At 47.1% G+C, this 71,716-nt stretch overlaps 2 protein-coding genes across 2 annotated transcripts; both read left to right on the top strand.

Moving 5' to 3' along the window:
- The first annotated feature begins 34,779 nt into the window (after positions 1-34,779).
- Positions 34,780-35,739, top strand: LOC144274457 (olfactory receptor 14A16-like). Its single transcript, XM_077833296.1, has one exon. It carries the CDS (start codon positions 34,780-34,782, stop codon positions 35,737-35,739), a length of 960 nt encoding a protein of 319 aa, XP_077689422.1.
- Positions 35,740-50,985: 15,246 nt separating this feature from the next.
- Positions 50,986-51,915, top strand: LOC144275299 (olfactory receptor 14A16-like). The gene has a single exon (XM_077834507.1). It carries the CDS (start codon positions 50,986-50,988, stop codon positions 51,913-51,915), a length of 930 nt encoding a protein of 309 aa, XP_077690633.1.
- Positions 51,916-71,716: the final 19,801 nt, after the last annotated feature.

Here is a 71,716-nt window from a genome sequence, read left to right as displayed (position 1 = left end):
CCAGTAGCCTGGAAATCCGCAGGATTCCCAGGAATCTGAGCTCCCCGCAGTGTGTGACAGGGACGGGGACCAGGCCCAGGGAACCAGAAACAGGAATCGAGACCCAGCCCTGGAGAATGGGGAAGGAGACCTGTTTGCGATTTCGTATCCAGTCTGCTGAATTGTTCATGTCCAGACCCTCCCCCCAGTTCTTAAAAAGTCGAAGCATTTCATTTAGACACTTTCCAAACAAACCATTTTGATTTTTCAGTTTGAAACTATTTTTTATTTAAAAATGTCCTTCACTTTTATTTTAAAAATTCAAAAAGTTATAACCCTTGAAATGTTCCTGGGTCTTTTTTTTTTTTTTAAAGCTTTTTGGTTCATCAAAAATTTGGAAAAATGTTAGTTTTGTTCAACCTGAAACCGTTTTTGTTCCATCTCTTTTTTGGAATTGCCAGTGACCAAAAAATTCTGTTTGCCCAGCTCGAGGGGCGGGTGAGGATTTTGGCGGTTATATTGTGGGTCTCTAAGTCCCCTTGTTGCTCAAAGTTTTCTTACTGCAACAAATTAATTTGGGATGAGGGCAGGATGGGCAAAAGCTTTCTAAAAGTGGAGGGGGAGGGCTGCTGGCACAAAAACTGTGGCCCACCCCCTGTGCCACCCCTTCTCCTCGAGGTCCTGCCCCCTCAAACTGCCCTTTTCCCTGAGGCCCCCCCTCACACCGCCTTTCTCCCTGAGCTCCCACTTCATGCCGCCCCTTGCCCCCAAAACACTGCCCTCCCCACTCCCTTCTCTCCCCCATCATCCAGTCGCTCACACTTATGGCCAGTAAAAAGTGGTGGGCCCTGGTCTCCCCTGTTCCGGCACCCCTGGATGAGAGTGGGAGAGGATGAAGAACTCCTTTCAAATATAACTCCCCCCCACCCTCAGAAAAGCACAATTTGCCAGCAACAGCAAAACATGCACCTAACCAACCTGGGCTAGTCAGGCTGTGTTGTGTGTGACATTCCCGTCCTGGGGCGTTTTATGTCTTGGAGAATGTGAACCCTGCCGGCCTGGGTGTTTCTCTGTGTAATGTGACCTCAGTGCTCCTGATGAGAGCCATTGTTTGTAAATGTTTCAGTAGCAGACATATTTATCATTCATGTACAGACAGACATTTATTCACAATTAGAACTGGTCAAAAATAGGGAGGGTGGAGAGGGTCATGAAAATTGAAGAAGAAACCACTCCCCCCCCCCATATTCTTCAAACTTATTTGGAAATGTTTTTAATGATCAAATTTTTGTTTCGTTTTGGTGGGAAAAACTCCATGTTCTCTCTCAAGTGGGCAGAGAAATCCCAAATGTTTTTTTTAAAGAGGGAACTTTTTTCAAATGATCAATGTAATCCAAAGTGGCATTTTTAGTTCAAAGGTTGCATTGTCATTGTAAAACCCTTTTGAACCAGCTCTGTTACTGTATAACAAGATGAGTTTATTTTTCATGATGCATTGTTTGGGCCAGGTTCCAAGTGGCATTTCAGTTTTTGCACAGCTCTTCTCTTCTTGCATCTGCACCTCTCATAAGCTGTGGCCTTAATCTTGGGCCTGGAAACACTTACGTGCATGTTTAACTTTAATTAGTGCTGTGAATAATTCCATTTCAATGGGACAACTCTGAGATCGGCTTTACACTACGGCCCTATATCGGTGTACCTATGTCATTTATTTAATTTTCTTTCTTTTATATGTGAAAGTTCTTGAGAGGTTAAAGCAGGTAAAATACATGAACAGGTTCGGACAGTCCGAGTTTGTCCGTGCAAAATGACAGCAGAGATGTGGGATCTGCTAGTTTTCCATAAGTCTCTCAGGGTTACCCAGGATAAGTTTGGGGATCTCTGTCTTGCATCGGGAATGTTCCCTGAAAGTGTCCAAACAGCTCAGAGCTACAGAACCATTCCCTGGATCCATTCTTGTAGCTGTCTTCCCCAGAAAACAGTCTGGCAAGCTCATTGCTAAGTTATCTGTCAAAACACTAGAGTTTTCAGGTGCCTAAGTAGCCCCTGGAATCATGGTGAAATTATCCTCCCCGCCACCACCAAAATTGGAAATGGTGCCCCGGAGTGCACGGTACCCTACCGTGCTTCCCCATAGGAACTGCATGAACAGGCAACTCTGCAAGTTCTCTGCATGCCTCTGCAAGTGACCCCCATGCCTCTCCATTTCCTTGGCCACATGTATCCTGTCCCCATGCCGGCGGCGAATCCAGAAAAAGAGGGAAAAGCTCACCACTGCGACCACCTGAGGGCGGTGTTGGGTTGAGATCAGCTGGTCAAAGCAGGCAATAGGGACAGAATCTGAGACTTGAAGCTCCTCGAGCGACCTCTGACCTTTCTAGACTTGCCCTTCAATCAGACACAGCCATTGTAAAGTTGAATGTGATAGTAACTAGACCCGTTTTAAACCCTTCACCACACAAGACAAAGCCCGTAGGATTCATCATGAACTATTTATTTCTCCTCCCCTGGCTCCATGCAGCCACCAGCCACCTTGAAGCTTTCTCTCGTCTCTCCCAGGCTGTGCTCACTTGATTGCAGGAGCTCAGTGGAGGGTCCAGCTTTGCTCTTTCGCTTCCATTCTTTACCTCTTTGGGTGGCTGCATTTGCAAGTGAGCAGCCTGATGGAAGCACTGAGTCCTCTGTCTCGGCAGGCAGGCCCAGCCGCGAAAGCCAAAGACTCCCTGAGAACAGGGGGAGGTTCGCCTGAACTCTCAGGAGCGGAGGCTTGGCCCATAGGTTAGGGTTACCATATTTGAACTTTCAAAAAAGAGGACACTCCGAGGGTGGGGGGGGAGTGGTAGCCCTGCCACCTATCTACTCCCTCCCACTTCCTGCCCCCTGACTGCCCTCTACAGAACCACCATCCCATCCAACCCCCCCAGCTCCTTCTCCCCTGATCACCCCCTCCCAGGACCCTGCCCTCTATCTAAGTCTTCCTTCTCCCTGTCTCCAACTGCCCCCTCCTTAGACCCCTCCACCCTAACTGCCCCCCTTGAACTCCACCCCCTACCTGTCCCCTGACTGCCCCGCCCCCTATCCGCACTCCCGCCCCCTGACAGACCCCTGGCTCTCCCACCCCCATCCAACCACTCCCTGTCCCCTGACTGCCCCCGCAGAACCCCCAACCCATCTAATCCCCCCTGCTCCCTGCCCCTGACTCCCCCCCGAACCTCCGCCCCGTCCAACCCCTCCCGCTCCCTGTCCCTTGACTCCCCCGACCCCTCTTCATATGCCCACCCCCTGACAGGCTCCCCCCAGAACCCCTCATCCATCCAACCCCTCCTGCTCCCTGTCTCCTGACTGTCCCTTAGGACCCCATGCCCCTTCTCCAGCCCCCCCGACCCCCGTACCCTGCTGCTCAGAGCAGTGTGTCTGGGGTGCGGAGCCAGACACAGTGCCGTGCTCCCCCGCAGGGTGTGCAGCTCCGCCTCCGCCCCCAGAGTGCTGCATTGGGAGGGAAATCCCGGCCCTTTGGAGAGTTTTACAAATTCCTCCCTGAGGGCAATTTAAAAGCAAAACGCCGGACATGTCCGGGAAATTCCGGACGCATGGTAACCCGACCACAGGGACTCCAGGATCTGCAGCTGCTACCACCTGTATGGTGAATCCTCCGACTCAACACCAACCAGCTCTTCCCCATTCTGCAACCTGGCCCCATGGTCTGACCGTGCAGGAGAACAGAAACCCTTTGGGACAGCAGGAGAGTCTTCTCAATGCCGCACTCTTCGCATGGCTTCCCGCGGTCATCGTGAAACACGACTACCCTGCCCCAGGAGTGTCTCAAGGAGCTGCCGGCGCAGTCACTGGGCACCCACTCGTAATGCTCTCGGGCAGTGGCATTGCAGAGGGAGCTGAGCAGACCATCCCTTCTGTGACTTCCTGAATTACTGCCAGGACTGATTCTCCTCTGTGCTAGGGAGAGTCCCCGAGGACAAGCAGCTGTGGTGGGGGAGGGGGCAAGACAAACACTCCCCATGAGCCCTTGACTAGCAGGCAAGCAGGACTCTGGGAGCCAAGGCATCGGTGTGTCTTGCTGGGAGAACAGAGCTGGAGAGCAGAAAAGGGCATTGGAGGAATTGTAGAAAAGTCAGTGTCATGGCTGGGTCATGGGCAGCCAGACCTAGTGGTCAGAGGCAGAGTCCACACTCACGAGACAGGAGTCGAGAGTCAGCTGGGTCAGGACACTGGAAGGGCAGAAGCAAAAGACCAAATTGTGTTCAGCACCTCAAGTCAGATGCGTCACCCCGAGTCAGGATGCCAGGAAATCAAGCCTGGGGAGTGGGAGCAGGAACAGCCAACACACGGTCCAGAGCCGGGGAGGAGCTCAGCTGTTCAGACAGCTTCTTGTTCCTGCTGCTGGTTTAAGGAGGTCCTGGGGGCCAATTAGCTGCTCTGGGACTCTGCCAATAGGAGCCTCAAACTGGGTCTGGACTTCGTCAGTCCTACGTAAGCAGTTTTTCGTAGGCTTCCAGGTGGTGTGCTGGAGGGTGGCTGCTCCCAGGAACCCTGCAGTCCCGGGTTAATGACCCAGGGGTCAGGACAGTGAGTGATCTCTCCCCGCTCAAACCTCCTGCACAAAACAGTCTCCAGGGTCCCGGGCACATCCTCTGAGAAGAAAGAAACACAGTCATGAGGACAAATAGGCTATAGAACAGGAGTCCCCTCTTTGTTGCAACAGCCCCAAGTGCCCAGAAGAGTGGACGGTTCTTACCTCCAGGAGATGCCTGGGATCTTCCATCTAAGCCTCAATGGGACCCCTGTTGCTTGGTCTGACAGGAGGAGATCATGTGTCCCCACTGCTCCCTGCACTGGGCTGGCTGCAGCACACATCTGCGTAAGAGGCTGGGCCAGAGAGATGTTACAATCAGGGTCCAGGCACCCCAGAAGGAGAACAGAGGGTCTGAAACCAGAAGACGAAGCAATCAAATCAGCGGATTCGACAGAGAAGTTTTCTACCCTACAGGGACATCAAAGAAGGTCTGTTAGGAAAGCTGAGATGTTAGTCTGGAAACTGCTTAGGCAAAGATTGTGACTTGTTAAGATTCAGTTTTAGTCACTACAAAGTGTGTTGTGTTTTGTTTCTCTCTTTGAAATGTGTCTCTTTCTCTTGCTTAGTATCGCTTAAATCTCTTCTTTGTTACTATGCTTCCCAAACCACCTCAGTGTTGTGTGTTCGAGTGAAGTGTGATTCTCCAGCCTACCCAACAGGCTGAGCTGTGCCCTGTCTCTCTGAAGGTAGCGAATAATTTCTGAGCGGTGCTGGGCCCAGAGTCCAAGGGCAGTTCACCAGACATCTCGTGGGAAGCCCAGAGACCAAAGGAGCAGGAGAGAATCCGGCCCCACTGACCCATGGGAACTTCCCACAGAAGAGCCTACACAGGGCTCTAGACATGGCCACTTTGGGTGTGTACCAGAGTTCACTCACCGCTAGATGCTGGCCAGGCCTCGTGTCACCGCTTTCTCTCTGGGCTAGCAACCCCGCTGATACTCACTCTTGCAGTTTGTTGGCTGGGAACTCAGCCCTCCAACCAGGTGACTGTCCTTTACTCCACTCCTTCCTGGGTTGTGCTCCTTGCAAACAAAGTCCCAAAATGTCTTGAACAGAAACAAGGCCTTCCACCCTCATGGGGAGTTCTGCCTCAGACTGATTTCGGTTCGGGTTGCCCTTCTTGGGTTTCTCTGGTCTTCTATGTCCCCTTCCTTAGGGACCGTGGGAGAAGCCAGTCCTACCCTGGACTCCAGGGTTTGGCCCAAGGCCGTCTACTGAACAGCTCACTCTGCTTTTGGACTTTTGATGCTGTTTTCCCTTGTTTCCTCTCAGGTGGGGCTCACTTGATCATCAATTTGGCCTAGCCCCAGGCTAGGCAGCCATAGGCCAGGCCACCCTGTTAGACACCTCCTCCTTCAAATCCGGTCCAGCCCGGCTGACAGGTTTGCTGAGGGGAGGGGGAAACCCCATTGCTGATCAGAAGGAGGTCAGAGTCTGTTCTCTAGGAGCTGAAGGTCCGTTTGTCCTGCTGCGGGAAGTGGAGCTGGAGGGCGGAGATGTTAGGTGAAAGAGACTGCATGATGGAGTTGGAGACTGAGGGACGGGAGCCTCCTCCCAGAAACCCTGCCAGGAGAACAGGTTTGAGGAGGAGTTCTCTGGGGAGCCTCTTGCTTGGAAAAAAACAAGGGTGGCACATTGATGGAGATGTCTCTGTCCCAGGGATGGGGGAAGCTCCCAGCCCGGTTATGCAGCAGGGATCCCATTTCTCCCCCAAGAAACCCAGATGCCCAAAGAAGTCAATGGCTCTTACCTCCAAGAGGGAGCGGGGTCTTCCTTCTCAGCCTCTTTGAGAACTACCACTGCTTGGCTTCCTAGGACAAGGGACCTGTCCCCACTGCTCCCTAAGGTGGTTCAGCTTCTGACTGCACCCATCTGGGAGGCTGTCACACACCCCAGGGCCTAGAAGACACGGGGGGAGGAGGCTCCTCTTTATCTCAGACTCGGAGAGCCCAGAGAAGGGCCAAAGGAGGAATAAAGGGCAGGAGATGAAGCTAGCCCTGAGCCTCTGTCCCATCCTCACCTGTTCAAATGTGGAGTTTCCTGAGCTTCAATTGGGCACGCAGTCTGTAGCCTTGACCCAAAGGTCCTTCTGCGCCATATGGGACAGGAAGATCTCTGGCTGGGAACACGGGGAATGGAATGGGGGTGAGATCAAGGAAAGAGGGGAGGGATATGGGTGTGAGGGAAAGAGCTCCTGCCCCAGATGAAGGAATTTGGGGGGCCATGGGAAGGACACAGCTCCACAGAGAGGGGAGAGAGTTTCTGTGAATGCCAGGGCCTCCATTTCTGCTTCCACTAGCCTGGCATTTACAGTGAGACAGAGCAGTACCTGCAGCAGGGAGCGGGACTTGCTGAACAGGGAGGGGAACCTTGAAGAGCGTCAGATGAGCCACAGCCCTTGCAGCGCCTCGGGCATCTGGTGCAAGTGCCGGATGATGTGAAGCTGGCCCATGACCTTGGCTGTGACATCCTCATGCTGCAGGGGAACGAGAACATGGCAGAGACTGAGACACTCCCCAGGAATCAGGGAGGATAAAGGGCACCTGGAACCAGCACCATCATTTCCACCCAGCAGCTGCTCATGTCTGAGTGGTAGATTCACCCTCCTGACCCCCAGGATGGAGGCTTGCTGTCCTCTCTAGTGACCTCCAGTGCCAACCCCTCTCCTTGTCGGGTGAGCTCCTGCCACCTCCCCATCAGTGCCCGTGACAGCTGTTCCACCTCCAACCCACCTGGGGACACCGCTCAAGTTCGGAGAACCCTCTCTTCCACCCCTACCTCCATCCCCACCCAGGTAGGGCAGAGAGGGGGCTCTAGAAGGGTGGCGGGAGGGATTGTGGCAGCAGTGAAGTGGGATGGGGAGAGCTTGAGACCTTTCCCCCAGTGACAAAAGCTGAAACCACAGGATGGCAGCCCTGTTGAACAGGGCAGGTCAGCAGCCCCTGCCAACTGAATCCTCCCAATCTCTCGAGAGCGGGTCCAGCCCTACCAGCAGCAAGACCAGCTTCCCACGCCCATGTGCCTCAGTCAGTCACCATCACCACTCAGTCCTTGGCCTCCCAGGCTGGCACGGATGGGAGCAACTCTCGATGGTGGCTCGGGTGACATGGACACTAGGCCATGGGGAAATGGGTGCAGCTCTGTGGGGCAGGAAAGGTTCCCAGAAGGCACTTAGGAGACTCTCCTGTCCTTCCCAGGAGTGATAGCAGAGCACCACATCCTAAGAACAGAAGTCCATGAAGTCCAGAAGTCCCCACTAGGCTCCTTGCTACTAGGCCAGCGCATGGCGAGAGGATGGGAAGGAGGCCCTTGGCCCCACCCCAAACTTCTGAGTCGATTGCAGCTGCTTACCGTGTCCCCCATCAGTTGCTGGGCTTCCCCCAGGAGGGAGTAGACGAGCACCAGCCCAGCCTGGCTGACACGCAGCAGGGGGTCGTGGATGGCCAGCAAAGCTGTCTGCACAAAGGATCTTCTCTGCCTGACGGAGAAGAATTTTCCAAAGACCTAAAACCAAGAGGACATGAGGCTCGAGCAGATTGCCCAGAGCCAGCCTCCAAGTCCTGGCGGTACAATGGCGTCTCATGCCCCAAAGGGCGGGGAAGAGAGCTGCTGTGGCCAAGGCACTTCATTCCCCAGGAGGCTTTCAGGCTCCCAGGGCTCAGGGAAGCCCCTTTATTAAAAGGTTGCAGATGCTGAGGGACCAAAGCCTCCAGTGGCTCTTTTGGGAAGGCAATTTATGGCAGGGGCCAGGATGGGCTGGAAATGGATCTCTAATGTGTGTGAGCAGGCCCACTCTGCTGTGCAGGGCACAGAGATGACAGGGGACCCTGTCTTGCTTCCAGCAGAGAGATCTCCTGCACTTCAGCAACTAGAGGAGTGTGCATTTGTTCTTACGTGGGGAGGGGTTTGGAGCTGACAGACCAAAGGTCTCTTCCCCGAGCTAAGTGATTTCTCTAGTTGCTGGCTATGGCCTCTGCAACTCCTTGGTTTCTTCAAGGGGAATCCAACCTGCAGCCTGACAAGAACAAGGAGACTCTTGGCCTAGTCCCAGTGTGGGACCTTTAGCACCAGCGTGTCCCACTGGTTGCTGGATGAGGAACTCTGAACTGGAAATAAAGAGCGGGCTCTTTTCCTGTCTCCAGGAGGCATCCACTGCAGGGAACCCAGCCAGCTACACTCCCTGAGCTGTGGCATGCCCTGGCACAGTGCCCTTACCTCCCCCACTCTGGCTGTATTCTTGTAGCCCAACAGCCTGCTGTCCTGGTGCCAGTCGTAGCACCAGAGATCTTCCGCCTCATGTATGGTCAGGCCTGGAAGAAAGAGAGAGAGAGAGAGAGAGACTTTTCTCCTCATTCTGGTTGCAGTTTCTGTGTCCTTCCAATCCCATTGGTGGCTGCACAGTGGAGTGGAGAAGAACAGAGGCAGAGAGAGACTTGTCCTCCAGCTGGGGTCAGTCTGAGAGAAATGGTCTGGGGTCCCATTATCAACCTGTGGTCACTCTCAGTGCCCTATTGGGTTCCGTGTCCCAGCTGGGTTCCTTACCCCTCTGTTGGAGCAGCAGTTGGTAAAGCCGGTAAGTCCCCTCCCTGGCCTGCCGGCTGATGTCCTTGTCTGGATCGCTGACAAATAGAGCCAGCTGGGCCACATGGTGACCCATCCGAGGGAACTCGGCTGAGATCTAATGGAAGGGAGAGCAGAGGGGACTCCATCAGCATTTTCCTCTCAGCTCCCTGTGCGCCCTGGGCCAGAGGGCTCCTTCCCCTTAGCCCCTCTGCAGGAGATGCTGGGGGAGAGGAGCTTGAGATCGAGCCTTCATTTGCTCTGTTGCCAAGGGAGCCCGGGATGCCAAGCAGGGGCTGGAGCATGGTCCCCTTAAAGGCCCAGGGACAACACTGAACCAGGACAAGAAGAACTTGACTCAAGCCTAGCTCAATCCTGCTCTGACTCTGCCTCCCCATGAAGAACCCTCCTAAGCCACAGCCCTGGCAGCAGCAGCAGATCCTGTAGCCCGCTGGAGCCAGCCCACCTCCGCCTGGAGCCAGCAAGCTGGGCTCAGAGCTCACTTACGTCAAACTCAGGGAGGGTGACTGTGTATCTCAGCAGGGCTGTGCTGCTCCTGATAGCCCTGGCTCGCTCCTGGGACACCCTGGACACGACCCAGAGGTTGACATGCTGTGGGGAAAGGAGGCAGGTCAGACTCAGTGGCCAGCTGCTCCTGCTTTGCAAATGAGCCCCCCAAACCCCCAGCCCCAGGGGCCTGAGACATTCTGCACAGGGGGGAATATCTGAGTCCTTGATGGCAGAGCTTTAGAAGGGGATTCTTTCCCCCAGGATGCAGCTTGCACCCTTCAGGTCACCACTTCTCCGCGTTCTCTAGATTGGGACAATGTTCGGGGTCGGGGCTGGTCCCATCCTCCCAGAATTCCTGATTCCTGAACAGTTCACCAGAAAGAAGACTGAACCCTCGGCCCTTCCCTGCTACGCAAATCCTTGGGGGGATGTAGGGAGTGACTGAGAGCACAAGCCCCCCAGGAATTTCAGAGCAGATCAGAGGGAAGGGCTGATTCCCTGGGGCCCTCCTGTTTCTCTAGGAAGGAGCATGTGCCTCTTCTCTGAGAACTATCTCCCTAATCTCATGGGCTCTGTGTGTTGGAGGGGAGGGGGAAGGGTGGATTTTCAGACTCTCACTCCCCAAGACAGCCAGGAGCCCTGTGCTTAGTGCTCAGCAGAACCAGGCAGAGCTCTGGCTTGGAGTCCCAGCTCCTTCCTCTGTTCCTCAAAAAGGAAGGACCTGACACTACATTGCACTGACCCACCAACCAAGGACGGCCCACTGGGGACCCAACTAGGAGGACAGAGTAGAAAATGGATCTTCCAGTCTCTCCTTACCAGTCCCCCAAAGAGTTACGGTCAAATGGGGCTCACCTCCAAGATGAAGTGGAGCCTGTCTGTGTCTGGGGACTCTGCCAGCAGGTTCCCCAGCATGGCATCCAGGACCTCTGGGATGACTTTGTGCAGAGTCTGCAAAGCATGGGTCAGACTTAGGGAACCTGGGCCTACACCTGCTACAGGATGGGAAGAGGGGTCTCTGGGAAGCACTGGGGAGACTCCCAAACACATCTCCCAGCCTCTCTCCTTCACATCCCACTGCAGGCAATTCGCAAGAATTGATGACCCCTGGACCTTTAATCCATGAGCTTAGCAGGTCTCTGCAGAGGGCCTTGTAGGCAGAAGAGTAGGAAACAGCCAAGTTGGATGGAAGCTGGGCTTCTGGGCAAAACACGGCTAATGACAGAAAGAAAGAAAGAAAGAAAGAAAGAAAGAAAGAAAGAAAGAAAGAAAGAAAGAAAGAAAGAAAGAAAGAAATCCCCAAGGGAGGCGTAATCTCTTCCCTGCTGGAGGGAAGGATCCAAGCCTGCAGCTTGTTCCATCTCCACTACCCCACCCCTAAAGCTGGAGCTCCAGTGAATCAAGAGAGCAGGGACCAAGGACTACTCTGGAAGAGGAGGAGGATGGAGGAGGAGGAGGTACCTGGATGCCGGTGGTGTCCTTCTCCGTGCCCAGGGTGAAGACGGAGTGAAGGGCAGCTCGCAAGAGGTGGGTCTCTAGGGTTGGCTCCAGGGCAGGTTTCATGGTGCTGGCAAGAGAGAGGAGCTGCTATTAGACTGTGCAGTACGGGGGTGGGACTGTCGCCAACACAGACACCAAGCCACAGGGATAGAGGCACAGGCTGGCGAGAATGGAAACTGAGGCACTCAGCTAGGGAATGACAAGGCCAAGGCGTCCCAGACAGACAGTGGCAGGACAGGAATAGCTGCTGTTCCCTGGAGCCTGCTGCCCCTCCTGTATCTGATCCCCGGAGTGAGCCCCTCCCCAAGGCCCCTGTCATGTTATGGGAGTGAAAAGAAGAGCCCCGCCAGGAGAGAGTGACCCTTCCCACCCCACCATCTCTGCCAGAGGCGCCACTCTTGGGAGGTGACCTGGGAGGGAGAGTGACGGTGACTCCCAGCCTTGGGCCTGAGCAGCACTGGGGTGAGGGGAGCCGGCGGGGTGGGGGGATGGGGCTGTCTCGGTACCAGAGGTTCCCCACTGCAGCCAGGGAGTGGGCGAGGACGGCGCTGGGTGACGAGTCATCGGGAAGCTCCTCGATGAGCTCCTGTGAGACGCGAAGGAGACAAAGGAGCGCGTGAGATTCAGGCCCGACTGACACCTCCCAATGACGAGATGACACAGCCAGTGCCCCACATGGCCAGCAGGATCCCCCACCACCTCCCGCTCCTCCAATTCCTTCCTGCCCATCAAACTTGTCCTCCTTCCCAGATTCCTGCAAAGCTCACTCCCAATCCCCTTCTCTCCTCCTCCCTGTCAAAACTGCCCCCATTCAGCCCCATCCTGATGACCGAGCTGGGACCATGTGATTCCTTGGCCCCCACTCTCAGCTGTCCTCCAGCCCCACAATTCCCCCCCTGCCCACTACTGACCAGTCTCACAATTTCTCCGTTCTCTTCTCCCAAGTCTTCAGCCCCAGCAATCCTTGTCCTTTGCTGCCCCCTCCAACACCACCCAGTCCCCACCCATGAGCCCGGCCATACCCCTGCCAAACCCATGTCTCTCCTCCCTCCAGCTGCCGTATGGCTTGTCTCACTCACCACAATCCTCTTCACCACAGCCGCCTTGCAGCACCGCGGCTCCAGCGTGTCCTCCCCTCTCTCCCGTGCAGCCAGACATGCGGGGTAGATGGCCTGAAGGAACAGGAGCTGCTGCCCCTCATCCTGTACCCACTGGGAGTGGGGTATAGCAAGAGAGAACCTGTTAGCTAGGGACCTTCCTACCCCACCCAAACCAGCTCCAGGGCTCAGGCCTCAATGGGGGATTGTGGGGACCCGCCTATTGTCCAAATCCCCCACCACTCCTACACAAGCAGGATCAGGAAGTGGGACAGTGCCTGTGGGGGGAAACGACCTCGGCTGTTGTGGGACAAACACCCCCATCTTGGGGGTCCCACATCATGGGTGCAAAAGGGCCCCATTAGGGGTGGTGGATCATGAGGGACAAGACCCTCGGCAGGGGGTGGGGATGCTGGGAAGGGACAGGGCAATCTTGGTTCCAGCCCAGGTGGGGAACATTTGTACCTTATCTCTGCACTGGAGCTGCTCTCGGATGACCTTGAGAGCAGCTTCGTCTTTGGCCATGTGCACCCCTTCCTCCTGCTCCGAATCCCGGGGGGTCCCTGCACCAGGGAGGGAAGGACAGGGGCGTGGTGGGCAGAGCAGGATTCAAGACCCCCCTCCCCGCCTCAGGCACCCAGGGCAGATCGGGCCCCAAACCTCCCTCTCAGGGATGCCTTCAGCCCCCAACAGCTTCAGAAGCCCAGAGCAGAGCCCCCCTCCACTGGCCAGGACTCCAGGGGAGGTGCCGATTCCCCCGGCCCCGGAGCAGCAAGGACCAAAGTGGCAGCAGCTCTTCACGCCCCCACCCCCAGGTCCCCGTGCGGAAGGGGCAGCTGTGTGACGGCTGCTGCTCTCAGTGGGGTTCGCGTGGCTCAGGCCAGACACCTGGGCTGGGGACCCCCCCCCAATATCACTGGGAGAGTGTCTGGGCCCAGGGTGTTCACATCCCGTCCTCAGCCCTCCCGGAGTCCAGCCTGGCTCCTCACCTGGAACAAAGCAGTGGCCTCCATCAGCCTGGCTGCTGCCAGAGGCCCAGGTGCTGCCGCTGTCCCCTGCTGAGCTGTCGGTGCTGGGACAGGGACCTTCCACCTCCTGGCCGGCGGGGGCTGGAAGGGCCTCAGAGACTGGGCAGGGCGATGCCTCCTGATGGGAATGAGGGCTGGGCTCCTGGGGCCGCTGCTGCCCACACAACAAGCCCCAGAGCCACCCTGCCCGGCGCCCCTCCTGGGCTGGGTCCTGTCTGCCAAACCGCAGCCTGGGCCAGCTCCACTGGGGCCTGGTCGGGGCCTCTCCCAGCTCGGCGCCTGCGCCGGGAGCCGGGTTCCTTTTCCAGAAGGCCGGGCACTTCCGCCGTCTGGCCTGGACGGGACCTGCTTCCCCGCCAGCGGGGACGCAGGGCTTGCTCTGCCCCTTGGGAAGATGGCAGCTGCTTCCCTCAGGCTCTGGGGCCACCTGCAGAGCCTTCCTCCTGAACATCCGCAGGAGCCTGGCCATCCTGGAACCGAGCAGGGAGCAGGGGTGAATCTGGGCTCAAGGCAGCCTTTCACTCATGGGCCTTTTCTGTCCCTCCTCCCCCCTGCTCCAACCACAGCAGCCCCCTCTGCCCCTACAGGAGTGCAGGGAGTGCCATCTACACACACAAGCAGGAGTTCATTGCATGATCTGCTCCCAACGTTCCCCCTCATAATCCCTGCTGCTGCAACAGCCAGGAACTCTCATCCTTCTCGAGCAGTGGGGTCAGTCCCAAACACCACCGGTTCCTCTGGACAAGCAGCCCACTCCTGTCGTCCCAGGCCACTCTCCCACCCAGGCTAGAGAAGGAAGAGAACCCAGGAGTCTGGACTTCTCCTGGGAAACCATTCCCCACGTCAAAGTCACAAAGAGCCTAGGCACAGGAAGACCAGGGCCCTCCTCGTTCCCCATTGATTTCCAGGCTCAGCAGCTCACAGGGACACTCTCAGCCTGGGGAACAGTGTCCCACAAGGGAAGGGCTGGGAGCCCCATTGCTGGAACCTTTCCAAACACACTGGAGATAGCTCTGGAGAAGCCCCTGCCTGGCCTAAGAGTGAGGGGCTCTTGGGGGCTGTTTGCAAAGGAAATCCCCCTTTGGAGATAGTCTCTCCCCGTTTCTGCCTCTCCCCAAACAGAGAGGGGAAGCCACCGAGGAACCCGAATGCCACTCACTTGCTCTCAGTGATATAATGGATGGCGGATGTTCAGGGTGAGCAGACGTCCCTTGCCCTCCTCCTCGCTCTCCAAGCCCAAGGCAGGCTGGAGAGGGTGGTGACCTCAGGAGTTACCCTGCCCAGCCAGCAGGCAGGGTGATGACACGAGGGCGATCGACTGGCTGTGAAAACAAGAGTCTGTCTTATTGCCAAGGGACAGAGAAACTCAGCCAGCAGCAGGGGGGTGCAGAACACGGCCCTAGGGCGGAGGTGACAGTGCCTCCAGGATCCTGACATCCCAGCACTTTACACACCTTCCTGGAGCCTCCCAAACCCACTGGGCTGTAGCCATGGGACCCCAACCCTACTGATGGCAAACGGACCTCAGCTACTAGCTCAGGGTCACACTGAGTGTCAGAGCCATGGATGGACCCCTTCACTAACCACTGCCGCACAATCCCTCCCACAGCTGGCAATTGCAACCAGGCCCTAATGTCTGGTCCCCCTGCCTTTGAGAGGGAGTGTCACTCCTGCTTCCATTGCTGCCTATTGATCTGTGGGACTTTGGGCAAGTTGCTCCCCCTCTCTATGGCTCTCTGGGACTCACATCCCTGAATGGGCTTTAAAAAAGACAATGGTTAAAGTTTGGCCCCAACTAGTTCTTGTTTCTCGAGACTAGCCATTTCAGCAAAGTTTAGAATTCTTGACATTCAACACCTGGAAACATCCCTTTCTCCTTCGCAGACGGCCTTAACATCCCTTATCTCACCCAGGCTCCCTGCTCCCTGGAATTAGAGAATTGACCCTGTTCCCATTGGACCTACCCAAGGTGTCACACAGCAAAGCGGTGACAGAGCCAGAAAGAGAAGACAACAGTCCTGACTCCTGTTCGAACTAACAGACAACAACCCCCCGGAGGCAAGGATAAAGCCCAGGAAAACAGGTGTGAACATTTTCATGGAAACCGTTTTCTGTCAGAAAATCCATTCAGACGAAACCACTTTGTTTCTTGAAATCATAAGAAGTAGGATGAAATTTCTTTGCAAAAATATTTGTTTGCAAAACAAGAGCATCTCCTGTTTGTCACAGTGCATTCAACTGTCTCGTCGTACACAAAGGGGAGACACTATGATCGAGCAAAAAGAAAAAGGAGTACTTGTGGCACCTTAGAGACTAACGAATTTATTTGAGCATAAGCTTTCGTGAGCTCCAGCTCACTTCACCGGATGCATCTGTAGCTGACGACAGCTGTAGCTCACGAAAGCTTATGCTCAAATAAATTGGTTAGTCTCTAAGGTGCCACAAGTCCTCCTGTTCTTTTTGCGAATACATACTAACACGGCTGCTACTCTGAAACCAACTATGATCTAGAAAATTAGATGAGATGCTTCAGTCTGAGCAAAGTAGTTGCTGCTCTTCACAATTTCAAAAGAATAAAATACAAAACCAATAGAATATTAGGTCATAATCGGATATGGCTCAGTGTGATAGGACACCTCCTAGTCTGCACTGCTCCGAGTGACACTCTTCAGTGGATCCCCAGCATCCACCCATGGCGAGGTAGGTGGGAGAGGATTGTTATTCGTTCTTGAGAGAAGGAGAAATGAAGGCTGAGAAAGGAGCAGGGACTTGTCTTAGCTGATGCAGCCAGTCAGTAGCAGAGTTGCTCTCAAATGAGCTACAGACCAACAATTGTTCATAGTAATTATTCAGCAAGTATTTGAGAAGAATTGGAATGTTGGAGAGGATCACGAACTGCTCCGAGACAATGAATGGAGAGCAGCATCCACATTGGTCAAACATTTAAGTGGTTGTGACTTATTTGCTTGGTCATAAAAGAGAACAACAAAGACTAGAGTTTCCTCCCTGTCAATAGCCCCCTCCTCAGCCAATCAAGGTTGAGACTTTGAGGGGTGGGAGGCTAAGGGTTCTCAACAAATAGCCCAAAGAATGGCCCTGGTTACCACCGAGGGGATCACTCTCGGAGCACTATTCCAGTCTCACCTCTCTGTGTGGGCCTCCCACAACCCCCCTCCCATCCGGCCCTCGCTCCACACACAGAGCTCCTGGTGGTGGGAGGAGAGCAGAGGAAAAGGAAAAAGGAAGCAAGAAGAGAAAAGTAGGAGGGACAGAGAAAAAGGGAAAACAAAAAGGAGAAACCCCAATGTCCCCAGTAATTCTGAGGGACAAAGTCCTAGGTCAGAAATAAAATGCTGCCCCCACAATCTAATGTTTTCCTTTCCCAAAAATCAGCCGGCACCTGATGGATCAGACTGAACAGGTTCCAAACCTCTCCGAGGCTCTTACCTTCTATATAGGGACGTCTGCTTTCGAGTAAAACCACTAAAAGAAAAGGAGAAAACTCCGAAGAGGGTCCTCCTTGCTCTCACGAATGTGAAAGTGAATGCTCTCTCAGTCCTCCAGGAGAGACCTCGAGAAGGAGACGTGCTGAAGCAAAGCCACAGGGATCTCCAAGCTTGCCCCTGTCCTGCACCCCTGTCCTGCCTGGCTGATGTCAAGATCTCTCTGTGAGATCATCGCCTCCCCACCACCTTTGTCCAATAGGCTGAGGTCCTGCCAAAGGCCCTTGTGATGTCACTGCCACACCCACCGCTCCCTTGCAGTGCTGATGTCCTGCCCCTGTCCAGCCACACTGGGTGTTTGAGCTGCTTCCTCTGGATCATCCCACTCAATGACTCTTCCTTGTGAGGTGACACCGACTGCACAGTCGAACACAGAGGTTCTTCCCCAGGCCGCAATTAGGTTTTCACAAGTTAGTTGACTTTATGTCCAGAAGGAACCGTTACAGCATTTAATCTGATCCCCTGCGTATCCTAAGGCCTCCTGTATGTCAGAAGAGCTGGGCTTTTCTTTTACTCAGCGTTTTCCAGAAAGGCATCTAGTCTTTATTCAAAGTGATCAAGAGATGGAGAAGCCATCATTTCTTTTGGTTCTTTGTGCCAATGACGAACCACCCTCTTACAAAACTGGGTCTCATTGTCATTATACTTTTTCTGATTTCTGTTTCCATCCATGGGGTCTTGTCATGCCTCTGCTACATAAAAAGAGCCATTTACACTCAACATTTTCTCTCCATGAAGTCAAGCAACTCACTTCTCCTTCTTCTTTTGTATATACTAAACAGATTGAGCTTTTTCAATGTCTCATTAGAAGGCATCATCCCCATCACTCACTTACAAATCTTTTCTGTACCCTCTCCAATTGTTTTAACATAATCTTCAAAATGTGGACACAAGAACTGGATTCAACATTCCAACATCAGTCTCACCAGTGCTCTTTCACTTCCCTTTCCATCCTCACTACTCTATCCAGCCAAGAATGGCTTTAACCTTTTTTAACACAGTTTCACACTGACAGATCATGTTGAGGAGCTCGTCCACTATGGCCCCGAAATCCTTTTCAGGGTCACTGCTTTCCATCGGATTGTCCCCCATTCTGTAGGGTGCCACCTGACTCCTTTGTTACTGGAGCTATGGGGTTGCATTTGGCTTTATTAAAACCTAATTCTTTAGTAAGTGTTTTAGAAGAACTAGCCCATTAGAGAGAGAATCACGAATTACTCCAAGACAATGAATGGAGAAAAGCGGCAAGAGCAATCAAATACATGTTTGGTTACAGCCTATTTCCTTGGTCTTAAAAGAGGGTAACAAAGACCTGAGCCTCCTCCCTCACAATAGCCCCAAGCTCCCCCAATCAGCATTGAGACTCTGAGAAGCAGAAAGCTGAGAGTTCTCACCAGATGTCCCGGGTCACCACCGGAGGGAGTCACTCTTAGAGCACCATTCCAGCCACATGTCTTTGGGAGGGCCTCCCGCAATGAGAGTTGGAATGCAACCCCCCCCGCCCCCCCTCCATCCCCAACTCCACATGCACAGACAGGTCCTGGTGGTGAAAGGAAAGCAGGGGAAAGGGACAAAGATGCAAGAGAAGACGAGAAAAGAGGGAGAGACAGGAAAAGGGAAAACAAAAAGGAGAAACCCCAACGTCCCCAGTAATTCTAAGGGACAAAGTCCTGGGTCGGAAATAAAATACTGCCCCCACAATCGAGTCTTTTCCTTTCCTAAAAATCAGCTGGCACGTGATAGATCAGACTGAACAGGTTCCAAACCTCTCCGAGGCTCTTACCTTTTCTATAGGGACGTCTCTTTTCGAGCAAAACCACTACAAGAAAAGGAGAAAACTCCGAAGAGGGTCCTCCTTGCGCTCACGAACGTGCAAGTGAATGCTCTCTCAGTCCTCCAGGAGAGACCTCGAGAAGGAGACGTGCTGAAGCAAAGCCACAGGGATCTCCAAGGTTGCCCCTGTCCTGCACCCCTGTCCTGCCTGGCTGATGTCAAGATCTCTCTGTGAGATCATCGCCTCCCCACCACCTTTGTCCAATAGGCTGAGGTCCTGCCAAAGGCCCTTGTGATGTCACTGCCACACCCACCCCTCCCCTGCAGTGCTGATGTCCTGCCCCTGTCCAGCCACATTGGATGTTTCAGCTGCTTCCCCTGGATCACCCCACGCGTTCATTGTGAGCGTTCATTGTGGGCTCAAGCCCAACACAGTAAAACATCAGAGGCTTCTCCCCATGCTACGCTCAGTTTTTCATACATGAGCAGACTTTATGGACAGAAGACACAATTAGTGCATGTCATCTCACCCCCTGCATATCACATGCTTTCTGGAGAGCATAGTAGCTAGTTTTTGACTACACACATTCCAGAAAGGCATCTCGTCTTCATTAGAAGACATCAAGAGGTGGGGAATTCCCACAACTTCCCTTTCTAGTTTGTTCCTTTGGTGATTCATCCTCACCGTTGAATATGTGTGCCCTCTTTCGAATACAAATTGGTCTCTTTTGAGTTTCCAGCCACTGTTATGCTTTTCTCGGCTAGATTAATGAGCCCTTTCATACCCGATATTTTCTCTCCATGAAGTCACTTCAACACTTCAATGACGTCACCTCCCGATCTTTTTTATCATCTAAACAGGCTGAGCTCTTTCAATAGCTCATTTACAGGCATTTTTCTCCAGCCCACAAAACGTTTCATTGCTTTTTGCTGCCCCATCTCCAAGATTTCCAAATCTTTTTTCAAAGGTGGACGCCAAAACTGAATGCAGGACTCCATGATCCGTCTTCCTCATGGTGTGTCACCTCCCTATGCTCCTCACTGCTCTTTTCATACATCTAATGATGGCTTTAGCCCTGTTCACCACAGCATCCCCCTGGGTGCTCATGTTGAATGGCTTGCCTAGCATGGCCCTAAATCCTCTTCACACTCAGTGCTTTCCTGGATACACTTCCCCACTCTGTAGGTGTGGCCTGCATGCTTTGTCGCTAGCTATAGGACCCTTCATTTGGTTCTTTTCCAACTTGTTTTCTTTGAATGGCTCCAGCTTCTCAAGGGATCCGATTGCTCTGTGTCACTGCCCTCTCCTCATCATTCATTACCACTCTGCTACTATTTTATCACCCACCAATGTTAGCAGCAGTGATTTTTTATTTGGGTTGCAGTTCTATTTGGGGGGAGGGATAGCTCAGTGGTTTGAGCATTGGCCTGCTAAACCCAGGGTTGTGGGTTCAATCCTTGAGGGGGCCATTTGGGTCAAAAATTGGGGATTGGTCCAGCTTTGAGCAGGGGGTTGGACTAGATGACCTCCTGAGGTCCCTTCCAACCCTGATATTCTAGGATTCTTTGATATTTATTTTCAAGAATTAGTCCTTGAATTATTTTCAAGAATTAGTCCTTCGTATCCCTCGTGCTCAGAACCTGCTCCGCACAGCACAGCGAGAAAAGGCCGCCCAGCCCAGCTGTGCCCTAGGGGCTAAGCACAGAACAAACGTAGGGAGCTTGTGTCATCCACAGCTTCTGAACAACATGTGGGGGTCATCAGCTTACAAATACACTCTAGACCGGTAGCGTAGACAGGCCCCAAATGTATCTAAATGTCCCGCCTTGAAAAACAGGAGAGAAAAAAACATAACCAGGAAGAGAAAACGGCAGATCTGCTGATAGTCAGTCCTGGGCCCTAGCCGTGTTTGTCCTGGCCTCTCTGCTTCAGCTCCAGTAACATCCCGAGTCGAGGTTTTCTTCTTCTCTGTGTCCTTTAACTTCACGTCACTGGAGAAGAAAGATTTTTTCTGACCAGCTGGCTCTAATGCATGGAGATGTCTTTCCAGAAGTCGTGCTCTGGCTCAGTCCCACGTAGCAGGTTTTCTGGAGGAAGCACTCGGTGACGTTCTAGGGCTTGTGTTACAAAGAAGATGGACAGAATGGTCCTTTCTGACCTTCAATTATTTCTTTCGCTAGGAGGATAACGCTGGACATTTTCTCTCATTCACTTTCCTTTGGAATAATTTCAATCCAGTCCAAAGGATTTCCTCTTCCATTCTGTCTTCAGCACCTTTCCTAGCAAACAGTTACTGTTCAAGCACAGGTTTCCAGTTTCAGGCTGTCCCAGGGTGAGATGGCCATGAAGGGGGTAGTAGCTCAACTGAACCTATCCCCAGGTGAAGGGAATAAGTGCAGGGGTCACATGAGAAGGAGCAGCATGTAACTAGGATCCAAGCCTGTTGGACGATATAAGAACAGCCTGTGCTCGGCCAGGAGAGAGACCCACAATGGGACCAGGCCTGGGAGGGGCTTGGATAGTCCTTTCAAGTCAGTTTCGGTACACAGTAGGGGATGGAACAGCCAAGCTGCTAGGGTTGGGAGCTGAGCCTATCATTGTCACTACCATTGACCCCACATTAGAGATGTGGAAACTGAGGTCCAGAGAGGGGTCTGGCCTTAAACCTGAATCTGAGCCTGGGTTTAGTATGTGGTGTAGAATCTGTCGACTGTGTGGTTCTTCCATCTTCCTCAGAGACACCTGGTGCCGACTGCTGCTGGAGACAGGATTCTGGTGTAGTTGGGCCCTGGATTTGATCCAGCCTGGATCAGCGTCACTTTGTTGCAGTGACAAAATTGAGGCAGCAGACTGAGTAGCCCCATTATAGACACTAAACCAAAGCAAAATCGGAAGCAGATTTAAGCAACTTTTTACACATCAGTTTCATTTCTCTCCTCAGACAGACAAGGTTTAATTTCTGCCTACGTTCCCCACCCCTCCAAATCACCCAAAACAAGCCAATCTGCTTTGGGTCGGCAACGGTCCATGTCCGTCATGCCAGTGGCCGACCGCTAGTACAGCCGTAATACCACCGGACCCCCAAAAGACCCCCCTCAACAGCGCACCACCCCATCAGAAATGCCCCAAACATCACTGGCCAACAGCGGTGGTGCTGTGCACGCCACTCCCTCCCCCCACAACCCCCAAACCCAGCCTGGCCACTCCCCAGTCCTCCCCGGCCCCAACTTGGCCCAAGCTATGCTGCAGCCCCCCCCAAGCTTTGCAACCCCCTGTCACCCACTGCCTGCGTCCCCCCTCCCCCATGCAGGTGCAACACCACCACCAGAAATGCACCAACAGAAAGATCACTGACCACAGCCCACTGTTATCAGCTCAACCAACCCCCTGAGCAGTCCAGGCAGGAGGCAGGCGGTGGGGAGAGAGTAGGCACTGCAGGGCCCGGACACACACACACGCATGCATGCAACACTCTCACCATGAGGACCTCACTTAGGGAAGACGAACCCAACCCACAGCTGACTGAGCTGGATTCCAGGTTCCCTCCTTCATCTGTAATGCCCTATCAGGCTGACCTGTCGCACTGGCCTCTCCCCCATTGGCCCTGGGCACTGTCAGTCTCAGAGTCCTGGTTTCTTCCCCTCTCCTTGCTTTGGGTGTTGGGAGAGGGATTGGGCAACAGGGAGACAATCATGTTCTCCGGCAGGACATTTAAAAAAAAAAAAAAAAAAAAAAAAGCAGCCAAAAAAGCCCCCAAAGAAGCCACGTGAAAAACGCCCAGTTGGGGTTAAGCCACATCTTAGATCCCTGTGACACTGTCTGCAGGGAGCCATGGCTGCAGTGAATCCTCTGAAAAGCTTCCGAGATGAAGCAACTTGCTCCATCTGTCTGAGTTTTTATAAGGATCCCGTGTTTTTAGATTGCGGGCACAGTTTCTGCCAAGCCTTCATCGCCCAGTGCTGAGAGGGATCGGATACAGCTGTCTCCTGTCCTCAGTGCAGAGAGACCTTTCCCCAGAGGACCCTCAGGCCGAACAGACAACTGGGGAACTTTGTGGAAATAGCCAAGCAGCTGAGTTTCCAAACAGCAGCAGGAGAAGTTGGTGCAAGGTGCACCAGGAGCCTTTCAAACTCTTCTGTAACCAGGACCAAATGCTCATCTGTATGATCTGCGGAGAGTCCCGGGCTCACCGTACTCACAGGGTGGTCCCCACAGAGGAGGCTGCCCAGGCCTACAAGGTAGGAATCTGCTGTGCAGGGTAATTACTTCGGTTTGGGCATGTTTGCAATTTTTATTACAATAGCTCCTAAAGGCACCGAGATCAGGGCCCTTGTTGTGCAAGACTCTGTACAAACACACAGAGAGTCTAAACCAGTGGTCCCCAAATTTTTCCCCTCAGGCTCTCCCTTACCCTGGCTATGGCCCCCCACCCGCAGCTGCGGTTAGGAGCTGTGAGTGGGGCCACAGTCAGAGGCTGGGGCCACAGCTGTGGGGGTGTCTTGGGGTTGGAAGTGGGGCTGCCGGGAGTCGGGGGCTCAAACTGGGTTTGGGAGCAGAGCCAGGGTCAAGACTGGGGCTGGGAGTGGAGCTGGGGTAGGAGCCAGGGCCAAGGGGGCCATAGCAGATCTGAGGGGCACTCCCTTCCTGCCCCTTGTGGGGGCTGGTCTTGGCCCTGCCATGCTCCCTCAAATGTTCCTCCATGCTCCAGTTTGGGGACCACTGATGTAAACAGTCAAGATAGACAAAGGCTGGGGATTCTGAAAGGTACTTAAGGTGTCTATACCCCAGATTTAAGTGGATAAATCTGGAGTTTAGGCACCTAAATGCCAGTTTTCGGCTCCACTGCAATCCCCAGAATTCCTGTAGGAGCCCAAAAAGAAAAGAAGCACTTGTGGCACCTTAGAGACTAACCAATTTATTTGAGCATAAGCTTTCGTGATCTACAGCTCACTTCATCGGATGCATAAAAGTGGAAAATGCAGTGAGGATGTTTTTATACACACAGAGCATGAAAAAATGGGTGTTTATCACTTCAAAAGGTTTTCTCTCCCCACCCCACTCTCCTGCTGGTAATAGCTTATCTAAAGTGATCACTCTCCTTACAATGTGTATGATAATCCACTTTTATGCATCCGATGAAGTGAGCTGCAGCTCACGAAAGCTTATGCTCAAATAAATTGGTTAGTCTCTAAGGTGCCACAAGTACTCCTTTTCTTTTTGCGAATACAGACTAACACGGCTGCTACTCTGAAACCTGCCATTATGGAGGAGCCCAGACTCACTCAGTGCCTGTGTATTCAGGGTACAACTTCTTTCAGTGCCTGTGTTTCTGTCTCTGGGCATGTGCACAGCTGCCCCCCATTGCATCTGGCTGCCTGTCTCCTGGCCACACCCAGAGCAATCCATGAGCTGGGGAAAATCAGGCATTCTGCTTCTCTCCTCTACGGGGCCTGATCTGGTGGGCATGCTCGGAGACAAATCAAAGGAGTGGGAGGGAAACAGAGGCACAGACGCGGCAGTGACTTAACCAAGCTCACAAAGCAGCTCAGTAGGAGAGCCAGGAATTAAACCCTGGCCTCCCCATGCCCATCCTAGTACCCTAGCCACTAGACCACACCGCCTCTCATCACTCCTGTCATGCAGTTCTCTTCCGTCACATTACCAACATCTCAGCACAGCTGCAGACTGGAGGCGTAGCGCCCCAGCTTGAGCATTTCACAGCTGATGACCGCTGCTTTCAGGCGAGCCACAGGAAAATAACACATGGTCAGCAGTGTTCTCAAGGAGTTTGTTCTCTGCTACTTTCTGATGCATAAGGTGCCCTGAAAGATTTCTGTTTAAGAAACAAAGGTTAATCTGCGTAACTTTTTCCTCAAGGAAAAACCGGGATGATGAATTCCCGTTTTCCCGGGTTTGCTGAAGGATGGTCACTTCGCTGCTCCTGAAGCAGAAATCATGGGCGACGGGTATGACGGGCCAGGGGAGGCACAGCCCTGCGTGGCCCCCTCCACCCCCAGACTCCCTCTTGCTTCCTGCCGGGGATCTGCAGCTCTTCCCCCGTGGCTGGTCTGGGGGGGCCTCTGGCAGAAGGGGCCGGACTGGGGGTTAGCCTCCCTGAACCAGTGGCTCACGTCCTGCCCGTACAACCTTTGAAGTTTTGCAACATTCTAGGGCCCATGAAGCCCAAGTGGATTGGAACCTTAAAAAGCCTGTTGGACAGAGCAATCCCCTCGGGGCAGAATCCGCTGTGCTGTACGCCACTCTAGCTGTAAGGACGAAGTGGGCTGTAGTAGTGCCACAATAAGATTAAAGGAAGAAAATGGCTGATTCCCAGGACCATGTTGAACAAGCCCTTTCCCCCATGCCGAACAATCGAGCACAATATTTATGCACCTTGTGAGTGTGTAGGATTTTTAACCAGGAGTCTCTTTCTCCCAAGTGTTCATTAGGCACTGGAGTTTAATGTACTATTTTTTTTAAAGTGTGTTAAACATTGTTACCAAAACTCCCTTCCCTTTAAGTTGCTCAGCTTTAACTCTCTGATGTCTAGCTTTCTTCGTATAGTTTTCTCTGTCATTGCCTGGGAGCAGGGCACCCTACCCTACACTGCTGCAAAATGGATACGACTTCAACCCTTTGCCCTGCAGCACTTGGAGGATTCGCTGGAGGCAAAGGGCTGTTCTAGACAGAGTCCCTAAGTCTCTATGTTAGGTCTGGTGCCCCCAAGGCCTCTCTCTTCCCTGGCAGTGTGACATATACAGCATAGAAGGAAAGTAAGCAGGGCTGACAATGGGGCCTGAGATGCCCAGTTGCCATGAAATGAATGGGAGCTGTGTTTTTAAATCCTCTCTGTGGCTCTGCAACACCTCACCCCCGGGGAATTACAGAAGAAGATCCTTCGAGCACATTTTCAAGAGCACCAACTGACTTTAGGGCCGAAGTCCCATTTGCAAAGGAGATTTAGGCCCGAATCCCAAATGGAATTTAGGCCCGAATCCCCAGTGGAACCACTCCCACAGGAGAGCATGTGGGCACCCCGCAGCCCCGCAATCCTGCAGCCCAGAGATTAGGGCGCTCCTTGAGAGGTGGTAGATCCCATTTCAAATCCCTGCTCCCTCTGCGGCACAGGCTTGACTTGAACCAGGGGTCTCCCAAAGGCCAGCTGAGTGCTCTAACCACAGGGCTAACAGTTATGAGCGAGATGGGTTTCCTTCCCCCGCCAGGCTTCTTGCAAAAAAATGGCACAGGTGTTGGTCATCAAGAGAGGGCTTGCAGCTGAGAATCCCACGCCGAGGGAGGCGCCTACGGTGCTGCCCAGATTCGGTCGCCGAACTCCCTGAGGGGGCCGGGGCTTAGCACACCCCCGGACCTTGGCATTTCCCACTGGCTGGCGTAAGCAGGGAGTCGCCTAGCATGCTGGCTTTTATGAAGCTCATTCCAAGGCGCATCTCTCTCCCCATTCATGGTGCAGATTCCCTGGGAGCCTGACTCTGGCTTTGTGAATCACAGTGACTTTCTAGGTGCCTAAGCGTTGGGTGTTGTGATGCTAAGTGTCAGCTTGCCTAAGTTTCTTTGTGAATCCAGCCCTGTTTTCATGAGGCTATTTTCCTACAAGAAAGGGGCAAATCACCTCTCCTCTGATCTTTTCTTCCTCTAGAGACCCTGCCCTATCAACTGAACTTTCTGATCTCCAAGGCAGAGAAAGAGGGTAAGTTTTCATAAGGATATTTTCCTACAACAATTATTAATTAAAATCTCCGGATTAATTTTTTAGAAGACACTTCTGAATTCAAACAAGAGAGGTTTCCACCAATACAGAGTCATGGATTCCAAGGTTAGAAGGAACCATTGTATCATAACGGCCAGACTGCGTCAGACCAAAGGTCCATCTAGCCCAGTATCCTGTCTTCCGACAGTGGCCAATGCCAGGTGCCCCAGAAGGAATGAACAGAACAGGGAATCATCCAGCCCATCGCCCATTCCCTGGTGGTATATTTAGTAATTAGATTTCACCAAGCCAGTAATAAATGTCAACTCCTGGATCACTATATTAGTATTACCATGGAGTCACAAACAGTCCCCTAGGATCTCCAGCCACTTTTACCAACCAGATAAACTGGACTTTGTGATAAAAGGTTCTTAAAATGAAGAATCACATTATATTGGGTTACTCCCAACCCCAATGGGTCAGTCACTTATCCCAGGTCAATGGATACTCTTGATCTCACATCAAAGGCAATGCTGGCAGCAAATTTCTCTAGTAAACTAACTAAAGTTTTATTAGCTAAGAAAAGAAATGAAAGTTATTGAGAGTTTAAAGCAGGTAAAATACATTAACAGGTTTGTCAGTCCAAAGTGACAGCAGAGATGTGGTATCTGCTAGTTTTCCATAAGTCTCTCAGGGTTACGCAAGATAACTTTGGGGATCTCTGTCTTGCATCTTTTCAGGTTTCAGAGTAGCAGCCGTGTTAGTCTGTATTCACAAAAAGAAGAGGAGTACTGGTGGCACCTTAGAGACTAACCAATTTATTTGAGCATAAACTTTCGTGAGCTACAGCTCACTTCATTGGATGCATTTAGTGGAAAACACAGTGAGGACATATATATACACACAGAGAACATGAGAAAAAAACCAAACCAAAAAACCAAACCTGTAAGGAGAGTGATCAATTAAGATGAGCTATTACCAGCAGGAGAGCGGGGTCAGGGGAAGGAGGGGGAAACTTTTTGTAGCGATAATCAAGGTGAGCCATTTCCAGCAGTTAACAAGAAGGGGGGAAACTTTTTGTAGTGATAATCTAGGTGGGCCATTTCAAGCAGTTAACAGGAACAACTGAGGAACAGTATGGGGGGGGGAGTGGGGGGGAAGAAATAAACAAACATCGGGAAATAGTTTTACTTTGTTTCAGAGTAACAGCCGTGTTAGTCTGTATTCGCAAAAAGAAAAGGAGTACTTGTGGCACCTTAGAGACTAACCAATTTATTTGAGCATGAGCTTTCGTGAGCTACAGCTCACCCATCCATTCTAAGTCTCTATTCAAGCCTAAGTTAATTGTATCCAGTTTGCAAATTAATTCCAATTCGGCAGTTTCTCATTGGAGTCTGTTTCTGAAGTTTTTTTGTTGTAATATAGCGACTTTCATGTCTGTAATCGCATGACCAGAGAGATTGAAGTGTTCTCCGACTGGTTTATGAATGTTATAATTCTTGACATCTGATTTGTGTCCATTTATTCTTTTACGTAGAGACTGTCCAGTTTGACCAATGTACATGGCAGAGGGGCATTGCTGGCACATTGCTTGCATCTGGAATGTTCTCTGAAAGTGTCCAAACAGCTCAGAGAGACAGAACCATTCCCTGGATCCATTCTCACAGCTGTATTCCCCGGAAAGCAATCTGGCAAGTAAAAAGAAAAGGAGTACTTGTGGCACCTTAGAGACTAACCAATTTATGGTGCCACAAGTACTCCTTTTCTTTTTGCGAATACAGACTAACACGGCTGTTACTCTGAAATCTGGCAAGTGTTTCCATCACAGCATGGGTTTTTCCTCTGATGACTAAACGCAGACTGGGTCTGTGGATTTCCCTTTGTCCAACACAATGACCAGTGCTTTGAAAGTAGCATGTTCTTCATTTACATTTCCAAGGCTCCAATCGCATTTGATGGGCAAACATAATTACCGGGATACATGCAATGTAAATTGCAATGTAACAGCAGACAACAATCCTTCCTTAGTTTTCATGAAGTTCACACATCAAGTAAATTCACAATTTTGATCTAGGTTTAATTAAGTAGAGGGATATACATAATGTAAAGGGATAGCATACAACGGGTTACAGATAAGTGAAGGCAATATCATTCCCATTTCCGTTGAACTAAATTAACTCTTGAGTGAATTAGTACATTTAACATTTCTTTGATAGTCACAAGTTAATGATGGTAATATAGTATGTAGTCCTGTTTATTTGCCTGAGATAGAATTTTGGGTTTTGTTTGCCCACTTGAATTTTGAGGTTTTAAAATAGAATTGTTTGTGTCTTATACCCTTATCAACATATGTGAACAAGGGGCTGGGGGGACACCACTGTGTGTTGCTTTTGCCTACAGACGGGGGTTTTTCAATACAAAGAGAAAAGATAAGAAATAGGGTTCCAGTGTTGCTGGATATGGCGGGAGTTTGATATACAGTGTATAACTGACGGCTGCCTGACTCCTCTCCCAAGACAAGGTCAAGTAACCAGTTGGGAGGGGCCAGGGAGATGGGGGAAGCTATAAGGAACACTAAAAACCAATGAAAAAGGTAACCCTGACCGGTGCATAACTTCACTCCCTACCCCTCCCACGGGGTACAAAAGAGGTGGTACCGAAGCCCCCAGACTCAAGACCCTCCAAAACGGAATATGACCATAAATTGCAAGGGTGGTACCAGGGTTCAGGGTACCGGGGCGTACACCTCAGGTATAACTAAGCCCACTACAAAGGAGGAGGGAGAGGAAGCTCTGTTGGTGTAAAGAGCTGTGGTTATGCATTGTTGGCAGTTTGGACACTGGCTACCTGTTTTCTGTCTGCATGACAAGAACCAAGGGAGGGTAGGGGAAGCCCTAATAACACACAAGTGAATCGGCCTTGTCAAGGTTCCTCCCCCACTCTGAACTCTAGGGTACAGATGTGGGGACCTGCATGAAAAACCTTCTAAGCTTATCTTTACCAGCTTAGGTCAAAACTTCCCCAAGGTACAAAATATTCCACCCGTTGTCCTTGGACTGGCCGCTACCACCACCAAACTAATACTGGTTACTGGGGAAGAGCTGTTTGGACGCGTTCTTCCCCCCAAAATACTTCCCAAAATCTTGCACCCCACTTCCTGGACAAGGTTTGGTAAAAAGCCTCACCAATTTGCCTAGGTGACTACAGACCCAGATCCTTGGATCTTAAGAACAATGAATAATCCTCCCAACACTTGCACACCCCCCTTTCCTGGGAAATGTTGGATAAAAAGCCTCACCAATTTGCATAGGTGACCACAGACCCAAACCCTTGGATCTGAGAACAATGAAAAAGCATTCAGTTTCTTACAAGAAGACTTTTAATAAAAATAGAAGTAAATAGAAATGAAGAAATCCCCCCTGTAAAATCAGGATGGTAGATATCTTACAGGGTAATTAGATTCAAAAACATAGAGAACCCCTCTAGGCAAAACCTTAAGTTACAAAAAAGATACACAGACAGAAATAGTTATTCTATTCAGCACAATTCTTTTCTCAGCCATTTAAAGAAATCATAATCTAACACATACCTAGCTAGATTACTTACTAGAAGTTCTAAGACTCCATTCCTGGTCTATCCCTGGCAAAGACCAGCATAAGACAGACACAGACCCTTTGTTTCTCTCCCTCCTCCCAGCTTTTGAAAGTATCTTGTCTCCTCATTGGTCATTTTGGTCAGGTGCCAGCGAGGTTACCTTTAGCTTCTTAACCCTTTACAGGTGAGAGGAGCTTTCCCCTGGCCAGGAGGGATTTCAAAGGGGTTTACCCTTCCCTTTATTTTTATGACAGGCCTATTGCTCTGACCTGAGCTGGCCTGTCAGTGTCACAATTGCTACGTGACCAGAGGGAGCGACATTACTCAGGTATGCCTTCACAGGGATTAATAAACCCATGGCTGGCCTGGATCCGCCGACTCGAGCTCATGGGGCTTGGGCTCCGGGGCTGAAATATTGCTGTGTAGACATTCGGACCCAGGCTGGAGCCCGAGCTCTCGGATCCTACACAGCAATTTTTAGCCCCACAGTCCAAGCTCTGCAACCCCGAGTCAGATGACCCAGGCCTGCCGAAGCCATGCCACAGGGCTTTTATCCCCGTGTAGACATACCCGAAGGGATTGGGACTCATGACACCCGGGTTATATACCTCAGAGCTGCTGTGTGACCTCTAGCCAGTCACTTCCCCTCTCTGTACACTCTGAAAAATGAGGATGATGATCCTAACCCAGCTTGATAAATCACTTTGAGATCTACAGCTAAACTGTATTGTAATCTCGATCTACAGGGTAACCAGGCACAGAGCAGCGAAGAATACCTGAAGAATGCAGCTGGGTGGGAAATGGGTTTCCCATCCTGCAAGACTTTTCAAGATTTGAGAGAGACAAAGAAGGTGAGGTATCATTTTTTATTGGACCAACTTCTGTTGGTGGATGGGACAAGCTTTTGTGCTTCACAGAGCTCTTCCTCTGGTCTGGAGAAGAGAACCATAGTGTCCATGATCAGTACAAGGTGGGACAGATTGTTATGCATAAGGGGATCACACATATTGTAGGAGACCACTTAAAATGAAGTGGGCAATTAACATGAAGTGGGCGATTAACACTCTGCAGAATAGGCAGCAGGGCCCATTGACTCCAAAGGAGCTACAGCCAATTTACACCTGCTGGGCGACCAATGTGAATTCAATATTTTTTAAAAGTCTTGCAGCGTTGCATCTGCAGCTCATTGAGCTTTTTGGTTTAGTGCTGTCTGTAGCAAGAGAAAAATTAATGTAATGGCTGAGAAAGAAAGAAAGAAAGAAAGAAAGAAAGAAAGAAAGAAAGAAAGAAAGAAAGAAAGAAAGAAAGAAAGAAAGATTTGGGCCATTCATCCCAACAGAAGTTGAAGATGAGATACTTGAAAACTGTGCAACACTGAATTCCTCCAAAGTTCTATCCCTAGAGGGACTGAACCATTCTCCGCCAGCAATAAAAGTTACACTTGTAATTAAACCCATGGGGCAAAGAGCTAAGAAAGTGCAAACTGGTTCAGAACTTTTGAATCAGCTTCAGATCACATTGGCAGGCAAAAAATATGGATTTATAACTGTGTAATGGGCTAGATCCCCAGCTGATGTAAATTGACATCGCTCGACGGAAATCCAAGGCCCAGATTCCCAGTTGGCGTAAATAGGCCAAACTACCATGAACTCAATGGAAGTAAAAAGAAAAGGAGGACTTGTGGCACCTTAGAGACTAACCAATTTATTTGAGCATAAGCTTTCGTGAGCTACAGCTCACTTCATCGGATGGAAGTGGAAGTGTAACAATTTACACAAGCCTATGACCTGGCCCTTAGTTTTTAGTCTTCACCTCTGGGTACCTCTTGTTGACTGACTTCAGTCAGACAAGGCAGGCTGAGCTGTGGGTTCCTCTTGCAGAGGCATCCCAAGAGCTGCTGATACAATGCAGGAGGGAAAAAAAGTCTCTGCTCCCCCAGAAGTGATTACGTGATGTTAATGAAGGAACAGGCTATTCCAGGCCAGCTGAGATTCTGCTGCGACAAGGCTCTTCGCTATTGAGGATCATGTGTCTCTGTTAGAAATCGCTGTTTTAGTCCCTTCCAACCCTGAGATTCTATGATTCATTCATTCTATGATTCATTCTACAAACACCTTGGGACATGCTTTGGGCCTCTGCCCTGCCTTGTTTTTAGCCAAGGGTCCTTCCAGGGATGCTGCCATCAAGTGAGATAAAGGGCGGGTACTGTTCTCCCTCTGTGGGGTTAGAGTTGGGCAGGTTGTCAGGGTGGTTTGCTCCAGAAGTGAGATCAGAGCTGGGCGTAAAGCCTTGGAGACCGGATTCAACTGTTTAGCCCCAGAGTAGGGACATCCTGGGCTGTGACAATATCTGAACCCTGCACAAGATAGGATCAGCTCTAGAGCTGGGAGTTTTCAGTCTCTGATCCCATTTAGTCCTTCGTCTCCCAGCCAAGCCTGTCCAAGGAGGGGAGCAGGGAGCGCCCCTCTGTGGAGTGGATCCCTGTCTACTAGGAACTTCAGAGAGACTCAGGAAATCCAGCAAAGGGACATGGAAACTGCTGCTGGATAATACAGTGATGGGGGCATGAGAGAGAGATGACCAAAGAATCCTGGTACTGGAGGATCAAAAGCATCGCACGTTGGGAAAAAATCCACAAAGACCAACAGACTACATTTTTGCTTTCAATTCTACATGTGAAGGTATTAATGTACAGACAAATTTAATAATAGAGATATGAATTGTAATTGGAACTTTTAAAGACTTTTATTATCAAACAGCTAGAGCCTGTCAGATTTCTTTTCAGCAGAATGTAAGAACTGAAATATAAGTTACAATTGGAATTCTTTAAGGAATTAACTCTCAGTCTAGTCAGACATCTAGATCCAGTCAGAGAAAAAGAAGGTGGACAATGACTTTGCATCAGAAATCAGAAATGTTTGCAGGGTTCAGCAAGCAACAACTAATTTCTTTTCAGCTAAGAACTACTGTAAACTGGAAATTGCACATTGCAAACCAGAGAATATTGGGATTTGCAGATTTCAAAAAAATGAAACCAAATATCTGAGTATAGGAGATACTTTCCCTGAACATTTTTGTTTAGTTCAAAAACTCGTTTTCCTACAAAAAACTCATTTTCCTACTACTACAAAAAAAATCTAAATTTCCAAACATCTCTAATTTGGAATGGAGCTTTAAACAAGGGAGGGGAACACTAATACTGTTCAATAATAGCATAATTTCAAAACCATTTTTTCTCTTGAAATTGGGTTTGTTTCTGTGTCAAAGGGATAATTACTGGAAGGTCAAAATTGAATAAGCAGCAGAGCTGATAGCCACAGTTGATATGTTGTGCACACCAGCACCTTTAGGCTCAGAGTTGAACCACCAGTTAAAGCCAGTCTATCTCAATGTTGCCAAAAGACATACAGGAGGTAAATGGGACTAGAACCCATATTTCCAGGATTTCCTTGGAAGTTAACAAGATAGACACAGGACCAGGATTACAAAGGGTTTAAGCACCTAAAGAAGAAGCAAGGCGCCTTTGGGGATTTACAATAGCATCTGAGCAGGTTAGGTGCTATCTTTTAATGCTGGCCCACAGATAACACAGAAGCTTGGCTGGAATCAGGGAACCCTGGTGGCGATTGTACTCCCTGTGTTATGCTGGGGTCAGACTAGAGGGTCTGAATGGCCCTTTTGGCGTTATCACCTTTGTTTCTGTGCCCTTGCCTCTGAATCTCTGCTTCTGAGCTCTGCAGGGCTCCAGGGCATGAGTCCTGCTAACCCTCAGGAAATAGATATGGATAAATCACCTTCCTGCAGCATCAGTCCTTTAATGTCAGTGCAGCTCAACGCCAGCTACTCACAGCTCGTCTGCAGAGAGCAATCGGTTTGAGCCTAGTTCAATCGCAGAATGAGGCTGAAAGGATTCTCAGATACCTGTGCCTTTGGCTTCTAGATTCTGCTGTATAGATAGATAGTGACCAAAAAATCCTAGTGCTGGATGACTGAATGTGTCTTCCGTTGGGAAAAAATCCACAAAGGCTAGCACAGGAAGTTTGCTATTTCAATTAAATGTGTTGGGGGATCAACATACAGGGAAGAATTAAGATGATAAATATGAATTACAATACGAACTGGTGAAGACCTTTCCCATCAGTTTAATCAAATACCTACTGCTGACTGGAATTTTTCCTCCCATTAGGAAAATTTTTACTTTTCACTGAAAACCCTAAATCCATTTCCCCCCACCACCACCCCAGTTTTTGGCAAATGAAAACTTTCTGCTGAAAACTGATTTTTTTTATTCCAAAACCAATATAGTTTGTTTTTTTAAGTTTTCATTTTTTTTTTTTACAAAACAATCCCAAAATGTTTGAGAAAAGCAGACAGATTCTGAGATGTGTTATTTAGCTTAAAAACCAATCTCCATTAAAAAGAACACAGCTGAAAATTTCCAACCAGCCTCTATGCACAGAGCTTGGGGTAGAAAAATGACAGATGAGCTGCTATTTACGATGCTGGGTGAGTCAACATCATATTGCCCTGCAAAGTGAGAATCAGGCTGTGTTAGAATTTTAGTTGATCAGTTTCATACCCAAGTTGTGAGAATTGTTGGGTTTGGAGTGTGCTTTGTTCCATCCTTCATATTGCATTTTATCAAGCCACACCTTGGGCCAAATCCTCAGATGAGATAAAGTGACGAAGCTCCATTGACTTTAAAGGAGCTGACCTAATTTACACTAGTGTGGTAACGTGACTCATTGATTGTCAGAGGCGAGGAGCACTAACAACACCTACTCATTGTAAGTGATGAGTTCTGCGCACCTTTGACATTCATAGAATGAGATATTAGGGAAAGGGGAATCAGGGCCATTCCCTCTGTCGCTCTAATCCTGACCATTGTCTTTCTCATTCCCTCCACAGACATTGCACAGTGTACTGCGGAAGAAAATGTCCAACCAAACTGCCGTGACCGAGTTCCTTCTCCTGGGATTCTCTGACATTCGGGAGCTGCAGATTTTACACTTTGTGGTGTTTCTACTGCTTTACCTGATATCCCTGCTGGGGAACCTTCTCATCGTCACAGCCATAGCCCTTGACCGCCACCTTCACACCCCCATGTACTTCTTCCTGATGAATCTGTCCATCCTAGACCTCGGCTCCATCTCTGTCACCATCCCCAAATCCATGGCCAGTTCCCTCACGAACACCAGATCGATTTCTTATTCTGGATGTGTTGCCCAAGTCTTTCTCTTCTTCTTCTTCGCTTCAGCAGATTTTGCCTTACTGACCATCATGGCGTACGACCGATACGTCGCCATCTGCCAACCACTGCAGTATGAGACAGTGATGAACAGGACAGCATGTGTCCAAATGGCAGCCAGTGCCTGGATCACTGGTATTCTCTCCTCTGCACTGCACACTGGGATCACGTTTGAAATCTCCTTCTGTGAAGGCAACGCGGTGGATCAGTTCTTCTGTGAAATCCCCCAGCTCCTCAATCTCGCCTGCTCTGACTTGTACCTCCTTGAAGTTGGGTTTCTCATCTTTAGTTCATTCTTAGGCTTAAGCTGCTTTCTTTTCATCATTGTGTCATATGTTCAGATCTTCAAAGCAGTGCTGAGAATCCCCTCTAAGCAGGGTGAGCATAAAGCCTTCTCCACCTGCCTCCCTCACCTCACCGTGGTGTCTTTGTTCTTTAGTACTGCTGCCTTTGCCTACCTGAAACCCACCTCCAGCTCAACCTCACGTCTGAATCTCATAGTGGCTGTTCTCTATTCTGTGTTGCCACCAATGATGAATTCGATCATCTACAGCATGAGAAACAAAGAGATCAAAGGTGCACTGAGTAAACAGATTGGTTGGAGGTTATTCACTAAGAACAAAATGTCCATATGTCTCCTTCGGTAGCAATTTCATTCTGTATTTCTTTATAAATAAAATCTGATGACATTATTGCCTCCATAAGAAAATACTGTGCACTCTGTTTATGCGGAATTGGGTATTTGCACTAGTACAGATACAGACAAACATGACTCAGGAAAAAAAGGAGTTTCTATAGGTTTACACCAATGTAAATAAGATTGGAATATATCATATACTGCTACCGATCACCATACTACCTGAGACCCTTGCCTATAAAATCAGTAGTCATAGCAGAGTCCCTGGTGAGGTCTTTGGCTCTTCTTATATTTTGGGATAAAAACTCAGATGGAGGTATCGATGCATTTGTTTTTTGTGTTTTTTGTTTGTTTGTTTGTCAGATTTTTAGCTTATTTTTGCCTAACTGGTGGATTGGTGGTTTGGTTTGTTTGTTTGTTTTAGGAGGTTTTGGAGGTGGAAAGGCCTGAGAAGATGGTGAGTGTTTGGTGAGATGGGATTTTCAATGTTTGTCCCTTCTTGGGAGTATCCATATGTCATCTCTTTGATGGGGTTTTCTGAGCGAACTAAAGGTTTGCTCCCCACAATGACAAAAGTGTGCAAAAGAGGATTATGCATGGCTTAGTTCCTACTGACATGATTATGTGTAGATTGTTGGGATATTATTGTATTATTAATGATATGTGTCATAAATATAAAGGGAAGGGTAACCACCTTTTTCTCCACAGTGCTATAAAATCCCTCCTGGCCAGAGGCAAAACCCTTTCACCTGTAAAGGGTTAAGAAGCTAAGATCACCTCGCTGGCACCTGACCAAAATGACCAATGAGGAGACAAGATACTTTCAAAGCTGGAGGGTGGAGGGAACAAAGGGTATGTCTGTCTTTGTGATGTTTTGCCAGGAAGAGATCAGGAATGCAGCTCAGAACTCCTGTAAAAAGTTAGTAAGTAATCTAGCTAGAAATGCATTAGATTTCTTTTGTTTAATGGCTGGTAAAATAGCTGTGCTGAATGGAATGTATATTCCTGGTTTTGTGTCTTTTTGTAACTTAAGGTTTTGCCTAGAGGGATGCTCTATGTTTTGAATCTGATTACCCTGTAAGGTATTTACTATCCTGATTTTTAGAGAGGTCATTCTTTTACCTTTTCTTTCATTAAAATTCTTCTTTTAAGATCCTGATTTCTTTTTCTTTGTTCTTAAGATCCAAGGGTTTGGGTCTGTGTTCACCTGTATAAATTGGTGAGGATTTTAATCAAGCCTTTCCCAGGAAAGGGTGTGTAGGGCTTGGGGGGATATTTTGGGGGAAGACTTCTCCAAGTGGGCTCTTTCCCTCTTCTTTGTGTATCACGCTTGGTGGTGGCAGCATAGGGTTCAAGGACAAAGGCAAAGTTTGTACCATGAGGAAGTTTTTAACCTAAGCTGGTAAGAATAAGCTTAGGGGGTCTTTCATGCAGGTCCCCACATCTGTACCCTAGAGTTCAGAGTGGGAAAGGAATCTTGACAATATGTAAGGCATCTTTTTATTATTTTAACCTAAATGAGTATAGCATCATAGAATATTAGGGTTGGAAGAGACCTCAGGAGGTCATCTAGTCCAATCTCCTGCTCAAAGCAGGACCAACGCCGACTAAATCACCCCAGTCAAGGCTTTGTCAAGCCAGGCCTTAAAAACCTCTAAGGATGGAGATTCCACCACCTTCTCACGTAACCCTCCTAGTGAAATAGTGTTTCCTAATATCCCACCTCTACCTCCCCCACTGTAACTTGAGACCACTGCTCCTTGTTCTGTCATCTGCCACCACTGAGAACAGCCTAGCTCCATCCTCTTTGCAACACCCCTTCAGCTCGTTGAAGGCTGCTATCAAATCCCCCCTCTCTCTTCTCTTCTGCAGACTAAATAACCCCAGTTCCCTCAGTCTTTCCTCATAAGTCATGTGCCCCAGCCCACTAATCATTTTCGTTGCTCTCCAATGGACTCTCTCCAATTTGTCCACATCCGTTCTGTTGTGGGGATGTAAAAACAGTGTCATTCTTGCTATGGTGGAAAGACTGTTTTAAAGTAAGTGACATGAACACTGGTGTCTGGGGTCTTCTTGTCTTCTTGTCTGGGGTCATTTTGTTCTAGCCCTGGTGTAAGTGGACAAGTGCCATCACGTGCACTGATCTGGTGTTCCATACGCCTTCCCGTGTAGATGTACTCACACCCAAGCTGAGAAAGGATCTCAGAAGTTGGCCTGTTAGTAGTATTAGAATATCATCTTTGTGCATGGTTGTGTACACTTCATATATGACAGACAAAAGCAGAGTATGTGATTAGCCAGAGAGACAGACAGACAGGACCATTCCTTGTCCTAACCCACAATCTCATTGAGTGATAATGATAGATTTCTATTTGATTGTAAATTACATGAGCTAGCTAGCTAGTGTGACAAAGTTTCTCCTCTACCTTGGTGGGTCTTGCGCTTATTAGCGGATTTGTTTGCCTTTGAGCTTCATGGCAGCCCTCAGTTTGGCCGTTTTCATGAACCCACAGTCCAGGGCAACTCCTCCTGTGTCTGACTAGGAGTTGGGAGGTTTGGGGGGAACCCGGGCTCACCCTCGACTCCAGGGCCCTGTGGAATGCAGCTGTCTAGAGTGCCTCCTGGAACAGCTGTGCGACAGCTACAACTCCCTGGGCTACTTCCCCATGGCCTCCTCCCAACACCTTCTTTATCCTCACCATAGGACCTTCCTCCTGGTGTCTGATAATGCTTGTATTCCTCAGTCCTCCCACAGTCCACATTCTCACTCCTAGCGCCTCTTGCTCCCAGCTCCTTACACGTGCACCACAAACTGAAGTGAGCTTCTTTTGAAACCCAGGTGCCCTGATTAGCCTGCCTTAATTGATTCTAGCAGCTTCTTGATTAGAACACCTGCAGCCAATCAGCCTGTCTGTCTTAATTGTCTCCAGAAGGTTCCTGATTGTTCTGGTACCTTCCCTGTTACCTTACCCAGGGGAAAGGGACCTACTTAACCTGGGGCTAATATATCTGCCTTCTACTACTCTCCTGTAGCCATCTGGCTCGACCCTGTCACACTAGATAATGAATAATCTATGGAAATTATTGTGCAAATTACTGTGCTTCTTTTCCTGCTAATGATTGTCTATGTCCAGATCATGATTTTCTTATAAGTACTCCTTATTACACATTATTTCACAAAGATTTTGTATGACTATATCTTACTCCATCGCTCATTTACAAACAGCTCATCCTAACGCAGTTAGTGTTTGAACTTTGATCTGTTTTGACCGGATATATTTTTAACATACTCTGGTTTGCTTGGAAGTATCACAGACAAGTCGGAAGATTCAGTGACTTTCGGCACCACACCGATGAATGGAGTAGAGAGAGAGAGATCAACATTGACAAGGACTTGCACAGAGAAAGGACGCTGTGCCACTGTCCATGTCATCAGTGTTAGGGGTATTCTGATGTGAGGCTCCCACAGTCACTCCAGTTGAAGCTGTTCCAGTCTGGAAAAATAATTAAAGAGTTATTGGAGCAGGGGGTCTGGACACGGGGTCTCCCAGGTGAGTGCTTTGACCACCAGGCTACAGGGTAATTCTCATGTGCTCTCTCTCCCTCTTTGACCCAATGATTCTTTAATGATTTAATCCAAAGTGGAACAGCTTGAACAGGAGAGGTTGAGGGAGCCCCACATGGGAATATCCCACAACCAAGTGATTAGGATACTCACCCAAAAGGTGGCAGATCCCCGTTCAGATCCCTTCTCCTTCATAGGCAGAGGGGGGACTTGAACTGGGGGTTTCCCCATGGCCAGGTAAGTACCCTAACCACTGGGCTAAAAGTTAAACAGGAGGGCCTTCTCCTTCTCACACAAAACACCGGAGGGGCCTGACCCAAGGAGAGGGTTCCCAGGTATGCATCACAAGCAGGGATAGGCGCCATCCAACAGGTCGACATAGGCAACTATCTCTGTGAGGGGGTGGAGCTTGGCACACCCGAGTCTAGTCATCATCTCCCAGTGGTCAGGTTAGGCACCTCCCCACCGCATGCTGGCAACTGTGGATCCCATTTAGGTGTTTACCTCTCCCCATTCATAGAACAGGGAGCCTGGGCTCCAAACACAGGCTTTAGGTATCATGGGGATTTTCTAAGTGCCTAAATGTTAGGTGCTGCAATGCTCATCGTTAGAATACCTAAAGGCAAGATTTTTAAAGGTATTTAGGTGCCTGGTGGGATTTTCAAAAGCATTTAGGTACCTAAATCCAATTGAAATCAAAGGGTGTTTTGAAAGTCCTACTAGATGCTTAAATACCTTAAAAAAATCAGGCCCTAATTCCTTCTGTGAATCTAGCCCTGAGTGTCTGATATCCCCGAAGAGGCTTTAACAATATCATCCCAGAAGACTGAAGACAGATCCAAAAACCGTATTTTTGAGCCCTTCCTAACACTGAAGGGCTTTGTAAACTGCAGCCGTATCCAGACATGGGTTCTACAAATGGCCCTGTCCCTTTAAAATGAGCCAGACACAGACCCCAGGACCAAAGACTCATGAGTTTGAGGTTTTAAAATATAAGGCTGCTCCCATCTCAGCTGAGATAGGGACCACCTCACCTCTAGATCATGCAGAACAATCTGGTCCCAGCAGGGTACACGAGAAAGGCTGATATTCATTGGATAGCTGACAGTCAGTGGTAACTGGGTAGCTTTGAAAATGAGGCCTCTTTGAAAATGCCAGCTGAGGGCTTTGTCAAGTGGAAAATGATCTATTGTCAGATTTTACAAATGGCCCCTCTCTTCATCATTGGCCAAACAGAAACATCCATCCCTGAGCTTTGCAGTGTTCAACATCCAGCCTTGCCTTCATCACTGCCTAGGGGTGCACAGGGACCATTCCCCCGCTAGGCCGCTAGTGACTATGTTGGCATAAGCATCAAAGTTTGTGCCTTGTGATGGCTTCATGGTGGCCTTAAGAAATGGACTGGGGGTCTTTGTGTGGTTTCTAGAAGACGTGTCCCCAACACACAAACATCAGCATCACTGGAAATAGATTTGCATCCTTGTGCTCCATTACTATAGAGAGGTCCAGAAGTATGCAGAAAGGAATCCTCTGTCCTATATAGCAAGGGTCCCTCCACGGCAGGGTAGAAGCACACGTCCGGGGAGTGGAAAGTGAGGGAAGATCGCACAGCTGCCACCTGGGCTTCTATATGTACTACTGAAAAATGTCAGACTTCAGAACCTTGGGCTAATCATCTGGCCGCTTAGGGTTAGGGTGGTGCAAAGAAACTTAGGATACAAGGGGACAAGACAGAAATCTCTGTATATTAAGTCTGGGATATTCAAAGGGGTCTAAGGACATTAGTTGCCTAACTCCCATTGTGCAGTCAATGGGAGATGGGCACATAATTCCCTGAAGCCACTCTGAAAATCCCTGTCACAGCTCATGGCCCGCAGTGAAAGTTCACTGAACGGTTCCAGATTCTGCAGCACCCACAGCCCCTTGTGTCTGCTCTAATTGCACAGGATGCTGGAGAGTCGGTCACTGGTTCCTCCAGAGGGCCAAGCCCATTCCTGGGGTCTCTCCAAGGAAATCAGTGATTTTGCACCCAGGATACATTGGGTCCCTTCTGCTGAGCTGTTCTCTACTCTCTCCCCTGCTAATGCCCCCTGGGGATAATCACAGCTCTGTGCTCCTCATAGGGGTTTTCTAGGGGATGCCCCACTTGGTCTGATTCCTTTGGTTGCTCTCAGTAACTGAATCCCTGGGCTGATGTTATGTCCCTGGCACACCATGCTGGGTGCACCACGCTGCAGCAGGGCCTGGGAATAGATTGTGCCCCAATAAGGCAACTTGAGAGAGCAGGACTGTCCCTCGCCTTCGGCCCCTGAACATTTGAGAGGAGCTGAGGTCTCAGTTCACACCCCATTTCCATGTGGAAGCTACAAACATTGTCGAGCAGGATGGGACAGGCTGGCTCGGGAGATAAGAGATGAAGTTGCTGCTTTCACCTCTAAGTCACCTGTCGAAACCCAGCCCCATTGAGCAGGAGCCCAGGGCTAAATGAGCAAAAGCATTTTGGTGCCTAAGTCCAAAATTTACATCCTCAAAAGCTCTGGAGTTATGGGTGCGTGTGTGCCTGCCTGCTGGCCGGCTGATGTGAGCACTGCGTAAGGGCTCTTGGACACGATTTGACCCTTTCTCTCTCCACTGTGTAATAACAGAGCTGATTGAGACTCAACTGAGAGTTTTGTTGCAGACCAATAGAGCTAAAGCCACTAATAACCAGGTCTAAGCATGAGTCTTGCTTTAAGACAGTGTCTCTGGTGCATAAGGCTGCCCAGTCTGCACTATCAGTGAGGCTCCCGCAATAACAGCTGAAATCACTGAGAGCTGTGTTATGTGGCAGGACCTCAAGACATCCCAGAAGGTGCAGGAGGGCTGGCGGAGCAGAGGCAGGGGCCTAGCAAATGCCCGGAGAGCGGAGAGAGCAAGGTGCCTTTCTTTCCGTCCACCAGGGTGGGCGGTGAACACCACGGATGCACCTCTGAACTCTGGGTCTTCACTGACCAAGGACAACAGCTGTGCGTGGGGTGCGGTGAAGGGATGGGCACGTTACTGGAATCTTTGACTGTGGGACTTAAGAACCTGAGGCAAAAGGACACTGCCCAACATACTCTGGGGTGGGTGTTTTGCTCATGGTTTATGTTATGAATCCTGCTTGCAGTGCTTTCCCAAGTTAATGCCAGGTTCCTTTCCCCCTTTTTACTGTAAGCAGGGTCAGGATGAGCTCCACCCTGACACCTGGTGGTGAGGTGTGGCAAGTTGTGGAAAAGAACTTCAGGGGCTGATCTCATTTGCATCGGCTCACCCACCCCGCCTAGCATGAGCCCATAGCTGCCCAAATGGTCACTTTGGCTGCTGTGGGATCCCCAGTGTTTCTGTTATTGGGGCAGGAAGAATAAATTGTTATTATCTTGATTATGTGACTCAAGGAGAATGGAACTGTACTTGGCCTTTTGTTATGACGGAGGGGTGTGACGCAGCAGGGAGGGGGGAGTGCTGATCTGGGAATGTGGCAGGGGAGTTTCACTGGGGATGGGATACCTGAGCGCCTGTAACCTGAGCCAGGACGGGGCGGGGGAGGTAACACCTCTACCTGGGAAACTGGACAAAGGCTGCAGAAGAGAGACTGCTGGGTGGGGGGGGGGTTGTTTTCAGTTTGGTGCTGGGTGGTGGAACACAGGGAACCCCAGGGCTGGGGTCTAAGCTCCCTGCCCCCCAGAAGGACTTGACTGAGGGGTCCTGGTTGTCCCCACAAGCTCTGTTTTAGACTGTGTTCTGATTGTCCAATAAACCTTCCGTTTTACTGGCTGGCTGAGAGTCACAGTGAACCCCAGGAAGAGGGGTGCAGGGCCCGGACTCCCCCACACTCCGTGACAAGGGGCTCGCCATCAACGAAGTAGCACTCGGGACAAGGGTAGACAAGGGACATGGGTTCCAAAACTCAGTGAATTGAGAGAGGTTGGGGACAGGTGTTAGTACCTCGTCTTGTGGGCCTTTTGAGAGGGCCTGAAACATCAATTGCACATTCCTCTTTCTCCACTGTGAAATATCAGAGCTACTTTTGGGTCTATTAGGAGTCTAACTACAGGTGCTGAGCTGAATTTGCTTTGGGATTATGGTGCATCAGCACTGAGGTTCCCACTACTACAAGATGAGGTCACTAAAGAGCTAAAATTACTGAGCACTGTGTTAAGTAGTGGGGAGCCTGAAGATGTTTATTGCTGGGCAGTGAGTGGAGTAGGACGGCAGGAGCTGCCTGCGGGATGGCTGGTGGAGTGGGACGGAGCAGAGCAGAGTGGCTCGCGGGACGGCTGGTAGAGCGGAGCGGAGCGAAGCCCTGTGGAGCGGCGGGGCAGTCCGCTTCGGATCATGTACGGTGCCCCTTACCACACACACACACCCCCACCCCAGGCTGGGGAGTAACACTCTGCAGATGAACTTTTGAACTCTGGGGCTGGGCCTTTGGGTTCTTGGACTTTGGGTGATCTTTGGGTTGCTGGACTCAAGAGATGTTTGGGTTGTTGGAGTCAAGAACCAGAGGGAAAGGACATGGCCCAATCTTCTGGGGTGGGTCTTTGCTCATGGTTTGGTTGATGAACCCTAGTTGTGGTGTTTTCCCAATTTAATGCTGATGTCGTTTAGCTCATGTTATTAAAGATTTTCCGAGACTACACCGAGACTCTGTGTTTATGAGAGGGGAAGTATTGTCTCTTTGAGGCTCCCAGGGTTGTGTGTTAGATTTTCCCAGGTCACTGGGTGGGGGCTTGAGCCAGTTTTGCATTTGCTTTGTTGAGAGGGAACCCCTGTGTACTGAACCCGGCCCTTGCTGCTACCAACTCGGCCTGGCAGAAGGGTTACATTGTTAAAAGTTTCTTTTCTACACTCGGGCTCTGTGCTTGTGAGAGGGGAAGTGTTACCTCTAGAGGCGCCCAACGGGGGATGTGTAATTGTCCCAGGTTACTGGTTGGGGGCTCAAGCCGGTGTTGTGTTGCATTGTTGAAAAGGACCCCCTAGATATTGAACCCGGCCCTTGTTGCTGCCGACTCCAACTGGCAGAAGGGTTACACAGGTTTCTTAAAGGTGAAGAGAGAGGTTCTCAGTTGGTCTAAATCATTATAGCTGGGTATGTGCGACTGTGCGGTGCTGCCGGCTGGGAGAGCAGCCTGAGGCAGAAGCCTCCAGCTCGCATGATATTCCAGGCAGGACTGAATCTCCATGAGACGAAACCTAAAGAAGAGAATGACCTGGAGTCTCTGGCTCCCGTTCGGTGCTCTAAGAGGAGGAGCGCCATTTCTGTCCAGCCGCCCCAGTCGACCTCACCGAGGTCTGCCAGGAGCACCCAGGAGACGTACGCCGGCTATCAGTCCTACTGCACCATCTGCCGTGAAGACAAGGAGCTGCTGATGTGTAGCAATGCAGTACCGCATCTGCCAGCAGCACCCAGGAGACATACGGTGAGCTGAGCGGGCTCCAGGCTTGCCGTGGTATGGCATCTGCATGGATAACCCAGGGAAAAAGGCGTGATACGATTGTCTGCTGTTGCTTTCACAGAGGGAGGGAAGGAGGAAGGGGGGGTCCTGACGACATGTACCCAGAATCACTTGCGACAGTGTTTATGCCCATCAGGCATTGGGAGCTTAACCCAGAATTCCAATGGGTAGCGGAGACTGCGGGAACTATGGGATAGCTACCCACAGTGTACCGCTCTGTAAGTTGACGCAAGCCAAGGTATTGAGGACTCACTCCACCAACTTAATGCGCTTAGTGGGGATATACGCGATCGACTGAATAAAATCAGTTTCTAAAAATTGACTTCTATAAAATCGACCTTATTTCGTAGTGTAGACATACCCTAAGAGAGTTAAGCATCTAACTCCCATTGTGCAGACAATGGGCATTGGGCACCTGTTTCCATGAAACCACTCTGAAAATCCCTGTCATAGCTCACGTCCTGGAGCAAGTGTCCACTGTATTGTTCCAGATTCTGCAGCACCCACACCCCCTTGCTTCTGCTCTAATTACAGAGGATGCTGCAGAGTCGGTTACAGGTCCCCCCAGAGGGCCAAGCCCATTCCTGGGGCCTCTCCATGGAAATCAGCAATTAGTACCCGGGATACATGGTGCCCATTCTATTGAGCTGTTTTCTACTCACTAGATATTACCTCACCCACCTTGTCTCTCTGTTCCCCGAAACGGCATCTTTAGAGAGCAGGACAGTCCCTGGTCTTCACTTCCAGCACTGGACATATGAAAGGAGAGGAGGTCTCCGTTCACACCCCATGTCCACATGAATGCTATAGCCATTTCGGTGCAGAATGGGACATGCTGACTTGGGAGATAACCGATGAAGCAGCTGCTTTCATGTCTAGGTCACCTATTCAACCCAGCCCCAGTGAGCAGTGCCCCAGTGTCCTCCCCTTCTGAGCTCCATGAAAAATTGTTTTTGTGCCTCATCTCCTTGGACACATCATGAAAGCACCCACCAAACATCTCATCCATCCAAACTAGAACGCATTAATCCCCTGTGAGCAGCCTCAGCAGAGACCATGGACCAGCGTAGACCTGAAGAGATCATCTCAAAATGGGAGAGGGTAGTTCGGGCTCCCAGTCCCCTTCACTACATGGTCTCTCCACGGAGATTGTGATAGCCATCAAAGGAACCAATTGTTGCCAGTCAAAGTAAAGGTGGGTTCTGTAGGGATGGGCTTTAGTGTGGAACCAGAACCTCAGATCCTAAGCCCCCTCACCTGAGCTTTGGGGAAGTGAGGATCCCAAGAAGGAGCCCAGTGTCTGAGCTGGGCTAATCTCAAATTAATTTGCAATTTCCTGATAGAAATAGTCTTCTTCTGTCAGCCACACAACCCTCAGCTCTTACATAGCAGGGAAGGCCCGGTCCTGATCCCACTGCAGTCACTAGCAATGCTCCCACTGACTTCAGCAGTTCCAGGCTTTGGTCATAGAGGTGCACGCCATGTGTTCAGTAGAGCAAATTTCTCCAAGGAAATTTCTTCACTTCACAGGTTTTTGTTTCATTTTTTCCCCATTCCATGGAGAGGTGGCCACATCAAGCAAAGGACATTTGTATGGATGGAAATGTAGGTGGGGAAGGAAATGAAGTGACCTAGTCCAGGGTTGCACAGTTAGGAATGGAGAGAGCTATAAACATGGGCTGGGGTTTCCAAGCTGACTTACCCCAGTTCAAACAGAGAGACATTAATGGCATCCCTGTGTTTTCCCACACTGGTCATTGGTGCGGATACACTCCCCCCATGGAAACCAGGAGTGATTCCACTGGATTCAGTGAGACTCATTCTTCTCGCCCTCAGCCTGGTGTAAATAAAGAGTAACTCTAGTTGAGTAAATGGAGCTGTTTCTCCTCTTACTCACCCAGTGAGTAACTCAACAGAGTTAGGCCATGTTGACACTATGGACCTTACAGCTTTTCCCTTTACCGCCCTGTCTACCCTTCAGATCTTACTACCTTTACCGCTTGTGTCGGTCAAACTTTTGTTGGTCGGGGTGGTTTTTTCACATCCCGACCGACAAAACTGGTAGTGTAGACAAAGCTTAAGGTGGGGGCTTTTGGTTAACTTATTGTTAGTTATGTTAATTGAAGGATGAATTCACAGCCGTCAATCTCAAAGAGGTCTGTGATTGATCCTGTCATTCGTACCTCGCAGTTTAACAATACAAGGCAGCAGAAGGAAACTGGAAGTTATGGAGGGGCTTATAACTCTGGAAGCCCTTGGTCAAATGACAACAAATTTGGAACTCGAATGCTACCCCGGGCCTGCCCAAAGCACCCAAATTTCAAAGCTATCCGAGTAACCATTCAGCTTCTAGTGCACTTCCGGAAACTGAGCTTTAAATCATACGAAATGGCGGGAATGGAAATCCTCTAGCCCTCCTTCTGCATTGGCACAAGCACACAATCCAACATGCAGACTTTCTTAAATTGCATTCTCATTTCAGGTCCCCCAAGATTTAGTGGGGGCCATGCACTACCTTGGGTAAAATGAGACAGATTGAGACCATATTGACCTGCCTCACATCAATAGTTTGATCTCTAGCTTTGAGCAAAATAAACAAACCTAGAAAGTTGTAACTGGGCTCATATCTCCAGAACCCTTGGCTCAAATGACCCCACATTTAGGTCACTAATCCTACCCTGCACCCTCCTAAGGCACATTAAATTTCAAAAGAATCTGACTAAGCATGTCTTCTGTTTTTTCCTTTTCTTTTTTTTTTTTAAGAAAGGAGGACCTTTAGACAGTAGTCATGGTGCAACCTCAAGTAGAAGGGCGTTGCTGTGGTGGTAATAATATTCATCAGTTCATTTACTGGTTGGGTACCCATCTTGCAGGTTTCTATGAACCCTGCTATTGGAATATTCCAGGAGCATTGAGATGGGATTGTGATGTTCAGCAATGAGAATCTCAGAGACAGGAACAAACAAAAAACTCGACATCACGGCACTGATATTTAGCTCATGTAACCTGGCCTAGTTCCATAGCACTCTGCCAATTTACATTCACTGAGGAACTGGTCTAATTGACTTCAGTGGGGCTGGGGCTGATTTACACAACAGCTGTTTGGGGATCTGGATCCTTTGAGTCCAAGGCAGCTAGAGGTGATTTACAGAAACTGGGGCACTGACCCATTCACTCCAGTGGAGCTACCCTGATTTGAACTTGCTGAGGATCGGAACCATTGATTCCAATAGGTCTCAGGCTGATTTCTACTCTCTGGCTCTTTGTATTTCATCAGTTTCTCTGACATGAATGTCTCATGTAAATTACACATTTTTAAACAGTGCATCTGCAGCCAAAGGAGCCTTTTATTTTAATGTTGTCTGCCGGAAGGAAAACAATGTTACTACTGAGAAAGAAAGAAAGAAAGAAAGAAAGAAAGAAAGAAAGAAAGAAAGAAAGAAAGAAAGAAAGAAAGAAAGAAAGAAAGAAAGAAAGAAAGAAAAGACTTGGGCTATTCATCCCAATAAAAGTTGAAGATCAGATGCAGAAAATCTCCACAACACTGTCCCCAGTTCTGTCCCAAGTGGGAATGAATCGCTCTGTCACCCTTACAAGTTATACTTGTAATTCATCCCAGTGGACAAAGAGCTAGGAAAGAGGAGACTGGTTACGAATGTTTGACTCTTCTTTGGTTTAGTTTCACAGGCAAAGGATATGGGTTGGAAACTGCGTCATGGGCCAGATCCCCAGTTGGTGTAAATGGATGTAGCTCCCTGGAAGTCAATGAGTCAGATCCCCAAGTGGTATAAATAGCCCACGCTACTCTGAAGTCAATGGAAGTGTATCAATTTACACCAGCCCAGGACCTGGTCCTTAGTTTTTAGTGTTTGTCTCTTAGTGAGGAACTTGAAGCAGCCAGGACAGCCTGAGCTGTGGGTTCCTCTGGTGGCTGCATCCCAAGAGCTGCTGGTGCAATGCAGGAGAAAAACATCTCTGCTCCCCTAGAGGTGACTACGTGGAGTTAATGAAGGAACAGGCTATTCCAGGCCAACTGAGACTCTGGTGCCAAGAGGCTCTTAGCTATTGTAGATCCCCTGTCTGTGCTACAAATATCTGTTTTATTTTGCCATCCTGTGGGGACCCCCTTTGTGATCCAGCCCTGCCTTGTTTTTAGCTAAAGGTCCTTCAAGAGATGCTGTCATCATGTGAGATGCAGGGCAGGTGCTGTTCCTCCTCTGGGGGGTTAGGGTCAACTAGGGCAGGTTGTCAGGATGGTTTGCTCCTGTGGTGAGAGCAGAGCTGGGCTCACAGCTCTGGAGACCAGATTCAGCTATTTAGCCCCAGAGCAGGGATATCTTGGGCTGTGACCTTGTTTGAAGCCGGCACAAACCAGGATCAGCTCGAGAGCTGGGACTGTCTTTCAGTCCCTGATCCCATTTAGTCCATCACCTTTCACCCAAGCCTGCCCTAGGAGGGAAGCAGGGAGCGCCCATCTGTGCTAGGAACTGCAGAGAGACCCCTGCAACTCAGGACATCCAGCGAAAGGATGCGACAACAGCTGGTGAATACGACAGTGTTGGGGGCAGGAGAGAGAGAGAGAGAACCAAACAATCCTGGCAGTGGGTGAATAGATAGATAGATAATGACCAATGATTCCTAACACAGTCGGATCAAACGCATCGCAAATTGGAATAAAGACCAACAAAGTAAGTTTTCTATTTCAATTAAATATGTTAGAGTATTCATATATGGGGTAAATTTAATATCAGAAATATGAATTGCAATTAGAACTCTTGAAGACTTTTACTATCAAATTATGCAGATATATAGAGATGATCAGATTTTATTTTCCACCAGAAAAAATTGACTTTTCATTGAGGTTGTGAAAACCAAACAGTTTCAGCCAAAAACTGTTCGAACCTGAAAATTTTTAGGCATAATCAAAAAAAGTTTTCATTTTTATGGATATCAGAAACTTTCCATGAAAATATATTAACTGAAAACTGAATTTTCCTTTGAAATAAAGTAGAAATTGTCTGACTACTCCTACCTGGAAACTTAGCTTTTCACCAGGGTGGGGAACATAAATATTGTCCAATAACACCATAATTTCCAACCCCATTCCCTCTATTGCAACCGTGTTTGTCTGTTTCAAAGGAGTAGCTGCAGGATGGTAAAACTGAGTAAGTAGCAAAGTTGATCGCCCAGAGAATGTGTTTTAAACATACTAACCTCTCTAAACTAAAGCCCTGAGAGTCGAAGCTCCCAGACAAAGGCTGTCTCTCTTTATCCTACCCAAGGACAGGCAGGAGGTTGATGGAACTAGAACCCAGATCTCCACTTCTACCATCATAGCCTCTGTCCCACACTGCTGCCTGCTAAACAAAAATACTGTCAACATGTGCACAGAACATGCACATAGGAAGACACAATCCATCCCCAAAAGAGTTCACATTCAAAGTACACAAGACAGACAAAGGGAAGGGGAGGAAAGAGAGGCAGCAGTGACTGCTCCATGGTCACAAAGTGAAAGAGGCAAGACTAGAACCGAAGTCTCCTGACTCACACAGCACAGAAATAAAGTCACAGAGGGGAACCACACAACCTAGCAGCAACTGAGCGATGCGACCAGCCCATCATCACCCAGCAATGGGAGTGCAGCTGGGATCTGGTGCCATAAATCAACGTGTAAGTAGGCATCAGGCGGTATGTGGGATGTTGGGGTGGAATCATCACAGAAAAGCTGCCAGGCGGGAAGCTGGGTGATTCTGTGCTGTGTTTCTCAGTTAAGTGGGAATCAGACTGTGCTGGCATTTTAGTATTTTAGTTGGCCAAGTTGTGAGCCTGCTGTCTATAGCAATAGGGGCATAATTTTGGCTCAGATTGTTGGATTTGATTTGTACTTTGTTCCATCTTTCATCCTGCATTTGATCAAGCCACATCTTGGGCCAGATCCTCAGATGGTGTAAACTGACCCAGCTCCAGTGACTTTAAGGGAGCGATGCCAATTTACACTCCTGTAATGACGCACCAGAGTAGTGCCCTGGTTGTGAGCGGTGAGGAGCCCTCACTACTCCAGACAATGGAAGTGACAAGTGCTGTGCACCTTTGACATTCACACCATGAGATATCATGGAGAGGGGAATCAGTGTCATTCCGTCTCTCACTATAACCCTGACCATTGCTCTTCTCCTTCCCTCCACAGCCATCACACAATGAACTAAGAAAGATAATGTCCAACCGAACCACCGTGACCGAGTTCCTTCTCCTGGGATTCTCTGATGTTCGAGAGCTGCAGATTTTGCACTTCATGATGTTTCTAGTGCTTTACCTGGCAGCCCTGACAGGGAACCTTCTCATCATCATAGCCATAGCTCTTGACCACCACCTTCACACCCCCATGTACTTCTTCCTGATGAGTTTGTCCATCCTAGACCTCGGCTCCATCTCTGTCACCATCCCCAAATCTATAACCAATTCCGTTATGAACAACAGGTCCATTTCCTATTCTGGATGTGTCGCCCAAGTCTTTTTCCTCATCTTCTTTGCTGTAGCCGACTTCGCCTTACTCACCATCATGGCGTACGATCGATATGTCGCCATCTGCAAACCACTGCACTATGAGACTATAATGAACAGGAGAGCTTGTGTCCACATGGCAGCCAGTGCCTGGATCAGTGTAATTCTCTATTCTTCATTGCATACTGGGAACACGTTTTCGATAACCTTCTGTGGAGGCAACATGGTGGATCAGTTCTTCTGTGAAATCCCCCAGCTACTCAAGCTCGCCTGCTCTAACTCGTACTTCAATGAAGTTGGGATTATTGGATTTGGTGTGTGTTTAACCCTAAGTTGCTTTGTTTTTATAATTGTGACATATGTTCAGATCTTGACCACGGTATTGAGAATCCCCTCTGAGCAGGGCCGACATAAAACCTTCTCCACATGCCTTCCTCACCTCATTGTAATTTCCATGTTTCTTTCCACTGTTGTCTTTGCCTACATGAAACCCATCTCCAGCTCTCCGTCAGCTCTGGATCTCGTGGTGGCTGTTCTCTATTCCGTGCTGCCGCCAGTGATGAATCCGATCATCTACAGCATAAGGAACAAGGAAATCAAAGCTTCCCTGAGGAAACTGACTGGGTGGAGGTTATTCAACTAGAATAAAATGTCTGCGTTTCTCTTATGAACATGGTTTTATCTGTGGTTTTTTACAAATACAATCAACTGACGACATTATTGTCCCCATAAGAATATGGTGTGTGATTTTTTTTATGCAAAATGCTGTCTGTATAGTGGTAAATCCACACTAACTCCACTCAGTCAGTGGAGTTCTTCCAGGTTTATACCAGTATAAGTAAGATGAAAATCTATCTATCTCCTGCTTCTATACTGCCACCCCTCACCATGTTATCTGAGTACCTTCCACATAAAATCAGTAGCCATTAGAAAGTACCCAGTGGACTTCATGGAGTCTCTGGTTCTTCTTCTTTTTTGGGGTCAAAGCTTTGCTTGGGGTATGATGGCTTTTGGGTGTCTGTTTGCTGATGTGACAGAGTGGGATACGGCAGCATCAGATCATGAACTCTGTCTTCTGCTCTCTGGGTAAATATTGATATGGTGACTGCAGAAGTCTGGGCTTGCTCAATAGCCGTCTATCGCTCTTTGTTCATGGCAGCTCTCCTACGTGAGAAAGGTGCCTGTTACTTTGCTGAAGGACTATCACTCAGAGAAATCAAGACTGACTTTTGTTGCCTTTCACCTACAGGCCCTGCTGCATGGAACAAGTCTTTTGCTGTATAGGGAGTCTGCAAGTGATGCGCCGGAGGGAGGGGCGGGGGGCATGGCTGGTGGGTCTGGAAGTCTTAATTTTAGCACATGACAAAGAGACAGGGGACCTATTTAAGTGCAGACTCCTACCCTGTGTCAGGTGCCAACCATAATCCCATGTAAGAAGGACTTGCAGGAGTTCCTTCTATCTAATCTAATCTAATCTAATCTAATCTAATCTAATCTAATCTAATCTAATCTAATCTATCGTAGGATTCCACACTGTCACACATCACCATGCTATCTGAGCACCTTCCACCTAAAATCAGGAGCCATAGCAAAGCCCCTAGTAGACCCTGAGGAGCCAGAGACTCCATTCCTTTTTTTGTTCTTCCCCTAAGGGTAAAAAATATGATTGTGGTATCAGTGCAATTGTTTGGTTCCTGCTTCTTTCTCAGATTTTTTTATTTTATTTTAGGGGTTTTTTTGTTTGTTTTTTTTACCGGTGGATTGATTTGTTTCTTTATGAGGTGGGAGTGCCTGGGCACAGGAGCACCGGAAGCTCCCTAGAAGTGGGGGGCCACCGACACCTGATCCCAGGCCCCACTCCCACACATACTCTTTCCTCGAGGCCCTGGCCTCGTGCCACCTCTTCCCCCTAAGGCCCTTCCCCATGCTTGCTCTTCTCTGCCCCCTCCCACCATCGCTCACCCTTAAGGCCAGTAAAAAGTGGGAGCACACAGCCCTCCCACTTTTAAGAGTGATGGATCCATGGCCCCCTGCCCCCCCCGCCATCTCCATTCTGGTTCCTCTGCCTGGGGAGATGCTGAGTGTTTGGGTAGACAGTGTTGTCAGTATTTTCTCATTTATTGGGCATGCCCGTATGTCATCTCCTTGATGGGGTTTTCCGAGCAATGGGTGAAGTAACATCTTGTATTGGCCCAATTTCTGTTGTTGAGAGAAACAAATTTCCAAGCTTACACAGAGCTTTTCTTCGGGTCTGGGAAAGGTGTTCAGAATGTCACAGCTAAATACAAGTTTCAGAGTGGTAGCCGTATTAGTCTGTATCAGCACGTTTTAAATTTTCATCCAGATTTGGGAGAAAAACCAATTTCAAAATATTGGAATTTCCTCTACAATGAAAAATCCAACTAGCTCTAATTAGGGCTGGGACTTCCAAAGATGCCAAAGGGACATAGGTGAACAAATTCTATTGAAACTCTCTCAGGTTCCTTTGGTAAACCCAGCCTACGTCTTTACACTCCTTTGAAATCCCCAGCCTTAATAAGTAAAACACTTTCCAAAAGGTAGGGGGATACAAAGGTAAAAGTTAAAGTTTATTTACACTCTGATGATAAGACTGGTCTAGATACAAATATACAAAAATACAAATAAGTCAGGCATCAAGGGCAAGATATGTAAAGGTATTTAGGAACCTAGTGGGATTCTCAAAAGCATCTAGGTGTCTATCACCCATTAAAATCAACAGTCCCCATCAACAGTTATGTTTTGAGAACTATCAGTTAGCCAGTTTTTAATCAATTTACTATTGGTTTTGTGTTGTGTTTTTTTTTTAAATAGTGTGATGTAACCCTGAATCAAACCTTTAGAAAAATGCAAGTCTATTACATAAACACCATTGCCTTTATCAATCAGAAATGTCACAGTTAAATTAAGTTCATTTGATAAAAAACATTCTGTGAAAACATATTGATCACCATTAATTGAACTTCTTTCTCCCTTGTAATTCCTTTTTGTTGAAAAATTACCATTTTCAAAAATGAAAATTTTTGTACAGAGCTGTTGACTTAGTGAATTTTTGTTTTCTTTTTTTAATTATTTTTTTTCATTTCAATTTTTGACAACATTTAAACGGAAAACTTTATAAAAAACGTTATTGACTTATTTCCATTTACCAACATGTAGGACCCCCAAACTTAGAACCCTTAAAAAGGGAAATAAGTTTGATTTTTTGAAATTCTTCACTAATTAAAAAAAAATCCACCATCGTTGTTCATCATTCTGTATTTCCTGCATGTTGTTCTTTAGTCTACTGTTTAATAATTTTTCAGCTATTGAATCAGGAAACAGACACAATGTTGTGTGAGTTGGCCAACCAGTTATAGATCACAGATAATGAAAACTCTGGAGTTGCTACAAATTTAAACTTAGAACAAACTTCTGAGTGCAGATTCAGTGTCACTAAGGTCTTGATCCTGCACAAGCTTTTTGCACAAACTTTCTTTCCTAGTGTGAGTAGTCCCATTAGAATCAACTGGATGACTCAAAAAAATATAATTTAGCACTTGAGTAAGGATCTCAGGATGGGGGCTGTCAAGGTTCCTTCCCCACTCTGAACTCTAGGGTACAGATGTGGGGACCTGCATGAAAACCTCCTAAGCTTACTTTTCCCAGCTTAGGTTAAAACTTCCACAAGGTACAAATTAATTTTACCCTTTGCCCTTGGATTTCGACTGCCACCACCAAACTTTATCTGGGTTCCTGAAAGAACAAAGTTTGGACACGTCTTTCCCCCCAAAGTCCTCCCAACCCTTGCACCCCACTTCCTGGGGCAGGTTTGGTAAAAATCCTCACCAATTTCCATAGGTGACCACAGACCCAAACCCTTGGATCTTAGAACAATGAAAAAGCATTCAGTTTCCTTACAAGAAGACTTTTAATAGAAGTAAAAAAAAAAAAATCACCTCTGTAAAATCAGGATGGCAAATACCTTACAGGGTAATTAGATTCAAAACATAGAGAATCCCTCTAGGCAAAACCTTCAGTTACAAAAAAGACACACAGACAGGAATATTCATTCTATTCAGCACAGCTATTTTCTCAGCCATTTAAATAAATCATAATCTAACACATACCTAGCTAGATTATTTACTAAGTTCTAAGACTCCATTCCTGTTCTGTCTCTGGCAAAAGCATCACACAGACAGACACAGACCCTTTGTTTCTCTCCCTCCTCCCAGCTTTTGAAAGTATCTTCTCTCCTCATTGGTCATTTTGGTCAGGTGCCAGCAAGGTTACCTTTAGCTTCTTAACCTTTTACAGGTGAGAGGATTTTTCCTCTGGCCAGGAGGGATTTTAAAGGGGTTTACCCTTCCCTTTATATTTATGACAGGGGCCTAAATGTGAATTGCTAAAAGTAATGTCCACATAGGGCCTGATTGAAAGGCCATTTAATTCAGTTGAAAGATGTTCATTGATGTCAATGGGCTGTTGATGAAATCTCTCGATAGATTTGAAGGGACAGATTTTCAAAAGTATTTGTACCTACCACTGAAATCAATGGGATTTTGTGCCTCATCTGCTGAAGTGCTTTTGAAAAGCCCACTAAACAACTATCTGCAACTTTAGACACCTAAATATCTTCGAAAATATGCCCCTTAGGAGCTCACGTCCGGTAGATTTTCAATAAAAATTAAGCTCCTAGAAGCTAGATCTTTAATCATATTTAGAGGCCTATCTGAATCTTTAGGTGGCTAAATTCCTTTGCAAATCTGGCCCTTAGGCACTTCTGAACATTTTACTCAAATACAAAAGTTGTCAATGTAAAACTGGAACCAGGATTAAAAGAACAACAACAAGGACAGTTACTACCAAAGGGAACATGAGCACAGGCTGAGAATCAGACCCAGTAACATTTAAGCCATTCAAAAACAACTTCATGTCCCACTGAACACCTTCCATAAAGCCTCCTTCACCTCTTTGTTTCTCAGACTGTCAAAGAAGAGGTTTAACAGCGGAGTTACAATAGTATTCAAAGTGTTGACAGTCTTGTTCATGTCCAAGGCATTCTGTCTGGAAGGCCTGACATACAGGAAGATGGTGGAGCTATACCATATAATCACAAGAGTGAGGGGGAAAGAGCAAGTGGAAAAGGCCTTTTGCTGGCCTTGGGCTGACAGGATTCTCAGTATGGTGGAGAGGGTGTAAATGTAGGAGACCAGAGTTATTGAACATAATCCCAGGATGACGATGATCGAGATGATAAAAGCTGCCATCTCAGTCACGTAGGTGTCTGGGCAGGAGAGAATGATGAAGGAATCTATGCTGCAGGAGAAACAAGTAACGACATTAGTGCCACAGAAGGACAACCTAACTCTCAGAGATTCTGGGATAGAAATAGCCAGGAAACTACACACCCAGGAGCCAAGGGCCAGCTGAGCAGACAAGGTGCTGTTCATGATAGTGCTATAGTGCAATGGGTAGCAAATAGCCAGATAGCAGTCATAGGCCATGGCAGAGAAGAGGAAATATTCTGTGCCGCCCAGGGAGAAAATGAAGTCCATCTGCAGGATGCAGCTACTAAAGGGGACGGTTCTGCTTTTCCCCAGGAAAATCGCAGTGATCTTGGGAACACAGGCTGTGCTGTATCATATCTCCAGCAAGGAGAGGTGGGAAAGGAAGAAGTACATGCGGGTGCGGAGTTGATGGCTGGCCCTCACTAGGACTAGGATGGCAACATTTTCTGCAACTGTCAGGACATACATCATGGCAAACACCACAAAAAGAGAGATCTGCAAATACTGACTACCGGGGAAGCCCAGAAGGATAAATTCTTATATCCTGGAGTAGATTTCCTTCTCTATTCCAGTCACAGGCTCCATCTGTCAAGATACAAGAGACCATAATTCAGGAGAAGCTTTGTTACATGGATTGTTAGACATCACAAGTACAGTTTTCATTGGTGCCTGTCAAGATTCCTTCTTCACTCTGAACTCCAGGGTACAGCTGTGGGGACCTGCATGAAAGACCCCTAAGCTTATTCTTACCAGCTTAGGTTAAAAACTTCCACAACGTGCAAACTTTGCCTTGTCCTTGAACCCTATGCTGCCACCACCAAGCGTGTTACACAAAGAACAGAGAAAGAGCCCATTTGGAGACGTCTTCCCCCAAAATATCTCCCCAAGCCCTACACCCCCTTTCCTGGGGAAGGCTTGATAAAAATCCTCATTAATTTGTACAGGTGAACACAGAGCCAAACCCTTGGAACTTAAGAACAATGAAAAAGCAATCAGGTTCTTAAAAGAAAAATTTTAATGAAAGAAAAGGTAAAAGAATCACCTCTGTAAAATCAGGATGGTAAATACCTTACAGGGTAATCAGATTCAAAACATAGAGAATCCCTCTAGGCAAAACCTTAAGTTACAAAAAGACACAAAACCAGGAATATACATTACATCCAGCACAGCCTATTTTACCAGCCATTAAACAAAAGGAAATCTGACGCATTTCTAGCTAGAGTACTGACTAACTTTTTACAGGAGTTCTGAGCTGCATTCCTGATCTGTTCCCAGCAAAAGCATCACACAGACAGACAGACAGACCCTTTGTTCCTCCCCCTCCAGCTTTGAAAGTATCTTGTCTCCTCATTGGTCATTTTGGTCAGGTGCCAGCAAGGTTATCTTAACTTCTTAGCCCTTTACAGGTGAAACGGTTTTGCCTCTGTCCAAGAGGGATTTTATAGCACTGTATACAGAAAGGTGGTTACCCTTCCCTTTATATTTATGATAGTGCCTACATGATATAGAAGCCTAAATCCCATTACAAAATCATGTAAGTTGCTTAGGAGCCTAAGAGCTAGAGTTTCAAAAGTGTTTAGATGTCAACGGTGCTGACTGACAAAAATGCTTAAGCAGGTTAGGCACCTAATCTGGTTAGGGGTTTTTGAAAATCCCACTCAGCATCTATCTGAAGCTTTAGACATCTTCATACTTTTGAAAATCTGGCTCTGAAAGATTAAAGCTCTTTTGAAAATTGGATGTAGTCTCTCAAGTCACCCAGGGCCAGATTTTAAATGGTATTTAGGTATGTAGTGGGATTTTCAAAAACACCAAGGCACCTAAACTGATTGAGTTCATTGATTCATAGATTCCAAAGCCAGAAGGGACCATTGTGATCATCTAGTCTGACTTTCTGTATAACACAGGACATAGATCTTCTCCAAAATAATTTGTAGAGCAGATCTTTTAGAGAAACAACCAATCTTGATTGAAAAATTCTCAGTGATGGAGAATCCACCATGACTGTTAGTAAATTGCTCCAAAAGTTAATTACTCTCACTGTACGCCTTATTTCCAGTCTGATTTTGCCTAGCTTAAACTTCCAGCCATTGTATGGTGTTATCCCTTTCTATGCTAGACTGAAGAGACCATGAAGGAATTTATAGACTGTGGTTTATTCATCCATTAACCTTCTTTTTGTTAAGCTAAATAGATTGAGCTCCTTGGGTCTGTCACTATAAGGCGTGCTTCCTAAACTTTTAATCATTCTCATGGCTCTTCTCTGAACCCTCTCCAATTGATCAACATCCTTTTTGAATTGTTGACACGAGAACTGGACATAGTCTTTTTCCTGTTTATGCATCCAAGAATTGCATTAGTCCTTTTGGCACAGCATCACACTGGGAGCTCATGTTCAGCTGATTATCCACCATGACCGCCAAATCTTTTTCAGAATCACTGTTTCCCACAATAGAGTTACACATCCTGCAAGTATGTCCTACATGCTTTGTTCCTAGATGTAGATATTCACATTTAGCCATAGTAAAATCATATTGTTTGCTTGCGCCCAGCTTACCAAGCGATCCAGATCGCTCTGTAACCCTGTCCTCTTCATTATTAACTACTTCCTCATTTTTGTGTCATTTGCAAACTTTATCAGTGATGAGTTGATGTCATCTTCCATGTCATGAAAAAATGTTTAATAGCGTTAGGATATGAACAGAACCCTCTTGGACCCCACTGGAAACATACCTGTTCCAAGACAATTCCCTTTAACAATTACATTTTGAGACCTAACCGTGAGCCAGCTTTTAGTCCATGTATTGTGTGCCATGTTATTTTTGTATCCTTCTAGTTGTTTAGTCAAAACGTCAGGCAGTACCAAGTCAAATGCCATAGAGAAGTCTATTATATCAGCACTATTGCCTTTATCAATCACAATTGTAATGTCATCAAAAATGATACCAAGTTAGTTTGACAGGATCTATTTACCATAAACCCACGTTAAATGACATTAATTATATTACTTTATTTCTTTATTAATTGAGTCCCTTATCAGTGTAACGATGCTGGTTCTGGCGGGACCCAACGGAGAGTGCCCATTCAGGACAAATTGCTTCAAGCAGGGCAGTTACAGCCCAAGGCTGGGGTTTCTGTGCACACCAAGGAAACCAAACCAGCCAGACAGAGAAGACTTTGGCTAACCACAAGTCACACAAGCAATTCCCTTAGACACCCCAGTTTCCCAGTATCACCACCAGTGCCACATGTTATGAGGACAAATGGTGATGAAAACCAAGACCCCAGTAAAGGGGAAAAGGTTCTCTCCATCCCAAAGGACCAAGCCCCAGACCCAGGTCAATATACAAATCAGATCTGACCCACAAATCACGCTGTTGCCAATCCTTTAGATCTAAAATCGAAAGGTTTATTCATAAAAGGAAAACGATATAGATGAAAGCTACAATTGGTTCAATGGAATCAATGACATATAGTGATGGCAAAGTTCTTGGTTCAGGCTTGCAGCAGTGAGAGAATAAACTGCAGGTTCAAATCAAGTCTCTGGAGGACATCCACAGCTGGGATGGGTCTTTCAGTCCTTGGTTCAGAGCTTCAGTGTGCAGCAAAGTTCCTCCAGACGTAAGAAGCAGAATTGAAGACCAGATGGAGGAGCTGCAGCAGCTTTTTATAGTCTCTTGTCATTTGGCCTCCGCTTTCTTTGTCCTCAAGACAAGCTGCCCAGCACATGGCATAGAAAAACCTCAGCGTTCTGTCCATAGGCAGGGTCCCTGCATACCTTGCTGACTCAGAGGGTGAAAACCAACGCACCGAATCAGTTCTCCATCTCTACCCCAGTCTTGATTTCTGTAGGTCACAAGAGATACCCATGGAGTTAAACAGTTAAAATACATTACTGGATGTTCCTTGAATGTTCAAGTCAGAATCCTAATGCCTGAACAATTATTACCACCTCCCCTATCTCCCGAAGCCTCAATCAGCTACTACTTGCAACTAGAGTTTGTCAAGAAACAGGGCAAGGGAAGGGAAGGGGATCCTGATCATTTCATCATTTTTCCCATTGACATTGGAAATGTTGATGGCACTTTTGATCTACTACTTGTTCATTCAATCTTCAGCCAGTGCTATTCCTTGTCAAAAGTCCCTCCATGCTCTTAGCTGGGATTTTCAAAGGGGCTTAAGAGAGTTTGGTACCCAATACCCATTGAACTCCATTAGGTTATGGACACACAGCATGTAGAATTTCCCTTGATTCTGGATGTCCATATTTAAGGGATGATCTTGACTTGCACTCTGGAGAATCACTGATATGCAAATCCCATTTTAACAGATCTACGGAATTTAGCATGAAGAAGAAGAGGAAGAAAAATATCCCAGTTTCCCTGAACATTTCCTTTCTTCTAATATTAAGGTAAATGAGTCAGTCTTGTCCTCTGCTATTTTCTCCTTCATGAATCTCTGCTGTGCTCTGCGGCAGGCAGGACTTGTCTTTGTTCCTCAAAGGCTCTACGATGAACATTTTACATTGGTATATTCCAAGGCAGAGAATCCTAATCTCTAGTTCCAGCACAACATTGCCAAACTTGAACTCCTAATCTTTTCTCCTAGATCCTCCCTCATTTTCCATTCTCCAGCTCGTTTCAGAACTCAGCTACCCTTCCCAATACACACCTTTGGAACATTGGGGTTATTTATGTGTCTTCTTCTGAGTCCAGGACCATGATTTTTGTCTTTGGTGAAGATTTTCAGAGGCAAAGTGGGCAATTCTGTGGCCCAACTGTAGCCAGACAGCCAGCCGCCCCCCCTCAGACCAGCATTGCTGGAAACACAGGAAGAAGCCGGAACAGGGCACTTAACATATATTCCAGCACAGCCTTTGAAGCTGTGAAAGCACAGGTGTGCTGCTACAGTGTGCCTCTGGGGGCAGATACAACGATTAAGCTCACAGCAGGCAGAGGCCCTGTGACAGACATGGCTTTTAGCCCCTACTAAATAGCGTGATGCACACACACCAACATCCTAGTTGGGAAAATATTTACCCTGATAAAAGAAATGTCCAGTAGTCAACACTTATTGTTTCTCTCCCTTGCAAGTGTAAACTACTCTTGCAAAAGCTGGCGTCACCCAGACAGACCAGCCTCAATTTGGCATAAGAAAGGAGAAAGAGAATAAAGGAGTACAGAGGTATAAGTAGGGGACCTACAGCACCATGATTTTTGAGTGCTTTTCACTATCTATCTGCTGGTCAGATAAGTGACAGCCTCCCAAGGCTTCTGCAGCTAAGAGGGTCCCTACGCCTTGTCCCTTATTCGTCTTTCCGCGGAATTGAGTGACCGATCCTGGCTTGGCACCGCTGGAATCGAGAGATGCAAGGAGGGTAAGAAGCACCCACACCTGATCTCCTATCTTTAGTGTACACATATTTTGAAATAGAGCTCTATACTTTGTTTTCTTTCTTTGGGATTGTGGCTTCAGTTTTGTAACTTGTTTGTGTGTGTAACATCTCTACATTTAAATAAGTAGGCACTAGCAATTTTTGTAACCACATGATTAGAATCTAGCTTAATAAATTTTGGTAACCACTTATGCATAAGCCTGACTTGTTTTCTCTGGTTTACTGTAAAGCAGCCGACACAATTAAAGAACCTCAGCCGTTTTGGCTCTAAAGCCTGGCCATTAGGTGAGAGTACTAAAAGCCTAGCGTTGAGTTGTGCCGCCTCCACGGGGCAAACTCTTGGGGCACCTGTCAGTCAATCCTGGCTGCCCGCTGCGAAGGAGCTGTGAGCTCTAGCAGTTAAAGTCACGGGTGTGGAGAGGCTCTTAGTGCTGCCATTGGGGCACCTGTCAGTCAGTATTGACTGCCCGCTGCGAAGGAGCTCTGAGCTCTAGCAGTTAAAGTCACGGGTGGTTAGGACCTTGGGGCATCCGTCAGCCTAGCCCGGGCTGCCCGCCGCGAAGGGACAGTGCGTCCTAGCGGTTAAAGTCACGGATGGTATAAACGGGCATAGCTGGCACCTCACCAAACATCCTTGGCCGTCGGCTAACACCAACTCCCATTGAAAATCCTTTGACAATCTCCCCCTTTGTATTGAACATTAAAACTGATTGTACATTTTGCCCAGGATCAAATTCTAACAACCAAGGAACAGACATCATGACTAGGCTTGGAAAGATTAGATTTGTATTGGTGAACGTTGGTAAATGTCAATTTCACCACACACACACACACGCAAACTGATGAAAATGTATTTTCATCGATAATACTCAAAATGTACAGATAGGCAAAGTAAGAAAAATACTGCGGGAGAACTTATTAGAGTCAAAATCCAGTGATTTAGACTTCTGATTTTGGCTTACAAATGGATTAGTGAATGAATAGTGAAAACAGGTATGATCTGTTGAATTAAGGATATTTACTTTCTATCGTTTAACACGTGATGTTGACAATTTGTGTTTTAATGGTTTATAGAGCTTTCACTTTTTGAATCTCAGTGTTAACTATCATTTGTCTGACAGTCTCCCACGCCCCACCCCCATAATTTGTACAACTATGAACACTGAAATAAATAAAAAGTGGAGAAAATGCTTAAAAATAAACAGTGACAGTACCCATCAAAATTATAAATAATAAAAATAAAATGCTGCCAAGCCTATCCATGACATATTAACATACAAGTGAGAACAGAACAAGAATTTCATACAGAATTATGTACCAGACAGTGCTTAATTGACAGTGCTCATTAAGTATAATCCCTAGCTTTTGTGCAATGCTTTTCATCAGTAGATCTCAACACATTTTACAACCGGAGTCAGGGTCATTGTCCCCATTTTACAAAAGAAGAAATTATAAACCAAAATAAATGTATCTGATTTTGCAGTGCTGGACCTTAGAGGCACATTCCATGCTCAGCTGAGATGGAAATAAGACTTTGCCCTGAAGGATAAACGGTTGATTATTACTGTGCAATGGGATTTTCAAAGGAGTTCAAAACAATTAAAAATTCAAATCTCATTGTGATTCAGTGGAATGTAAATGCCTGATTCCCACAGACTCTTTTAAAAATCGCACCCATAATGATTATGCTCCTTATGCTAATCTGAGCTAGTCTGGCAAAGATAATAATACCTTGTACTTATAAACATCTTTACATCTTCAAATCACTGTCCAGTCCTAAGCTATTTTATTCTACAACAGGTTGAAAAGAACTGCCTTTGTAGCCATAACTTCAGTGTTGTTTGGAACGGGCCCAATGCCCCTCTGTAGTAAATAATTAATCATTATCAATCCTCTGCCATCTGAGGAGAAATTGGGGCAGAGGGGTAAAGGATCTTGCTTAGGGATGCATCGGAAGTCAGGGGAAAAGCCCAGAACAGAGACCAGGATCTCCTGCCTTCTAATACCCTAAACTTCATAGTTACAGAGGGCCTGATCCAATGACAGAGGAAGTCAAAGTCATTCTATTCATTCACTCTAGTAGACTTGGGAAGAAATTCATGGTGCTTTTTCACCTGTAGATTTCAAACCATTTTACCAAGGTGGGTGAGTAGTATTATTTCATTTATTTACAGATGGGGAAACTGAGGCACAGACAGTTAATCTGACTTTCACACAGTAAATGAGTGACAGAGCTGGGACAAACTCCAACTCCTTATTTCCCATCTACCAGACCAGGCTACAGCTGAGAGTTCAAAAGCTGCCTAAGGGATTATGGGGCAAATTCTTAAAGGCTTTTAGGTGCGTAGTGGGATTTTTCAAAGCAGCTAGGTGTCTAATACCCATTGCAATCAAGGATTTCTAGGTGCCGGGATGCTTCTAAAAATCTCATTAGGTGCCTAAAAACCTTTAAAAATCTGGTTTTTAAACAAAGAAATACCCGTGAAAATTAATGAGGAGTGGGCGTCCATGTGGCATTTGTAGCTATGAAAACCTAAAGTCTACCTCTAAGAGAAATATCCAATCCATTTTTACATTCTTATCTATGCGACTCAATAAATTACAGCAGCAGTGAGTTCCACAGATCTATCATATAGTTATTTTCTCTTCTGCATTCAAGAGTTGAAAAAGATGAGTGAAATTAAGAAAGTGAGAAAGTAAGTGAGAGAGAAGGAAGTATGTTACAGATGAACCAATTACTCACTGGGAAACCTATTCCTTCCAACCAGATATGGCCCACTAGGTCACATTACCAAGTATACAAAAAATATGTCTTAATACAAGTGGTTTAAAGTATATTTCTGGGATCCTCTCCCTCTCCCTCTCTCTCCCTCTCTCTCTCTCTCTCTAGTGGACCTAACTTATTAGCTTTTGCTGACAGAACTAGCCAGAACAGTCTCCCTTCACACATTATATTCTCTCCTTAGAATGAGGCGTTCTTGGATTCTGAGGAAAAAAATGCATTGCGAGCCATATTTTTTCCTCCAGCTATAAATCAAACATTTAAAGGTTTCATACACAAAATCCTCCTACTTATTGCATAAATTTCTATATTGATTAGAATCTCATTGCATTACCATTTTGTCATCACCCTGCTGTCTTTTTCCCTTACCTGCTTTGTTTATGTATGGCAACTCAACAGGTCCAAGAAAGAAGACGAATTTATGTTCCTCAGAAGTGCTCTTGGGATTTGGTCTCAACAGAATTTCACTGTCTTCTCAAGAATGTGCCAAACCCCTGGCTTAGTAAGGATGGTGTCCTTGTTTAAAGAAGAGCACTGGAAGTCAGGAGACCTTGGTTCTGTGTCTCCATTGACTTCCTGATGGACCACTGTGAAATTGTTTAAGTTCTTTGTTCCTCAGTTTCTCCGTTTGTAAAAGACAAAAGGCCAGATTTCTCAAGGTATTTAGATGCCTATTGAAATTTCCAGAAGCACCTTGGAACCTACAACTCATTGATTTCTGTGGATGTTAGGTGCTTATGTCCTTTTAATAATCTCACTAGGTGACTAAATACTTTTTCAAATCTGGCCCTAAGTGGCTGCCCAAAGTTAGGCAACTACGTCCACATTTAGACAACCTAATAGGTGATCTAAGATACAGAAGTATAAAGCACCATAGGCTGAAGACATTCAGACGTCTGAAGATAGGCAGATAGGCACCTAGTGGGAATTTCAGAAGTACCTACGCAGGTTAAGCACATAACTCCAATTGAATTCAATGGGGTTTAGGGGCCTAGGCCTTTGAAAATCCCACTAGACACCTAATAACCTTTGAAAATCTGGTTCTAAGACACTTTGGTGCTTTTGAAATATTTGCCTCTAGTCTACACAAAAAGTTGTACTGACATAATGAAAGGTGTGATTTTATACCAATTTAGCTAAAAGAGTGCAACTTTGTGTGTGGATATTATATTGGTTTAAACCTCATGTATACCAATTTTCAGGTGCAAATTGAACTGATATAACCAGTTTTCAACCTAAGAGTCCACAAAGGCACAAAAGTGGCAGTGGCCTAAATAAACATATTGAAGTTAAGTTGCTGTGTCTTCTCTGTATAGACAAGCCCTAGGGCCAGATTTTTAAAAGTATTTAGGCACCTAGTGGAATTTTCAAACCTTCTAGTTGCCTAACATCCATTGAAATCAATGTTTTAGATACCAAGGTGCCTAAATACCTCTCATAAATATAAAGGGAAGGGTAAACCCCTTTAAAATCCCTCCTGGCCAGAGGAAAACTCCTCTCACCTGTAAAGGGTTAAGAAGCTAAAGGTAACCTCGCTGGCACCTGACCAAAATGACCAATGAGGTCAAGTTTCCACAACTTCCCTAGACAATTTATTCCAGTGCTTTACTATCCTGACAATTCAGAAGTTTTTCCTAATATCCAACCTAAACTGCCCTTGTTGCAATTTAAGCCCGTTACTTCTTGTTCTATCTTCACAGGTTAATGAGAACAATTTACCTCCCACCTCCTTGTAACAACCTTTCATGTACTTGAAAACTGTTATCACGTCCCCCCTCAGTCTTCTTGTCTCCAGACTAAACAAGCCCTTTCCCTCTCCCCCTCCCCCCAGTCTTCCCTCATAGGTCATGTTTTCTAGACCTTTAATCATTTTTGTTGTTCTTCTCTGGACTTTCTCCAATTTGTCCACATCTTTCCTGAAATGTGGTGCCCAGAACTGGACACAATACGCCAGTTGAGGCCTAATCAGCGCAGAATAGAGCAGAAGAATTACTTCTTGTGTCTTGCTTACAACACTCCTGTTAATACATCCCAGAATGATATTTGCTCTTTGTTTTGAAACAGTGTTACGCTACTGACTCATGTTTAGCTTGTGACCCACTATGGCCCCAAGATCCCTTTCCACAGTACTCCTCCCTGGGCAGTCATTTCCCATTGTGTATATGTGCAACTGATTGTTTCTTCCTAAGTGAAGTACTTTGCATTTGTCCTCATGGAATTTAATCCTATTTACTTCAGACCATTTCTCCAGTTTGTCCAGATCATTTTGAACTTTAATCCTATCCTATCTATCTAATCAATCGTCATCTTAGTGTCCAACTTGGTTCTGAGTGCTTACAGTTCACTACCTGACAAACGAGGTATTTTTTTAAAGGAATTCCATATTTTTAACATAATTTACTGTGAAAGGCATACAGTTCCCTGCAAGCCAATAAGGTCTCGTTGGTACAAGGAAAGTCTTGAAAAGATTAACTCTACCATTCAGCTGAGATGAGTCCTTCTTTTTATGGAGAAAATAGAATATCACGGCTGTTTTTCATCATTTTCATCGTGATAAAGGGCAGGCAAGTAGATTTTGTCAATCAGGTGCTTTAACTGTTCTGGAAATTTGCTCTTTCCATCAGTGGAGACTGAATACAAAGAGCCAGATCCTCAGCTGGTCTAAATAATCGTAGCTCCATTGACAGGTCTGCTGAGAGAAATTTGGAGGCCCGGTAAATTATGTTTTCCCCCTCCCATTTCACCCTAAATAAATAGTTTTGCAGGGGCACTGAGCTCAGGACCTCAGTACAATTGTTCCACCTTCCCTCTCTCATCAGCCCTGTCTATTGATAATTCACACCAGCTGAAGGTTTGTCCAGTGAGAAGATTTGCTGAATGATGAGTTGCAGTAAGTTCCATTGTTTAAAAATGTTTAAAAATTTTACTTATTTTCCTCAATTTACTCATGTGAGTGGAACCCTTGACTTCAAAGGAATCATTCATGTGAGTAAATTTAGGCATTTTTATTTTATATATGTCTATATATGCAAGTTTATTTATGTATTAACTGTTTGCAGAATCAGGGCATTAGATGTTATTCATAGGATATTATTCATAACAAAATAAATGGTTTATATTGAAGAGGGAGAAAATATAATTGTTGATTGCCCGTGTTGATTAGACTTCGATACAAAATATTTAAGGCTGGGATTTTCAAAGGTGTCTGAGGGAATTAGGCACCCAACTCCATTACATTTCATAACTCCTTTCGGATGCTTTGCAAATTCAAATCCAAATAGGGAGGGGGACTAAATTTAGGTTATGAAAAATCAGAACACCCAAAACAAGCAATCAAACAAAAATTCAGAACATTCACTGTAAAAGTCATTGACAGATTTCAAGGTAGGGACAACTTTTTCAAAAGTGGCTTCTAATTCTGAATGCCTCAAATTTGAGACCTCAGCATTAATCCATCTGTGAAGGAAACTTTTGGCCAGCACTGGGAACCTGATATTTTTTTCTGAAGGTGTTTTAGAAACTCGGCATATTACAGTTTTGCTGTATTTGTGGGGCTTGCGGTCTGTTGTGTGGGAGTGAGGGTACCTGGATTCTGTGCTGAGCTCTATTAGGGATGCGTAGAATAGCTGTTGTATCAAAGGACCAGGAATCAGTACACTTGGGTTCTATTCCCATTCTTTGAGGGGAGTTAGGATTGTGGTTTGAGCAGAGCTGGGGCTGAGAATCAGGGCTCCTGGGTTCTATTAACGGTTCTGGTTGAGAAGTATGTTCGAATGACTAAACGGGGAGAAGAATTGCAGACTCCTGGCATAGCTGGTCAAAAATGTTTGAAATTCACAGTTTTGAGGAAATTGTTCATCAGAATTTAAAATTCTGATAAAAAAGGGATGCATTTTTTGATTTTTTTTTTTTTTTTTTAGGAAAATTGCTTCCTTTTGTTCTTTGGTCCTCTCTGGCCCTGAGCTTTGCTGTAATTGGTGCATTGCATGACCTTGCACACCTCAGTCTCAATTGGTCAAAGGAGGTTGCAACTGACTCATTTTCAACCACCCAAAATGAATGCTGGTTTATAGATGTAAATGGTTATTTATGCTCCAAAATTGAGTAGCTGTCCTCTGAACTGCAACTTTGTATAACATCCCCATTCCAACCTGGGACTTCAGCAGGCTTAGAACCTGCAACTTTCTGCACAAAAAGAATTAAAGGTCCTCTTGCATTGTAGGAAGGAAATTGACAGGTACAAATCTCATGTGTTCAGTATTGACCTAAGTTTGCTCCCACTGACTCAATGACAAAAATCCTATTGACTTCCTTCCTCGGGAGCAGAAATAGGCCTATACTGAGAACTTTTGAAAAGCTCACCCTATTTAGCAGGGATTTTCAAAAGAGACGATGGGGTTTTGTTCACTTCTAAAGGAATCACAGATTATGCTGAATGCCTAACACCCATAGGTCTCATTTGAAAATGATTTGGCTCCTGAATCCTGAAGAATTTACAGAAAAAATGTTGTTTTTTCTGTTGAAATTTTTCAGGGTTTTGTCAAAAGGACAACCCCCCCCCCACACACACACACACACACACCCAGAAAACTACTTTGTATTTGAAAATTTTCAATTTAAAACAACAAAAATATCAATTAAAATAAAATCAATCTTGGGCTTTGGATGCTGACCGTGGAAAAAACATGTTTCATTGACAAAAACTAAAAATTGTGTTTTTCAAGGAACACCTGAAAATGGAATTTCTATCCTGAAAGTTTCTTTTTGGTCCAAAAGCCACTTTCCACTGGAAAAAAAGTTTCCACAGGAAAATTTAGGACAAGCTTAAATTCACCCTGTGAGCAGAAAGGCTCCAGAAATGTAATAGCAATAGGATATTTTCAGCCTTAATTAAAAGAGGTAGGAAATAATGGTTTATCTGCTCTTTCTGTGCATCAAAATCATCTGTAACCCACAAAGCCATGGTTGTGTTTAATCAGTTTAATTGCATGTCTTCATTTGTTTTGGCAGGTAAAACAGCTGACCGCACTGGAAAAGGGCTATCACACCAGTGTGAAGGAATTTATTCTCCTGGGATTCCCTGGGACCCAATATTTGCAGATCTCGCTCTTTGTGCTCTTCCTTGTCACAGGAAATGTGGCGATCATAGTCCTAGTGGCAACCAGCCGTCGCCTTCGCACCCCAATGTACTTCCTTCTCTGCAATTTCTCCTTCCCGCAGGTATGGCAGACCACAGCTTGTATCCCAAAGACGCTTGCCAACCTTGTGTCGCAAAGCAAATCCATCTTCTTCGTCAGCTGTGTCCTACGGATGTATTTTATTTTCTCCCTAGGATGCACAGAGATTTTTCTCTTGGCTGTCATGGTCTACGACTGCCATGTGGCTATATGCTATCCTTTGCTCTACAGCTCCATCCTGAACAGCACCTTGACTGCTCAGCTGGCTTTTGGCTCTTGGTTGTGTGGTTTCCTGGCTATTTGTGTCCCAGCATTTCTGATCACCTGGTTGTCCTTCTGTACCCTAGTGTCATCAATCACTTCTCTGGGGACCTAGCACCGTGGATAGTTCTTTCCTGCACAGATACCTACCTTATTGATCTGGTGGCCTTTATCATCTCCTTCATTGTCATCCTGGGCTCCTGTGTCATAACCCTGCTCTCCTACATTTACATCATCTCCACTGTACTGACAATCCCATCACATAAGGAATGGAGAAGGGCCTTTTTAACTTGCTCTACCCATCTCACAGTTGTGATTATCTGGTACGGTTCGACCATTTTCCTACATGTCAGCCCTTCCATGCAGAACTCATTGGAATTGACCAAAATAGTCACCGTCTTGAATACTCTTGTCACACCCCTGTTGAACCCTTTCATCTACACACTGAGGAATCCAGAGGTAAAAGAAGCCCTGAGACATGTATTCAGGGAAGCGATGTTTTTCAAAATGTGCTGGAGGTCATTGGCTGTCACAGAAAATGTGGTGAAAGAAAAATGAGTCTGCACATGGAAGATATACCAAAGTTGATAGGGTACTGAAAAAACAACAACAATCCCTGAGGGCCAGAAGTCTAAAGGTAATCAGATGCCTAACTCTAATGGAAATCAAAGTGAGTTAGGTGACTAAATACCTTTAACAATCTGGTCCTTAGTGTCTCACATCCTTGAACATTTACAGCCAGATTGTTAAATGTATTTAGGTGCCTAATGGGATTTTCTATGAGTTTTAAGGGCCTAGATACTTTTTAAAACCCCACTAAGCACCTAAATACCTTTCAAAATCCAGCCCTTATGCATTGTTATCCTCTTACTTTGTATTTAATTTAAAATGAAACAAATTGCACATGTGCCAATTATTTATTTCTATTAAAGCCTGGCCTGTGGAGAGGATAGAGATATCGATAGGCTTGGCAGAATTCAATTTTTATTTTTTATAATTTTGACAGAGAATATCAAGGTTTATTTGTAAGCATTTTTTTAAAAAAATTGTCTATTTCTATTTTCACACTTGTGGGAAATTACTGTGGCGTGTCAGACAACAAGGTGGGTCAGAGAATAATTATTTAATGACAACTGGTTTTTTGGACCTTTTTTTTTGTGGGGGGGGCGGTTGACGTTCTGTGTGGCGAAACTGGCATTTCCTGACATTTACTGATAAAAATTTAACCCTTCCAAACCGAGGTAAGATAAACCCACAGGAACCTCAAATCAAGACCCCAGTGGATTTTGAAGGGGATTCAGAATAAAGTTCCGGTTCCAGTTCCAGACTGGGTAAAAACCCAGATGGGTATTTTTGTAGGCTTCTTTTTTTCTTTGTTTTTAGTACACGGGCATTCCAAAATTTTGGAAAGATTGATTTCACACGGATTCTGCCGGTTTGGACTGAAAATATGTGAGAATAGCTTACAAAATTTTGATGATGTCAAAACTGAATCCAGAATCTTAGTCCTGATTCACCTTTAAAATCACAGTGTGAGTGGA

The sequence above is a fragment of the Eretmochelys imbricata genome, chromosome 14, assembly GCF_965152235.1.
Source record: "Eretmochelys imbricata isolate rEreImb1 chromosome 14, rEreImb1.hap1, whole genome shotgun sequence".
Classification (NCBI taxonomy): domain Eukaryota; kingdom Metazoa; phylum Chordata; order Testudines; family Cheloniidae; genus Eretmochelys; species Eretmochelys imbricata.
This window is presented reverse-complemented; position numbering and strand designations above follow the sequence as displayed.

Coding starts and splice junctions, on each gene's coding strand:
- LOC144274457 (XM_077833296.1), top strand. CDS start 34,780: ATGTCCAACCAAACTGCCGTGACCGAGTTCCTTCTCCTGGGATTCTCT.
- LOC144275299 (XM_077834507.1), top strand. CDS start 50,986: ATGTCCAACCGAACCACCGTGACCGAGTTCCTTCTCCTGGGATTCTCT.